This window comes from Lolium rigidum, chromosome 3 (genome assembly GCF_022539505.1).
Source record: "Lolium rigidum isolate FL_2022 chromosome 3, APGP_CSIRO_Lrig_0.1, whole genome shotgun sequence".
Taxonomy (NCBI): Eukaryota; Viridiplantae; Streptophyta; class Magnoliopsida; order Poales; family Poaceae; genus Lolium; species Lolium rigidum.
The window spans coordinates 136,641,101-136,713,189 of record NC_061510.1 but is presented as its reverse complement, the minus strand read 5'-3'; the positions used below and the strand labels follow the sequence as shown (position 1 = coordinate 136,713,189).

Here is a 72,089-nt window from a genome sequence, read left to right as displayed (position 1 = left end):
ATGGATATATATTATATAGTGCATACATTATTAATGCTCTTGAGAGCTAACAAGTGCTCATCAAACAACGGGTCCTCGATAGCTAAGTACGAAGTGGATCCTGCGGTAGAAAGCACGAGCACAGGAACCGTCGGCCCTGGAAGATGATAGCCGGTTTAGTTGGCACCGCCTGCCGGCAAGGACTCAACGAAAATCCGGCATGGCGATGGAAACATACCCGGGAGCTTCGTACCCACCGGGTTGGCGAGAAACGAGCGATTTCTCAACTTGGGTAGGAATGGCGCTGAAACCAGCCGCCATGGAAGAAAGACGGTTAAATTGTTTGATCCGCTAGCCAGCCGGAAGGCGAGAGAAACTTCGGCATGGCGATGGAAACATACCGGGGAGCTTCGTACCCACCATCTTGGCGAAACACGGGCGATTTCTCGGCATCGGTAGGAAGGGCGACACTTGAACGGGCGGCCCTGGAAGAAAGACGGTCAAATAGCTGGTTCTCCCGGGTAAAAAAAATAGTTGGATCTGTTTGCCTTGCTTGTAATCTGCGTTCATGGGAGCAAAGAAAGCACATGGCAATAAAAACCTACCGGGACTCTTCGCTGGATTACTACTGCCACGACCCAACAAGCCCGAAGCGGATCGAGCTTGCGATGGAAGCGCAGACATGCCTGTCCGCCGGCGCCGCTGGTACACTTTCAAAGTCGGAGTTTGCAAGACTTTCAGCGGGATGGATTTCACCGCGGATTTAGTCTCAGACACCAACGCCTCCTTCCTCTTCTTACTATTCTTCATGTTCTTCTTAGACAACTTGTTGAACGAGGGATGAATCGCTGGAGGAAGAAGGAAGGGACAAGCGGGTGGGGATAGAAGGGGTCGGTGTAGAGCTCTCCGGGGAGGGTTCCCGGGGAGGAGGATGAGCTCGGAACGAACGGGACGGGGATGGGACTGGGCAATCTTGTCCAGTCCATCCAAAATCGAAGGGCGGGAGCACATAAGACTTTGGGCCATTGACGGGCTGGTCCTGCCACGGGCGGACCCCAAGTTTCAGCGATTCAATGTCAGTGAAAAGATATATCGGCAATGTAAAAGAATCTTGTTCGGGGTCGGCCGCGGAAGCCAAATCTACGTAGTCGCAAAGTCTACTACGAGTAGTAGTCTACTTCTATATAGGTATAGCTGCATAGCCATCATACCATTGCATTGATCGAGCTGTACGCCTTCACCACTCGATTCGGGTCCAAAATATTAGTGTTCTCTTGTCAAATCAAAGGCCATGTCGGTTTGACGAAAGGGACGTTCTTTACGGACTACTCGGTTCGGCAAAAAGATTCTTGAAGCCATGTACATATTTTACTGGATCGATTTAAGTAATTTGCTACAACTGAAATATTATTTCCAATTTTCAGCAATTTATTTGAATTTTAGGATTTTACTTATAAATTTCGCTAATTGACATGTGTAGGGAAAGATAGAAAACAACTAGTGTATGCATGACCAATTAATCTGACTAAATAAATCTTATAGTGGCCACTTTGCATCACTCAAGCCGAGAGGGCATGTTAGATTCATATGATAGAAAAATGGAGAATCGCTATGACATATGCCTCCTTGAATCCTACGGGAAAATCTACGGGAATTGGTAAAGCTAGGTGTGTGATGGTATCATAGGAAAGCCAAAGGAAATTTCTACTAGAGATTGAGAGTGCATAACATAGTTGTCACAATTGCATATGAATTTTTCCAAGAGGTCTAACCTCTTATTAGAAATCCTATAGGGTTGTACTAGTATAAGAAAACAATACATAGAAATTTTGGAGGATTCAATTCTTCAAATCAAACAAGCTATATAGGGGGGAAATCATATCCTTTGATTCGTACAATTTGTATAGGAGTTATGTAGGATTTGACTATAGGAGTTATGTAGGATTTGACTATAGGATTTGAATATTTGTACGGTTGTGTAATATTTTTACCCAGATCAATTCACATACCACCGGTTATGTTTTTTTTGGGGCTATAAAAATAGGATGTGTGGTATATTTGATGTGTGCAGAGATAATCTCACCATCTTATAGCCACCCATAACATTTCGAGCAAACAAAAAAAATCTATACTACCACTAACCACATCTCGTCCTACACTCAATTCCTACACAACCAAACAACAAAAATTGGCTATCCCTAGCCAGGTGGTTGGGGATACTCTCATCCCATAAACCTATCCCCTAAACCAAACAACCCCTAATATGGAGGGAAGGAAAACCTAGTATCTGATACTGTACAAAAAACACATAAAGCAATCTGGAACCGTCCACATAGAATCAACGGTCCAGAGCAGATGCCTTCTTTACGAAGGGTCTTGCGCGGAAGCTAAGGAATCCTCTGCGTCGACAATCTGCTGTAGCAGTAAAATTGACCATCATAGCGGAACATTGATGGAGCCACTGCAATGCGTCCAAATCCGGGTATAGTTGATGACCCACAAGTATAGGGGGTGTATCGCAGTATCTTCGATAAGTAAGAATGTCGATCCCAACGAGGAGCAGAAGGTGTTGACAAGCAGTTTCGATGAAGGATTCACTGTAAATGCTCACAGACAAGTATTCATGGGTTTTTGATGTAACAGATGAATAAAGTACGAGTAAGTAAAGTGCGAGAGTAACAATTGCAGCGAGTGGCCCAATCCTTTTTAGCACAAAGGACAAGCCGGTTTGTTTACTTATAATGACCAAACGTTCTCGAGGACACACGGGATTTTAGTCTAGTGCTTTCGCTACATACGGCTAATTAATCTTCATTGTTTTGATAAGTGTTGTGTGGGTGAACCTATGCTAATGTACCGCCCTTCCTAGGACTAATACATACTTGTGATTATACCCCTTGCAAGCATCCGCAACTACAAGAAAGTAATTAAGATAAATCTAACCACAGCCTTAAACTGCGAGATCCTGCGATCCCTCCTGCATCGATATACCAACGGGGGCTCGGGTTTCGTCACTCCGGCAACCCCGCAATTGGCAAACGAGTACAAGATGCATTCCCTAGGCCCATAAAGGTGAAGTGTCGTGTAGTCGACGTTCACACGACACCACTAGAAGAATAACACCACAACTTAAATATCATAACATTGAACATTACTCAACCATACTTCACTACTAACATTTAGACTTCACCCATGTCCTCAAGAACTAAACGAACTACTCACGAGACATCATATGGAACATGATCAGAGGTGATATGATAATGAATAACAATCTGAACATAAACCTTGGTTCAACGGTTTCACTCAATAGCATCAATAACAAGTAGAAATCAACACCGGGAGAGTTTCCCCTATCAAACAATCAAGATCAAACCCAAATTGCTACAGCGGTGACGAGGTGCAGCGGTGGAGACGGCGGTGATGATGATGAAGATGATGGTGATGGTGATGGTGATGATGTCCAGCTCGATGGCGGTGACGATGGCGTCGATTTCCCCCTCCGGGAGGGAATTTCCCGGCAGATCTCAGCCTGCCGGAGAGCTCTTTTCTCTCCGGTGTTCTCCGCCCCGCAGAGGCGGGCTGTGACTCTTCGCGACGTACCCCCTCCGGCTTAGGTTTTCGGGACGAAGGCATACGCGAAGAAAAGGAGGCGAGAGGGGCTGTGGGCCCCCTCCTCACGGGCGGCGCGGCCGGGGCGGGGCCCGCGCCGGCCTGTGAGGGGGCCCATGGCGGCCCTCCTCGGCTCCCCCTTCGGCTCCCTTCGTCATCCGGAAAAATAGGAGTTTTCGTGTAATTCCCGTCAATTGTTGATCTTCCGAAATATTGCGTTACGACGATGCTTTTTCCAGCAGAATCCTGGCTCCGGTGCGCGATCCTCCAATAATCATGAATCATGCAAAATAGATGAAATAACATAAGTATTATCTCCAAATATGAAATATATCAATGAATAACAGAAAATTATGATATAAAATAGTGATGCAAATTGGACGTATCAACTCCCCCCCAAGCTTAGACCTCGCTTGTCCCCAAGCGAAACTGAACTCGGTAAACAGGAACACATGTTTATGGAGTGAAGAGTCGATAAATCAAATACGGACAAGAAGCATCATATTCATTCACACAAGACATTCTAGTAAACAACTTCCTCATATAATTCAACTTGAAACAAGTATAAGGTAGTCACAAATAAAGGTGCATAAGAAATCATAGTTGGTGATGGCAAACTTTGTTCTTGGTCAGAGAACAGTTAACAGATTATACTTATCTATTGAGGAGCGTTCTCATGTTAAAGTTTATATGGCTCATCTTGCATACTCAATCATAATGATCATTGATAACTTTCAAAGCTATATTCATTCAGGTAAAACTTGTACTAAACAAGGAAGAGTAAAGACATGATGAAGCAAATCACAATATAATAATTTGATCACAACAACTCAAATGCTTTCTTGAGATGGAGGGAAATAGGTGTACTGACTCAACATAAAGTAAAAGACAGGCCCTTCGCAGATGGAAGCAGGGATTAAATCATGTGCTAGAGCTTTTTCAGTTTTGAAATCATATAAAGAGAATAAAAGTAAAGTTTTGAGAGGTGTTTGTTGTTGTCAACGAATGGTAGCGGGTACTCTAACCCCCTTGCCAAACAGACCTCCAAAGAGCGGCTCCCATGAAGGACGTTATCTCTACCAGCAAGGTACATCATCCCCCTTCTCTTTTGTTTACACATCTACTTTAGTTTATTTAAGGATGACACTCCCCCCAACCTTTGCTTACACAAGCCATGGCTAACCGAATCCTCGGGTGCCTTCCAACAATCTCATACCATGGAGGAGTGTCTATTGCAAAATTAAGTTGCTTACTGATGAATCAGAGCAAAACATGTGAAGAGAATTATTAATGAAAGTTGATTAATTGGGGCTGGGAACCCCGTTGCCAGCTCTTATTGCAAAATTATAGGATAAGTGGATGAAGCCACTAGTCCATTAGTGGAAACTGCCTAACAAGACTGAAAGATAAAACACCACATACTTCCTCATGAGCTACAAAACATTGACACAAACAAGAAGTAATAAATTTTGAATTGTTTAAAGGTAGCACATGAAGTATTTACTTGGAATGGCAGGAAATACCATGCGGTAGGTAGATATGGTGGACACAAATGGCATAGGTTTGGGTTCAGGTTTGGATGCACGAGAAGCATTCCCTCTCAGTACAGGTCTTTGGCTAGCAAGGTTAATTAGCAAGCATAAGAGTTGAGGGAAACAAACGAATATACATGTGATAGACATAATCATGCATCTTTCTTGCAAGCAAAAACAATTTTAACTTCAGAATAATAAGCTATGAGCTAACAAGAAAAGGAAGACAATGAAACAACTATATGTATTCCTCTTTTCTACTTAAACCTCAGGGTGTTGTTGCTATTGACCAATGCTAAGTTTGCCAAAACCAAATAGATTTACTCAATGCTCCCAAAGTGGTACCAATACTAAAATCAAGATCAATCATATAATAGAGATTGCAAACTAAAATAAGGTGTGCAATGTAAATGATAAGACTTCTCATTAATATTTCATATCGATAACTCACACCAAGGGATACATAGACAACCAACTAAAGGAGAGATACTTCCTAACTGCAACCCATCTTATATGATAACTTCCCTACTCATGATATGACACTACTTGATAGTAAAAAGTAAAAGGTAGTGATGATGTGATACCGCGGCACTCCCCAAGCTTGGAACAAACCAAGGGGATGCCAATACCGATGATGAATTACTCCTTTGGCGATGGTGGTGATGAACTCCCGTCATCGGACTTCCAAGGAAGAGGCTCTCCATCGACAAACGACATCTTGGTCTCGGGAATCCTGAAACTAGCAGCATGGCTTATGTGTTTAAACCTGTTTTCATACTCACAGTTCTGATTCTGAACGTCATAGAGTTGAGCTTGGAGTTTGTTGGTGGTTTCGTGAAGTGAGAGGATGTCGCCCCATAGCTTTGCAGTCTCCTTCTCGTGTTCAGCAATGAGTTCAGACACAATCTTGTGGAAGATATCCACCTCACGCTCAGCCATCTTCTTGCAGTTGAAGACCTCTTGTTCTAGCTTCTCCATCCTGTCTTCCAAACTTCCTTCTCCTTTAGGACCCTGGACATCTTTGATCTGCAGCTCCCCATCAACGAGCAGCAACTCCTTGGGATGCATCCTCAGCTCGTTCATGTACAGGTTGTGAACGTCCTTGTAGGAGCTGTCCTTCGGAGTTTCTGACGAAGACATGATACCTCTAGATCCGAAGCAAATCCTGGCAGAAACAGCTCAAAACAAAACACGTCGAGAAAATGATATACGGACCTCCAGGGGTCCGGGGGATTATAAAGCAAAAAATTTCACAACAAACGGAAAGTACCAGGTCGAACCAGAGTCGGAAAGAGGCGACGAGGGGGCCAGCTCACACGGCGGCGCGGCCAGGCTGGGGCCGCGCCGGCCTGTGGGGGCATGCCCTCGTGCGTCTCTTTCACTCTGATTCGATCTCGTAATTTTTCATATTTTCCAAAAACAGCAAAAACATTGTTCGGAAAGTAAATCGCGAACTTTTTATTACCTGTACTGTTACCTATTCAAAGTCGAGTTCTGGCGGATTGTCAATTTGACCTTTGATGAAAGCCTCCGGTGTTTCCACTCGAATAACATCAACATCTACATTATAAGAGTCACCTGAGATATAATGCTTGAGTCTTTGTCCATTCACCACTTGCGTGGCGTTGCCTTGGAGAGAACTAATTTTAATTGCTCCTGATCGATACACCTCCTCAACAACATATGGTCCTTCCCATTTCGAGAGTAATTTCCCTGCAAAGAATCTGAGACGAGACCGATACAATAGGACTTTATCCCCAATATTAAACTCTCTTTTGATAATCCTTCTATCATGCCATTTCTTAACTTTCTCTTTAAAGAGTTTAGCATTTTCATAAGCTTCACTTCTCCATTCATCTAGAGAACTTAATTGCAGCAACCTCTTATTACCGGCTAGTTTAGGATCTTTATTTTAGTTCTCTAACAGCCCAATAAGCTTTGTGCTCTAGTTCTAAAGGTAAATGACAAGATTTTCCATAAACCATTTTATAAGGTGACATTCCCATGGGGTTTTTATAAGCAGTTCTATAAGCCCATAGTGCTTCCTTCAATTTACTAGCCCAATTCTTTCTAGTTTTATTAACAGTCTTTTGCAAGATAGATTTAATTTCTCTATTTGATAGTTCTACTTGCCCACTAGTTTGAGGATGATAAGCGGAAGCAATTCTATTATTAATACCATATTTAGCAAGAGTTTTTCTAAAACCACCATGAATAAAATGAGAACCTCCATCTGTCATAATATATCTAGGTACTCCAAATCTAGGAAAAATAATGTCTAAGAGCATTCTTAACGAGGTCTCACCATCAGCACTTTTTGTAGGTATGGATTCCACCCATTTAGTAACATAATCAACAACAACAAGTATATGAGTGTTACCTTCTGAAGAGGGAAAAGGTCCCATGAAGTCAAATCCCCAACAATCAAACGGTTCAATAACAAGAGTATAATTCATAGGCATTTCATTGCGTCCGGAGATATTACCAACCCTTTGACATTCATCACAAGATAAAATAAACTTCCTTGCATCTTTGAAGAGAGTTGGCCAATAAAAACCTGATTGTAGAACCTTTTGCGCGGTTCTATCTCCAGCGTGATGTCCTCCATAAGCGCTACCATGACATTTACTCAATATCTCTTGTTGTTCATATTCGGGAACACACCTTCGCAGAATACCATCCACTCCTTCTTTATATAAGTGTGGGTCATCCCAAAAATAATGCCTCAAGTCATAAAAGAATTTCCTCCTTTGCTAAGCTGAAAAGGTTGGAGGCAAGTACTTGGAAACAATAAAGTTAGCATAATCAGCATACCAAGGACTGTCTCGCGAGCTCACCTTTATTACAGCCAATTGTTCATTAGGAAAACTATCATTAACAGGAACAGGATCATAAGCAATATTTTCCAATCTAGACAAATTATCAGCAACAGGATTATCAGCACCTTTCCTATCTACAATATGTAAATCAAATTCTTGCAAAAGAATTACCCATCTAATAAGCCTTGGCTTAGCATCTTTCTTTGTCATAAGGTATCTAATTGCAGCATGATCAGTATGAATCGTAACTTTTGAATCAACAATGTAAGATCTAAACTTATCACAAGCAAAGATTACAGCTAACAATTCTTTTTCAGTAGTAGCATAATTTCTTTGAGCAGCATCAAGAGTTTTACTAGCATAATGAATAACATTCAGTTTTTTATCTACTCGCTGTCCAAGAACAGCGCCTACAGCAAAATCACTAGCATCACACATAATTTCAAATGGTAAGTTCCAATCAGGTGGTTCAACTATAGGAGCAGTTGTTAAGGCCTTCTTTAGAGTTTCAAAAGCTTCCTTACAATCATCATCAAAAACAAAAGGTACATCTTTTTGAAGAAGATTAGTAAGAGGCTTTGAAATCTTGGAGAAATCTTTAATAAACCTCCTATAAAACCCAGCATGACCAAGAACACTACGAATACCTTTAACATCCCTAGGATAGGGCATCTTCTCAATGGCTTCAACTTTAGCTCTATCAACTTCAATACCTCTCTCGAAATTTTGTGTCCCAATACAATTCCTTCATTAACCATAAAGTGGCATTTCTCCCAATTAAGAACAAGGTTAGTTTCTTCACATCTCTCGCAAAACTTTATCAAGGTTTCGCAAGCAACTATCAAAAGAATTCCCATAGACAGAAAAATCATCCATGAATACCTCTACAATACTCTCACAAAAACCATGAAAAATAGCAGACATGCATCTTTGAAAAGTAGCAGGAGCATTACATAAACCAAAAGGCATACGCCTATAAGCATAAGTTCCGTAGGGACAAGTGAAAGTGGTTTTCTCTTGATCTTTAGTTTTAACAGCAATTTGTGAAAATCCAGAATAACCATCAAGAAAGCAAAAATGAGTATTTTTAGATAACCTTTCTAACATTTGATCAATAAAAGGCAAAGGGTAATGATCTTTCTTAGTAACCTTATTAACTTTTCGATAATCAATGCACATTCTATAACCTACAACCACTCTTTGAGGTATGAGCTCATCATTATCATTAGGCACAACAATCATTCCTCCTTTCTTAGGAACACAATGCACAGGACTAACCCATCTACTATCAGCAATAGGATATATAATACCAGCTTCAAGGAGTCTTAATACCTCATTTCTTTATCATCTTAGGAATTAGACGACGCTGAGGTTTGATGTCTACGGGAGCTTCTATTCTTGTAGACAGTGTAGGGCCTCCAAGAGCAGAGGTTTGTAGAACAGCAGCAAGTTTCCCTTAAGTGGATCACTCAAGGTTTATCGAACTCAGGGAGGAAGAGGTCAAAGATATCCCTCTCATGCAACCCTGCAACCACAAAGCAAGAAGTCTCTTGTGTCCCCAACACACCTAATAGGTGCACTAGTTCGGCGAAGAGATAGTGAAATACAGGTGGTATGAATAAGTATGAGCAGTAGCAACGGTGCCAGAAAAGTGCTTGCTGGCGTGTAGTTGATGGTGGTAATATTGCAGGCAGTAGAAACATAGTAAAACAGTAAACAAGCAGCGATAGCAGTATTTAGGAACAAGGCCTAGGGATCATACTTTCACTAGTGGACACTCTCAACATTGATCACATAACAGAATAGATAAATGCATACTCTACACTCTTGTTGGATGATGAACATCATTGCGTAGGATTACACGAACCCTCAATGCCGGAGTTAACAAGCTCCACAATATTCAATGTTCATATTTAAATAACCTTAGAGTGCAAGATAGATCAACATAACCAAATAGATCACATCAATACCATCACAAGTAATAGTTAACTTCACAATCTACGAGAGATCACGATCATAAACTACGCCAAGTACTACATGATGCACACCACTGTCCACTTTACACCATGCAGGAGGAATAGAATACTTTAATAACATCACTAGAGTAGCACATAGATGAATTGTGATATAAAACTCATATGAATCTCAATCATGTAAAGCAGCTCATGAGATCATTGTATTGAAGTACATAGGAGAGAGATTAACCACATAGCTACCGGTACAGCCCCGAGCCTCGATGGAGAACTACTCCCTCCTCATGGGAGACAGCAGCGTTGATGAAGATGGCGGTGGTGTCGATGGAGGAGCCTTCCGGGGGCACTTCCCCGTCTCGGCGGCGTGCCGGAACAGAGACTCCTGTCCCCCAGATCTTGGCTTCGCGATGGCGGCGGCTCTGGAAGGTTTCTCGTACCGTGGCTTTTTCGTATCGAAGTTTTAGGTCGAGGGGCTTCTTATAGGCGAAGAGGCGGCGTCAGAAGGTCAACGAGGCGACGACACCACAGGGGGGCGCGGGCCACCCCGGGCCGCGCCGGCCTATCATCCGGGGGCCTGTGTCCCCTCTCTGGCGGCTCTCGGGTGTTCGGATGCTTCCGGGGATTCTAAGATGTTGGGCGTTGATTTCGTCCGATTCCGAGAATATTTCCTTACTAGGATTTCTGAAACCAAAAACAGCAGAAAACAACAAGCGGCCCTTCGGCATCTCATCAATAGGTTAGTTCCGGAAAACGCATAAATATGACATAAAGTATGCATAAAACATGTAGATATCATCAATAATGTGGCATGGAACATAAGAAATTATCGATACGTCGGAGACGTATCAAGGTTCAACAACAGGCTTCGCATCATCTTCCATATTAATGGCGTGTTGGCAAATAGAGGGAGAAATCCCCTTCAAGTCATCAAGAGTGTAGCCAATAGCACCTCGGTGTTTCTTCAGTATCTCCAATAACCTTTCTTCTTCAAACTCTGGAAGCTTAGAACTAATAATAACAGGATATATTTTCTTATCATCAATATGAGCATATTTAAGATTATCAGGCAATGGTTTTAAATCAAAGACAGGATCTTCCTTTGGTGGTGGTGTTGTACCCAAATCTTCCACCGGTAAATCATCCTTAAGAATAGGTTGACGAAGGAAAATTTCATTAAGCTCATTTCTTTCTTCCCTAAAAACTTCACTCTCACTATTCTCCAAATGTTGCTGCAAAGGATTATTAGGAGCAAGAGCAATAGATGCACACTGTTCAACTTTAAAATCACTACTAGGAGAATCAATTTTATAAGGAGTTTTGGTAAATTTAGAGAAGTTAAACTCATAAGATTCACCAGCAAATTTAGTCAAAATTTTCTCTTTCTTGCAATCTATAATAGCTCCACAAGTATTTAGAAAAGGTCTACCAAAAATGATAGGACAATATTTACTAGCAGCAGAACCAAGTACCAAAAAGTCAGTAGGATATTTAATCTTACCACATAGAACTTCCACATCTCAAACAATACCAATTGGAGAGATAGTTTCTCTATTAGCCAGCCGAATAACCACATCAATATCTTCAAGTTCACAAGAACCAATTTCGTGCATAATCTCCGTGTAAAGCTCATAAGGAATAGCACTAATACTTGCACCAATATCACATAAACCATAATAACAATGATCACCAATTCTAACAGATAGCATAGGAACACTAGCTTTCCTAGACTTATTAGGATGCGAAACAATATTAGAGGCATCTTCACAGAAAATAATATGACCATCCTCTACATTTCCAGTCACAAGATCTTTAACAATTGCAACAGCAATCTTTAACAATTGCAACAGCAGGTTCAACTTTTATTTGTTCTTCAGGTTCTATAGGTTTCTTTTCACTTTTATGAACTGCACTATTTATAACAGAGTACTCCTTCATTTTAGCAGGGAAAGGAGTTTTTTCAATATAAGCTTCAAGAATAACATGATCAACAGTTTCAACTACAACACATTTCTTTATAGATGAATCAATTTTATCTTTATAAGGTTCATGATACTTATCAAAGTTCTTCTTAGGCAATTCATAATGAGAAGCAAAAGCTTTATAAAGATTTGCAGCAACTTGAGAATCAAGACCATAAGTAGCACTCATATTACGAAATTTATCGAGTATCCATAAAAGCTTCAATGCATTTATAATCATAATTTATACCGATTCTCTATCCTTGTCGTTCTCCCATCCTTCAGTATTTTCTTGGATCCGATTAAGAAGGTCCCTTTTAAACTCTTCCTTGTTGCGTATAAATGATCCAGAACAAGAAGTATCCAGCAAGGTCTTGTCTTGAAAAGAAAGTCTTGCATAGAAATTATCAATAATAATATTACCGGAAGCTCATGAATGGGGCATTTGAGCATTAAAGACTTCAATCTCCCCCACGCTTGGGCAATACTTTCTCCTTCATGAGGCCAAAAATTATATATGCGATTCCGATCTTTGTGAATCTCACTTGGAGGATAGAACTTAGAATAAAACCGGGGCACAATATCATTCCATTCAAGAGAATCCCCATTATCCAGTAATTTATACCAATGCGCTGCTTTACCTGACAGCGATACAGAGAATAGTTTCTTCCTCACTTCATCCATAGCAATACCTGCGCACTTGAATAAACCGCATAATTCATGTAAGAACAGTAAATGATCTCCAGGGTGGACAGTTCCATCCCCTGTATAACGGTTACCCACTACACGTTCAATAATCTTCATAGGTATTTTGTATGGCATTTCTTCCTTACCGGCGCCTCATCCACTACCTTTGCGGTAGTAGTGGATTTCCCAAATAAACACTCAAGAGAAGATCTCTCCATAATGAGTTATAGCAACGAGGCGGAAATAAAATCAGCACAAACGAGTAGAAATTTCCCTTACCAATTCCACTTACCAATAGCGCTTCACTCCCCGGCAACGGCGCCAGAAAATAGTCTTGATGACCCACAAGTATAGGGGGTGTATCGCAGTATCTTCGATAAGTAAGAATGTCGATCCCAACGAGGAGCAGAAGGTGTTGACAAGCAGTTTCGATGAAGGATTCACTGTAAATGCTCACAGACAAGTATTCAGGGGGTTTTGATGTAACAGATGAATAAAGTACGAGTAAGTGATGGCGTGTAACTCACACGTTCGTTGGGAACCCCAAGAGGAAGGTATGATGCGCACAGCAGCAAGTTTTCCCTCAGAAAGAAACCAAGGTTTATCGAACCAGGAGGAGCCAAGAAGCACGTTGAAGGTTGATGGCGGCGGGATGTAGTGCGGCGCAACACCGGAGATTCCGGCGCCAACGTGGAACCTGCACAACACAACCAAAGTACTTTGCCCCAACGAAACAGTGAGGTTGTCAATCTCACCGGCTTGCTGTAACAAAGGATTAGATGTATAGTGTGGATGATGATTGTTTGCGAGAGAACGAGTAAAGAACAAGTATTGTAGCAGATTTGTATTTCGAGTATAAAAGAATGGACCGGGGTCCACAGTTCACTAGAGGTGTCTCTCCCATAAGATAGCATGTTGGGTGAACAAATTACAGTCGAGCAATTGACAAATAGAGAGGGCATAATAATGCACATACATGATATGATGAATATTGTGAGATTTAATTGGGCATTACGACAAAGTACATAGACCGCTATCCAAGCATGCATCTATGCCTAAAAAGTCCACCTTCGAGGTTATCATCCGAACCCCTTCCGGTATTAAGTTGCAAAACAACGGACAATTGCATTAAGTATGGTGCGTAATGTAATCAATAACTACATCCTCGGACATAGCATCAATGTTTTATCCCTAGTGGCAACAGCACATCCACAACCTTAGAACTTTCTCGTCACTTGTCCCAGATTTAATGGAGGCATGAACCCACTATCGAGCATAAATACTCCCTCTTGGAGTTAAGAGCAAAAACTTGGCCGAGCCTCTACTAATAACGGAGAGCATGCAAGATCATAAACAACACATAGGTAATAGATTGATAATCAACATAACATAGTATTCTCTATCCATCGGATCCCGACAAACACAACATATAGAATTACAGATAGATGATCTTGATCATGTTAGGCAGCTCACAAGATCCTACAATGAAGCACATGAGGAGAAGACAACCATCTAGCTACTGCTATGGACCCATAGTCCAGGGGTGAACTACTCACTCATCACTCCGGAGGCTACCATGGCGGTGAAGAGTCCTCCGGGAGATGAATCCCCTCTCCGGCAGGGTGCCGGAGGTGATCTCCAGAATCCCCCGAGATGGGATTGGCGGCGGTGGCGTCTCAGTAAGGTTTTCCGTATCGTGGCTCTCGGTACTGGGGGTTTCGCGACGAAGGCTTTAAGTAGGCGGAAGGGCAACGCGGGGGGCCACACGAGGGCCCCACACGCCAGGGCCGCATGGCCTAGGGCTGGGCCGCGCCGCCCTGCTGTGGCGGCGCCTCGTGGCCCCACTTCCTTTCCCCCTCGGTCTTCTGGAAGCTTCGTGCAAAAATAGGACCCTGGGCGTTGATTTCGTCCAATTCCGAGAATATTTCCTTTGTAGGATTTACTGAAACCAAAAACAGCAGAAAACAAGAATCGGCTCTTCGGCATCTCGTTAATAGGTTAGTGCCGGAAAATGCATAAATACGACATATAATGTGTATAAAACATGTAGATATCATCAATAATGTGGCATGGAACATAAGAAATTATCGATACGTCGGAGACGTATCAGCATCCCCAAGCTTAGTTCCTGCTCGTCCCGAGCAGGTAAACGATAACACAGATAATTTCTGGAGTGACATGCCATCATAACCTTGATCATACTATTGTAAGCATATGTAATGAATGCAGCGATCAAAACAATGGTAATGACATGAGTAAACAACTGAATCATAAAGCAAAGACTTTTCATGAATAGTACTTAAAGACAAGCATCAATAAGTCTTGCATAAGAGTTAACTCATAAAGCAATAAATCAAAGTAAAGGTATTGAAGCAACACAAAGGAAGATTAAGTTTCAGCGGTTGCTTTCAACTTGTAACATGTATATCTCATGGATAATTGTCAACATAGTGTAATATAACAAGTGCAATATGCAAGTATGTAGGAATCAATGCACAGTTCACACAAGTGTTTGCTTCTTGAGGTGGAGAGAAATAGGTGAACTGACTCAACATAAAAGTAAAAGAAAGGTCCTTCAAAGAGGAAAGCATCGATTGCTATATTTGTGCTAGAGCTTTTATTTTGAAAACAAGAAACAATTTTGTCAACGGTAGTAATAAAGCACATGTATTATGTAAATTATATCTTACAAGTTGCAAGCCTCATGCATAGTATACTAATAGTGCCCGCACCTTGTCCTAATTAGCTTGGACTACCGGATCATCGCAATACACATGTTTTAACCAAGTGTCACAAAGGGGTACCTCCATGCCGCCTCGTACAAAGGTCTAAGGAGAAAGCTCGCATTTTGGATTTCTCGCCGATACGTCTCCGACGTATCGATAATTTCTTATGTTCTATGCCATATTATTGATGATACCTACATGTTTTATGCACACTTTATGTCATATTCGTGCATTTTACGGAACTAACCTATTAACAAGATGCCGAAGTGCCGGTTCTCGTTTTCTCGCTGTTTTTGGTTTCGAAATCCTAGTAACGAAATATTCTCGGAATTGGACGAAACGAAGACCCGGGTTCCTATTTTCACCGGAAGCATCCGGAACACCCGAGAAGGACCGTAGGGGGGCACCGGGCCCCCAGACCATAGGCCGGCGCGGCCCAGGCCCTGGCCGCGCCGCCATATGGTGTGGCCACCCCTTCGACCCTCCTGCGCCGCCTCTTCGCCTATATAAAGCCCCCGTCGCGAAACCCCTGATGCGAAGAACCACGATACGGAAAACCTTCCAGAGCCGCCGCCATCGCGAAGCCAAGATCTGGGGGACAGGAGTCTCTGTTCCGGCACCCTGCCGTAGCGGGGAAGTGCCCCCGGAAGGCTTCTCCATCGACACCGCTGCCATCTCCACCGCCATCTTCATCACCGCTGCTGCTCCCATGAGGAGGGAGTAGTTCTCCATCGAGGCTCGGGGCTGTACCGGTAGCTATGTGGTTCATCTCTCTCCTATGTGCTTCAATACAATAATCTCATGAGCTGCCTTACATGATTGAGATTCATATGATGATGCTTGTAATCTAGATGTCATTATGCTAGCCAAGTGAGTTTTACTTATGTGATCTCCGGAGACTCCTTGTCCCACGTGTGTAAAGGTGACAGTGTGTGCACCGTGTGGGTCTCTTAGGCTATATTTCACAGAATACTTATTCACTATTGAATGGCATAGTGAGGTGCTTATTTATATCTCTTTATGATTGCAATGTGTTTGTATCACAATTTATCTATGTGCTACTCTAGCAATGTTATTAAAGTAGTTTTATTCCTCCTGCACGTGTGCAAAGGTGACAGATGTGTGCACCGTGTTAGTACTTGGTTTATGCTATGATCATGATCTCTTGTAGATTGCGAAGTTAACTATTGCTATGATAATATTGATGTGATCTATTCCTCCTACGGATGCATGAAGGTGACGAGTGTGCATGCTATGCTAGTACTTGGTTTAGTCTTTTGATCTATCTTACACTAAAGGTTACTAAAATATGAGCATTATTGTGGAGCTTGTTAACTCCGGCATTGAGGGTTCGTGTAATCCTACGCAATGTGTTCATCATCCAACAAGAGAGTGTAGAGTATGCATTTATCTATTCTGTTATGTGATCAATGTTGAGAGTGTCCACTAGTGAAAGTCTAATCCCTAGGCCTTGTTCCTAAATACTGCTATCACTCGCTTGTTTACTTGTTTCTCTGCGTTAGTACTCGCTGCGTTACTACTTGCTTGTTTACTCGTCCTGGGCAAAGCACTTTTACGGTGCCGTTGCTACTACTTATTCATACCACCTGTATTTCACTATCTCTTCGCCGAACTAGTGCACCTATTAGGTGTGTTGGGGACACAAGAGACTTCTTGCTTTGTGGTTGCGGGGTTGCATGAGAGGGATATCTTTGACCTCTTCCTCCCCGAGATCGATAAACCTTGGGTGATCCACTTAAGGGAAACTTGCTCGTTGTTCTACAAACCTCTCGCTCTTGGAGGCCCAACACCTGTCTACAAGAATAGAAGCTCCCGTAGACATCAAGTACTTTTCACGGCGCCGTTGCGGGGAGGAAAGGTAAAAAGGCACTCATACTCCGGTCCCGGGTAACGAGTACTTTTACGGCGCCATTGTGTTTGTGCTCGAAGCTATTTCCTTTAGATCCTGCAATTGCATCTTTTTGTTTCTTGTTTACACTAGTTTGGCATAATGTACAAGAGTGAGCTTCTTATTCTATTTCCTGATTTAAAACATGGATTGTTTGATGCGAAAATTAAAAAACCTATGAAATCTTATTTGCATGCTGGTAGTAATATTAGTATGAACGCTTTGAACACCATTGTTGATAATAATATAGAAAGTTCTAAGCTTGGGGAAGCTGGTTTTCATGATCTTTTTAGTCCCCCAAGTATTGAGGAGAAAATTTTCTTTGATGATACTTTGCCTCCTATTTATGATTATAATGATAGTGGTCTTTTGGTGCCACCTACTATGGAGAGTAAATTTTGTTGTGATTATACTATGCCTCCTACACTTGATGAGAATAATAATGATAGCTACTTTGTTGAATTTGCTCCCACTACAACTAATAAAATTGATTATGCTTATGTGGAGAGTAATAATTTTATGCATGAGACTCATGATAAGAATGCTTTATGTGATAGTTATAATGTTGAGTTTGCTCATGTTGCTACTGAAAGTTATTATGAGAGAGGAAAATATGGTTGTAGAAATTTTCATGTTACTAAAATGCCTCTCTATGTGCTGAAATTTTTGAAGCTATACTTGTTTTATATTCCTATGCTTGTTACTTTGCTCTTCATGAACTTGTTTATTTACAAGATTCCTATGCATAGGAAGCATGTTAAACTTAAATATGTTTTGAATTTGCCTCTTGATGCTCTCTTTTGCTTCAAATACTATTTCTTGCGAGTGCATCATTAAAACTGCTGAGCCCATCTTAATGGCTAAAAAGAAAGAACTTCTTGGGAGATAACCCATGTGTTATTTTGCTACAGTACTTTGTTTTATATTTGTGTCTTGGAAGTTGTTTACTACTGTAGCAACCTCTCCTTATCTTAGTTTTATGTTTTGTTGTGCCAAGTAAAGTCTTTGATAGAAAAGTAAGTACTAGATTTGGATTACTGCGCAGTTCCAGATTTCTTTGCTGTCACGAATCTGGGTCTATCTCCCTGTAGGTAGCTCAGAAAATTAAGCCAATTTACGAGCATGATCCTCAGATATGTACGCAACTTTCATTCAATTTGAGCATTTTCGTTTGAGCAAGTCTGGTGGCCTAATAAAATCCATCTTTACGGACTGTTCTGTTTTGACAGATTCTGTCTTTTATTTCGCATTGCCTCTTTTGCTATGTTGGATGAATTTCTTTGATCCATTAATGTCCGAGTAGCTTTATGCAATGTCCAGAAGTGTTAAGAATGATTGTGTCACCTCTGAACATGTGAATTTTTATTATGCACTAACCCTCTAATGAGTTGTTTCGAGTTTGGTGTGGAGGAAGTTTTCAAGGATCAAGAGAGGAGTATGATATACTATGATCAAGGAGAGTGAAAGCTCTAAGCTTGGGGATGCCCCGGTGGTTCACCCCTGCATATTCTAAGAAGACTCAAGCATTTAAGCTTGGGGATGCCCAAGGCATCCCCTTCTTCATCGACAACATTATCGGGTTCCTCCCCGAAACTATATTTTTATTCCGTCACATCTTATGTACTTTACTTGGAGCGTCTGTTTGTTTTTGTTTATGTTTGAATAAGTTCATCATGATTGTGTGGGAGAGAGACACGCTCCGCTGGTTCGTATGAACACATGTGTTCTTAGCTCATAGTATTCATGGCGAAGTTTCTTCTTCGTTAATTTGTTATATGGTTGGAATTGGAAAATGATACATGTAGTAAATTGCTATAATGTCTTGGATAATGTGATACTTGGCAATTGTTGTGCTCATGTTTAAGCTCTTGCATCATATGCTTTGCACCTATTAATGAAGAAATACATAGAGCTTGCTAAAATTTGGTTTGCATAATTGGTCTCTCTAAAGTCTAGATAATTTCTAGTATTGAGTTTTGAACAACAAGGAAGACGGTGTAGAGTCTTATAATGTTTACAATATGTCTTTTATGTGAGTTTTGCTGCACCGGTTCATCCTTGTGTTTGTTTCAAATAACCTTGCTAGCCTAAGCCTTGTATCGAGAGGGATTACTTCTCATGCATCCAAAATCCTTGAGCCAACTACTATGCCTTTTGTGTCCACCATACCTACCTACTACATGGTATTTCTCCGCCATTCCAAAGTAAATTGCTTGAGTGCTACCTTTAAATAATTCAAAATTTATCACCTCTGATTTGTGTCAATGTTTTATAGCTCATGAGGAAGTATGTGGTGTTTTATCTTTCGATCTTGTCATTTACTTCGACGAGACTTTCACAATGGACTAGTGGCACATCCGCTTATCCAATAATTTTGCAAAAAGAGCTGGCAATGGGGTTCCCAGCCCCGATTAATTAACTTGCATTAATAATTCTCTTCACATGTTTTGCTCTGATTCATCAGTAAGAAACTTAATTTTGCAAATAGACACTCCTTCATGGTATGTGATTGTTGGAAGGCACCCGAGGATTCGGTTAGCCATGGCTTGTGTAAGCAAAAGGTTGGGAGGAGTGTCATCCATAAATAAAGAAAAACTAAACTAAAGTACATGTGTAAACAAAAGAGAAGAGGGATGATCTACCTTGTTGGTAGAGATAACGTCCTTCATGGGAGCCGCTCTTGAAAGTCTGGTTGATGAGGTAGTTAGAGTGCCCACTACCATTCGTTGACAACAACAAACACCTCTCAAAACTTTACTTTTATGCTCTCTTTATGTTTTCAAAAACCAAAGCTCTAGCACAAATATAGCTATCGATGCTTTTCCTCTTTGAAGGACCTTTCTTTTACTTTTTATGTTGAGTCAGTTCACCTATCTCTCTCCACCTCAAGAAGCAAACACTTGTGTGAACTGTGCATTGATTCCTACATAGTTGCATATTGCACTTGTTATATTACTCTATGTTGACAAACTATCATTGAGATATACATGTTACAAGTTGAAAGCAATTGCTGAAACTTTATCTTCCATTGTGTTGCTTCAATATCTTTACTTTAAATTATTGCTTTATGAGTTAACTCTTATGCAAGACTTATTGATGCCTGTCTTGAAAGTGCTATTCATGAAAAGTCATTGCTTTATGATTCAGTTGTTTACTCATGTCATTACCATTGTTTTGATCGCTGCATTCACTACATATGTTTACAAATAGTATGATCAAGGTTATGATGGCATATCACTTCAGAAATTATCTTTGTTATCGTTTTACCTGCTCGGGACGAGCGAACTAAGCTTGGGGATGCTTGATACGTCTCCGACGTATCGATAATTTCTTATGTTCTATGCCATATTATTGATGATACCTACATGTTTTATGCACACTTTATGTCATATTCGTGCATTTTCCGGAACTAACCTATTAACAAGATGCCGAAGTGCCGGTTCTGTTTTCTCGCTGTTTTTGGTTTCGAAATCCTAGTAACGAAATATTCTCGGAATTGGACGAAACGAAGACCCGGGTTCCTATTTTCACCGGAAGCATCCAGAACACCCGGGAAGGACCGGAGGGGGGCACTGGGCCCCCGGACCATAGGCCGGCGCGGCCCGAGGCCCCGGCCGCGCCGCCATATGGTGTGGCCACCCCTTCGACCCTCCTGCGCCGCCTCTTCGCCTATATAAAGCCCCCGTCGCGAAACCCACGATGCGAAGAACCACGATACGGAAAACCTTCCGGAGCCGCCGCCATCGCGAAGCCAAGATCCGGGGGACAGGAGTCTCCGTTCCGGCACCCTGCCGGAGCGGGGAAGTGCCCCGGAAGGCTTCTCCATCGACACCGCTGCCATCTCCACCGCCATCTTCATCACCGCTGCTGCTCCCATGAGGAGGGAGTAGTTCTCCATCGAGGCTCGGGGCTGTACCGGTAGCTATGTGGTTCATCTCTCTCCTATGTGCTTCAATACAATAATCTCATGAGCTGCCTTACATGATTGAGATTCATATGATGATGCTTGTAATCTAGATGTCATTATGCTAGCCAAGTGAGTTTTACTTATGTGATCTCCGGAGACTCCTTGTCCCACGTGTGTAAAGGTGACGAGTGTGTGCACCGTGTGGGTCTCTTAGGCTATATTTCACAGAATACTTATTCACTCGTTGAATGGCATAGTGAGGTGCTTATTTATATCTCTTTATGATTGCAATGTGTTTGTATCACAATTTATCTATGTGCTACTCTAGCAATGTTATTAAAGTAGTTTTATTCCTCCCGCACGTGTGCAAAGGTGACGAGTGTGTGCACCGTGTTAGTACTTGGTTTATGCTATGATCATGATCTCTTGTAGATTGCGAAGTTAAATATTGCTATGATAATATTGATGTGATCTATTCCTCCTACATATGCATGAAGGTGACGAGTGTGCATGCTATGCTAGTACTTGGTTTAGTCTTTTGATCTATCTTACACTAAAGGTTACTAAAATATGAGCATTATTGTGGAGCTTGTTAACTCCGGCATTGAGGGTTCGTGTAATCCTACGCAATGTGTTCATCATCCAACAAGAGAGTGTAGAGTATGCATTTATCTATTATGTTATGTGATCAATGTTGAGAGTGTCCACTAGTGAAAGTCTAATCCCTAGGCCTTGTTCCTAAATACTGCTATCATCGCTTGTTTACTTGTTTCTATCGCGTTACTACTGCTGTGTTACTACCGCTTGTTTACTCGTCCTCGGCAAAGCACTTTTCTCGGTGCCGTTGCTACTACTTATTCATACCACCTGTATTTCACTATCTCTTCGCCGAACTAGTGCACCTATTAGGTGTGTTGGGGACACAAGAGACTTCTTGCTTTGTGGTTGCAGTGGTTGCATGAGAGGGATATCTTTGACCTCTTCCTCCCTGAGATCGATAAACCTTGGGTGATCCACTTAAGGGAAACTTGCTGCTGTTCTACAAACCTCTGCTCTTGGAGGCCCAACACTGTCTACAAGAATAGAAGCTCCCGTAGACATCACTCGCTTTTGATTATTCTCAACTTAGACATCCATACCGGGACAACATGGACAACAGTTAATGGACTCCTCTTTAATGCATAAGCATGTGGCAACAGTTAATGTTCTCATATGAGATTGAGGATATATGTCCAAATCTGAAACTTCCACCATGATTCATGGCTTTAGTTAGCGGCCCAATGTTCTTCTCCAACAATATGCATGCTCCAACCATTAAGGTGGTAGATCTCTCTTACTTCAGACAAGACGGACATGCATAGCAACTCACATGATATTCAACAAAGAATAGTTGATGGCGTCCCAGAAGCATGGTTATCGCACAACAAGCAACTTAATAAGAGATAAAGTGCATAAGTACATATTCAATACCACAATAGTTTTTAAGCTATTTGTCCCATGAGATATATGTTGCAAAGGAGAATGATGGAAATTTTAAAGGTAGCACTCAAGCAATTTACTTTGGAATGGCGGAGAAATACCATGTAGTAGGTAGGTATGGTGGACACAAATGGCATAGTGGTTGGCTCAAGGATTTTGGATGCATGAGAAGTATTCCCTCTCGATACAAGGTTTAGGCTAGCAAGGTTATTTGAAACAAACACAAGGATGAACCGGTACAGCAAAACTCACATAAAAGACATATTGTAAACATTATAAGACTCTACACCGTCTTCCTTGTTGTTCAAAACTCAATACTAGAAATTATCTAGACTTTAGAGAGACCAAATATGCAAACCAAATTAGCAAGCTCTAGGTGTTTCTTCATTAATGGGTGCAAAGTATATGATGCAAGAGCTTAAACATGAGCACAACAATTGCCAAGTATCAAATTATTCAAGACATTTTAGAATTACTACATGTAGCATTTCCCGATTCCAACCATATAACAATTTAACGAAGAAGATTCAACCTTCGCCATGAATACTATGAGTAAAGCCTAAGGACATATTTGTCCATATGCAACAGCGGAGCGTGTCTCTCTCCCACACAATGAATGCTAGGATCCATTTTATTCAAACAAAACAAAAACAAAAACAAACCGACGCTCCAAGCAAAGCACATAAGATGTGACGGAATAAAAATATAGTTTCAGGGGAGGAACCCGATAATGTTGTCGATGAAGAAGGGGATGCCTTGGGCATCCCCAAGCTTAGACGCTTGAGTCTTCTTAAAATATGCAGGGATGAACCACCGGGGCATCCCCAAGCTTAGAGCCTTCACTCTCCTTGATCATATTGCATCATTCTCCTCTCTTGATCCTTGAAAACTTCCTCCACACCAAACTCGAAACAACTCATTAGAGGGTTAGTGTACAATAAAAATTAACATGTTCAGAGGTGACACAATCATTCTTAACACTTCTGGACATTGCATAAAGCTACTGGACATTAATGGATCAAAGAAATTCATCCAACATAGCAAAAGAGGCAATGCGAAATAAAAGGCAGAATCTGTCAAAACAGAACAGTCCGTAAAGATGGATTTTATTGAGGCACCAGACTTGCTCAAATGAAAATGCCCAAATTGAATGAAAGTTGCGTACATATCTGAGGATCACGCACGTAAATTGGCATATTTTTCTGAGCTACCTACAGAGAGGCAGGTCGAAATTCGTGACAGCAAAGAAATCTATTACTGCGCAATAATCCAAATCTAGTATGAACCTTACTATCAAAGACTTTACTTGGCACAACAAGGCACAAAACTAAGATAAGGAGAGGTTGCTACAGTAGTAAACAACTTCCATGACTCAAATATAAAACAAAAATACTGTAGTAAAAACATGGGTTGTCTCCCATAAGCGCTTTTCTTTAACGCCTTTCAGCTAGGCGCAGAAAGTGTATATCAAGTGTTATCAAGAGATGAGGCATCGGCATTACCTTGGGCTTTACCCTTACCTTTCTTGTTCTTTTTCTTACTCTTTGGTTTAGGGAATATATGTCTACCCCGGGTGTGGAGGTGAATTTTAGGGTACCTTCTCCCATATCTATGACTGCTCCCAATAGTTTCAGCAGGGATCTTCCGAGTGTGATTTGTCATGTTCCTGCACATTCAATAACAAGATAATCAATGGATATTGTTCTCCCAAAAATGGTTGTATGCACACCCGCAGCTATTCCTTTAGGAATTATAACAGAGTTATCAATAAGAGTTATTCCTTCTCCCCCTTCAGCGAATTCCCAAAGTTTCAAAGATTTATGAATACTCTTAGGCATTAGGCAAAATTCAGTCATAATATCACAATTAGCATGAAGAGTTTGGTCACCTATAACAATTTTAATAGTAGGATCCCATAATGAAGGTTCAGAGTTCACTAAAACTTGATCAAGACGGTTACGAACATATCCATAATTTTCATTCAAGCGAGATGCACTTGTCTCAAGAGTGTTTAATCTATTATAAATGCTGATAAGGGCTGAATCAAAGTTATTAGCTGAATCATGTGATGCAACCAACTTCTTTATGGCATTAAAAGCTTGATCCCCATTGCAATGAAGGAAATCTCCTCCCACTATAGCATCCAAGGCATATCTATAGCGAATCATAAGACCAAAATAAAAATTACTAAGGAGCAAGCTTAGAGTTATTTGAGGTTCAGTTTTACGATAAGAAGTAAAAATTCTGGACCAAGCATCTTTAAAACTCTCCTCATCCCCTTGTTTAAAAGTGAAGACTAATTCCTCAGGTGAAGAAGTAACAAGTGCAGAACTAGACATGGTAACAAAAGAAAAATGCAAGTAACTAATTTTTTTGTGTTTTTGATATAGTGTGCAAGACAGTAAATAAAGTAAAGCTAGCAACTAATTTTTTTGTGTTTTGATAAAATGCAGCAAACAAAGTAGTAAATAAAATAAAGCAAGACAAAAACAAAGTAAAGAGATTGGATTGTGGAGACTCCCTTGCAGCGTGTCTTGATCTCCCCGGCAACGGCGCCAGAAAAAGAGCTTGATGGCGTGTAACTCACACGTTCGTTGGGAACCCCAAGAGGAAGGTATGATGCGCACAGCAGCAAGTTTTCCCTCGGAAAGAAACCAAGGTTTATCGAACCAGGAGGAGCCAAGAAGCACGTTGAAGGTTGATGGCGGCGGGATGTAGTGCGGCGCAACACCGGAGATTCCGGCGCCAACGTGGAACCCGCACAACACAACCAAAGTACTTTTCCCCAACGAAACAGTGAGGTTGTCAATCTCACCGGCTTGCTGTAACAAAGGATTAGATGTATAGTGTGGATGATGATTGTTTGCAGAGAACAGTAAAGAACAAGTATTGTAGCAGATTTGTATTTCAGCATAAAAGAATGGACCGGGGTCCACAGTTCACTAGAGGTGTCTCTCCCATAAGATAGCATGTTGGGTGAACAAATTACAGTCAGGCAATTGACAAATAGAGAGGGCATAACAATGCACATACATGATATGATGAATATTGTGAGATTTAATTGGGCATTACGACAAAGTACATAGACCGCTATCCAGCATGCATCTATGCCTAAAAAGTCCACCTTCAGAGTTATCATCCGAACCCCTTCCAGTATTAAGTTGCAAAACAACGGACAATTTCATTAAGTATGGTGCGTAATGTAATCAATAACTACATCCTCGGACATAGCATCAATGTTTTATCCCTAGTGGAAACAAGACATCCACAACCTTAGAACTTTCCGTCACTCGTCCCGCATTTAATGGAGGCATGAACCCACTATCGAGCATAAATACTCCCTCTTGGAGTTAAGAGCAAAAACTTGGCCAGAGCCTCTACTAATAACGGAGAGCATGCAAGATCATAAACAACACATAGGTAATAGATTGATAATCAACATAACATAGTATTCTCTATCCATCGGATCCCGACAAACACAACCTATAGAATTACAGATAGATGATCTTGATAATGTTAGGCAGCTCACAAGATTGAAGTAACGGCTATCTTCTTATTTCATGCAATGGTGGTCTGAATCAAATGCGAGCTGCGGTTAGTACTGAATGCTAACTCTTTTGTCCTTTTTACTGAAAGGGCAGCTATAATCTACATCAAATGCGTCAACCCATGCTATGCTAGTGCTTCATGAAAGCTTCTCTTGTGCAGATATGTGACATGGTAACCGTGGCACGCTATTTGAATCTGACCATGGTGGTACCTGAACTCGATAAGCAATCCTTCTGGGCTGATCCTAGGTGTGTGGTTCTCGCACTTACTTTCGGTAGTTGAGAATATCATTTAGAACTTGCAAGTGCTGACCTAATGTAGTTATACTTTTCAGTGATTTCGGGGATATATTTGATGTGGATCATTTCATCTATTCTTTAAGAGATGAGGTGAAGATTATCAGAGAACTCCCACGTAAATTCAGTGGGAAAATTCCATTATCAATGCAACCAGTCAGCTGGTCTAGTGAGAAATACTATTTGAGACAGGTTAGAAAGTAACCTTCCTCCGAGAATAGATTTATACTTCTGTTCTATCCTATGTTTGATTCTTACTTTCAGAGGTTCCTTACTTCCAGATCCTGCCTCTTGTACGAAAGCACAAGGTTATACGTTTTAGCCGGACAGATTCTCGCCTTGCGAACAATGGCCTTCCTTTAAGGCTCCAAAAGCTTCGCTGCCGTGTGAACTATAATGCGTTAAGATTTACACCATCCATTGAGGCCCTAGGCAACAAGATGATATTAAGTCTCAGGAAGACTGGATCGTTTGTTGTGCTTCATCTGAGATATGAGATGGATATGCTTGCCTTCTCTGGTTGTACACACGGATGTTCTGATCAAGAAACAGCAGAGCTCACGAGAATGAGGTTCCTTTGGCTTTGCAGATTTTCAATCATCTATAATTTGTCCTCCCATCCTTTGTCTTGATTCTTCGTTTTTGTCTGTTCTTTGGGCTTCAGGTATGCATATCCCTGGTGGAAAGAAAAGGAAATAGACTCTGAGAAGAAAAGGTTGGAGGGATTGTGCCCGCTTACACCTGGAGAAACAACATTAGTGCTCAAAGCTCTTGGTTTCCCCAGGGACACTCGGATTTATATTGCCTCAGGTGAAATCTATGGTGGTGAAAAAAGATTAGCTGCATTGAAGACAGAGTTCCCTAACATTGTGAGCAGATCATAATTCAACATCCAAAATTTTCCGCTAACACTGGAGTGATGCTTATCTGCTATGTAAACTGTAGGTGCGTAAGGAGATGCTTTTATCTGATGATGAGCTACGCCTCTTCAAAAAACACTCAACTCAAATGGCAGCCCTGGACTATCTTGTTTCTGTCGCAAGTGATGTTTTTATTCCAAGTAATGATGGAAACATGGCTAAAGTTGTAGAAGGACACCGCAGGTATATCTACTCTGACCCTCCTAAGATGAATTATTTTCTACTTGCTATCATGTGTATGGTATCATAATGATGTGGTTAGCTGAGTGGGAAGTGAGAAGAAAAGAAATATTTGTGTGCACACACAGGTTTGTAGTGTGTAGCTTCCATGTGTATGTAGATGCTTGTTTTGAGGAATCACCACTAATAGTGAGCAAGAATGAATATAGCAAAATAGACACCCATATGTTAACTGGGAATATATGTTGCAAATGCAGGTTTATGGGCTTCCACAGAACTATACAGCTTGATAGGAAGAAGCTTGTTGAGCTTATAGATCTTTTTGAAGACCAGGAACTGTCATGGGATGAATTCTGCATTGCTGTTAAGGAGATACACGAGGGCCGAATGAGCCAACCGACCAGAAGAAAAGTTATTGCCGGGCAGCCAAAGGAAGAAGACTACTTCTATGCAAATCCTTATGAATGTCTTGGGCCTGCTACAAAGAGAAGGGAAAAGCTAAAACATACCGAGACATGAACACTACACTTAGTGCCTGACTGGTACAGAAGGCTGGTGTGGAAGTGGTAAAAAGTAGTTTGACAGTTTCATTTAGACACTGTCCTAATAACCTGATTAGTTGACTTCAGTAGTGACATAACAAGCTTCAGCACGTGCTCATATTTTTGCCGAGCCTCATCCTGTGAAGCGCAACTATGTGAACAAGTTGTAACACTACCATGCCTGTGCAAGCTGATAGCTCAGCTATGAAGCATCATTCTTCTCGATTGGATGATCAATATGGGAGGTGGAGTAGCTTATTACCACCCAGAGACTTGGTGGGCACATTGGTTGCTATGCTCAGAGTTTTGTTGATTCCATATTCATTTCCCCTATTTTTGGCTGATGGCACAGCCTTGATGAGCTGGAAGCGCCGCATATGAACTGTACATGTCCTTTGCGCTTCATATCATTGGAAAGATAGTCGCTGCCAGGTACTATGTTGTAATGTTAGGTTGTTGCATCTGCTCCTGTATAAAAGTGTTATTGCATTTGATTTTGATGTACATAAACCTTGCTTCAAAGTAATGGAAATGCATTGTATGCAAAGTAATGGAGGGCATTATTGGACTGTTGATGCAGTAACTGAGCTACGACATACATGCCTTATTATCGTACGATGTGTCCGGTACACAGGAGCAACAGACGTCTATAGCTACTTCAGAGAGAATTTTGGCACATCACTTAGCACACGCATTCAAGCTGCTGTGTAGAACACGAACACCAAGCACAACCATCTGGAGTAGGGTAACTGAAAATGTAATTCACCAAAAGGGCAGTTTTAATAGCTCATATTTTCAGAATAATATAGTACTGTGACCAAATTAGCACCGGTGATTCAAATACATCACACTAAGAATTACATTTACTTCACACCCCAAAATCGAGGCATTGGCAGAATTGCAAAAGCTGGCTCGGTTGCAAACTATACAGCCAACCTACTCGAAATATGAACTTTTGGAGGAGAGCCCCAACTGAAAGAGCAACCATTCACCGGAAATCCACTTTGGCTCATGGGCTAGATGCTCTCATTGAGGAAAACACAATTCAAAATGTAAACATAATTTGTGGGTGTACATCTACACATTCTATGCGCACACACAAAATATCATTGAAAAAGTATATTTTTTGTTGTCTATATATAAAGAAAAATTTGCCTGCAACACTAAATATGTGTTCCCTTCACGAAATGTTTTAGGGCACGTAAAAACATGTACATTTTCAAGGAACTTTTTTAAACATTCTACAATGCATTTTCTGCCACGGGAGCATTTACTCCCGTGAGCCAATACACCTCATCCAACCATTCACATGGTTCCTAATTGTCGTCTTGCTATAATCATAGCTCCGAAAGTATAGCCCCTGAACTACAGCTCCGAAAGTATAGCAGGTACAGTGAGAAAGCTCAACAATAAGAGAATGAAACCCATCGAAACGTTGTGCGCGCTACTCCTGGTCTTCTTCCCATATCAATCTAAAACACACACGCATTGTGCCACTACTCCTTGTCTTCTTCCCATATCAATCTAAAACACACACACACATTGTGCGCTTCGGTTTCCTTCACTGCACAGTGTGGCCTAATAATGTTGAGCCAATATGCTAATGTATTCTGCGGGTGCATTTTATGTCCTTTGACATGCACTTCCTAAAACAGTAATGAAGACGATGTATTTATGATTTATTACTGGACAAGGAAGCTGTTTTTGAAGATTTTAATATGATAGTACCTAATATCATGGGGGCCATGTTGACATTCATTAGACCATTATCGTATACCAAAAAATATTTTTGGTGAACCCTGACATAATTTAGTGTCCAAATTTTACCTCCAGAATTTTGTATGATTAATATTGATGATATTATCACCGTGAATACCACTCTAATATTTACTCAGTTAAAAAGTCACTTTTATCATTAATATTGGTACGAATGTCCAAAACAAACTGCCAAAAATTCTAATTGGTATGAAAATATATTTCTAATAACATATTGGATTGCACTATAATGTTATTTTGTGATGGTTATTAATTAAAGAATCTAGTTAATGATCATTTTTGAAGTTTCTCTAGTCAAAATGGATCAAACAGGAAGTTTTGATTAGAGATTTATGAGCAAATATATTTGAGGCATATAATAATATTTTGACCAGCTTTGATGACTATTGTCATGCATCAGTTGTGAGCAGAAGGCTCTCTTCCATTTCCTTCCCAGCGGTGATACCGAATAGAGCAATAATAAAACCAACAATGAGTATCAATAATCATGTCAATTTTAGTTTTGGCATAGACCAATATATGTTAACGATCTTCCCGTGAGGAAGATAGGGACCCTTCTCTCATGTAAGGGAGGTCCCACCATTTTTACCATCAACGTTGAAAGAAAATTATAATGATGCCATGGGGGATTGACCTCATAAGAGCATCCACGATGTTCCCAAAGCCAAATTTTACGCATATCACAATTTGGCATCAGAGTAAAATTTGGCAATAGCTCTACAATGTTGCAATGGACAAATATCTCTACTGTGGGTCCCCACACCAAATAAAATCTGGTAAAAAAATGTCATATCTCTTCCTACCTCAAGTCACAATATATGAAACTACCCTCGCAGTGTAGGGAACTAGTTTAAAAAGCCAAAAATGAATATTTGGCATTGGAGCAACGAGTTGCTCCGGTTCCCAGTTTTTGTGGTTTTGGAACTACCTCCACATTGTAGGGAACTAGTTCCAAAAGCCAAAAGCAAATATGAAACTACATTTAGCTACACATTGTGGCTACTCTAAGTCAATTATGTGACATTAATGTTCTAGCTGGAATAAGGGGAGCAATCCCTAAATCCAAAGTGGTAATAAATCTTTCTCGATGATCATTTTAATCTCCTAAGGATCATTTATAATGAATCTTTCACGAGGATTGTTAGATTATGTATGCTATGATATAAATAAGATTTAAGGTAAGTGAAGAACGATACCTTGTCAAATAGTGGTCAAGTTGCCACATTTTGAGGGTAAGATTGGAATGTCTCATTATATGGGATACATACTACATTCACTTTTCTTACTAAGACCATGACACAAGGAATAAGAGAAGAATATGAATGTCTCACTAAATATGAGATATCACACTCACTTTTCTTACTAAGACCATGACACACGGAATAATTAAGAGAAGAAAATGAATGTCCTTATTCTCTAAGTAGGAACTAACAACGAGTCTTATTTGAAGAATGCATAAAAATCACACAAATTTCTTCACTCCTTTTATCATGCTAGGATGTACCACTTATGAACATTAAGAAACACATGAATGTTAAAGTGGCAAGTATGCTACTCTAGCGTCGATTATGATGTAGCACAAATATTGGGATTCATCTACTTTGATGGCCATAGCAGTCTGGTGCACAAAATAAAAAGATCGTCTCGTGGGATAAGTAGCATGTGAAAACAACTTAGCAAGATACTAATGACCGTGCTGGTTAATTTCACCCGCCATTTAAAAAGAGTAGATTACCCTTTTTTAATGAATAGGTAAGTTCTAATATTCACCATTTATTTGCATCAATATTTAAAAACTTATCTAGCGGGGGTGTATCGAAGCACACCTCTTTTATTATATAGTGCATTTTGGGCTTATCTAACTCAATCATTAATGTTTCACTAAATTTAACAAAAAACATTAACATATATTCCTTGATGAATCTAACGATACTAGTTTGGTGTTGTAAATGTTGATGATATTTCTAGAAATATACTCAAACTTTAAGTTTGACTTAAGACAAAATTAGAAAACAATAAATTATAAAATAGAGGGAGTACAGTGCAAAGATTCATACCATCCACATAATAATAAGATACTAAAGTATAGTTAATCCCTTCTGTTCTGCCACAAAGAGGCAAGGCTTTTTGCTTGTGAACATGAACCATGAGTAGACACCAGAGTTTTGGTAGACACCCATCATATGTTTAATCTTTTCTTTGGCTTGCAAGGAAGCTTCATTAAAGATGCCTCACAACCGTGTGATAAGATATCTACACCAAAAGGTACTGGCATATACTAACGACCCTCTAATGTGGTGATACTCATTGCACTCGCAGATTCTTCAATATTTTCCCTTGTTTCTCCAGCTTTGCAATTACCTAAATCAAAGTACAAGGGTTTCCTTGGTGCTGGAAGCAGTGCGCTTTCATTCTCCAGCATAAACATAACCGATGACATAAATGGCCTGTCACTCGGACGGTCCTGAATACACAACAGTCCTACATGGATACACCTTAGTACTTCATGAAATGGACAGTTCTCAATAATTGAAGAGTCCACCAATTGTACTGCTTTTCCATCTTCCCATAATCTCCATGCCTAAGCCAATAGAATCATTTTCTGATCAGGTAAGTACACATTCCCCATTTTGAAAAAACGTAAATATAAATTCCACATTTTGTTTTGTACTAGTGAAATTTTGTGCATCCAACAATGCTTACATAAGTAATAAGGCTAGAAAAGTTGACAGGCTGTCGTGAATTGATCTTTAGTCCACTTAGAATCTCCAAGAGAAGAACACCAAAGCTGTATGTGTCTGATTTGACAGAAAATGCACCTCCCATTGCATATTCAGGCGACATATAACCACTGCGTATTGAAACAACTTAACAAAAGTGTGAAAAATGAATAAATTAGACTAGACAATAAAATCTGGAGTGCCAAGAGTACATTAGTTTCTTACTATGTCCCAACAACCCGGCAAGTGTTTACTTGTTGCTGCTTTTCACTAAAAATCCTTGCCATGCCAAAGTCAGATATCTTGGGAGTCATTTCTGTGTCCAGCAAGATGTTGCTTGCTTTGAGATCTCTGTGAATTATAGTTAATCTTGAATCTTGGTGAAGATAAAGAAGACCTCTCGCTACTCCCTTAATTATTTTGAACCGTGTAAGCCAATCGAGCACATGCTTTCTTGCAGCATCTTTCAAGATCAATATGAATGAAGGTAGATCATAGTTATACCAGTTTGTTTAATGTACGAACATTTTGAAATATGCAACCAAAAGTCAGAAACATACCAAACAGGAAGACGTCCAAACTTTTGTTAGGCAAGTATTCGTAGATCAGTAGCTTCTCATCTTCATGGACGCAACAAGCAAGAAGTCTGACTAGGTTTCTGTGCTGCAATTTGGCAATTAGAACTACCTCATTTCTGAACTCCTCTATACCTTGACCTGAATCCTTACTGAGTCTTTTGACAGCGACTTCTTTTCCGCCTTGCAAATTTCCCTATATGCATGAGTACATGATTCAATAAATTTGCTTCTTTTTGACTCCTATAGTTATCCTTTTTTTTAACTATTGCCTTAGTCAAGTATAGATTCCAGAGCTCCAAAGTAGTCTTCTTTAGAGCCCGGCCTACCATAATTGGCGTAAACCACCCTACTGTCCTAAGCTACCTCTAGATTTTGTTCACTCGAAAATGATATGTATAGGTTTCGTTAATTTGGTGCCCATTTGAACATGTATCACTCAATTAACCACAGCCCTCGATTAGGCAAAAAGAAATAATAAATACCCAGCCAAAATGGAGATGAGTTGGCCCTGTAGAGCCATAGTGCCTAAATATATTCTTAACTCTGTGAATCAACTTCTATGGCTGATTACAATGACACCACTAAGGTAAACTTGCCAATGACAACGAATAATTGTATACCACCGAAAAAACCATCTTATTTCAGTGATGTAAGGCAAATGGTCTCAGAGTTAAGGAAAGCTTCCTTGACTCAACCAGAAATTGACTAGTGGTGGGAAGACCATTACTCCTCATCTTATTTTCTAAAACTGATTGTACTAAAATTAACGAGTACTAATAATGGTTATTACCTTGTAGACTTTCCCGAAACCTCCTCTTCCAAGCAAGTTGGAATCAGAGAAATTATCTGTTGCAGCAAGAACTTCTTCGAGGGTAACAAATGGAAATTCAATGTTTTCGCCTTCAAGCTCATTGGAAGCGCTCAAGTACCCAGCCATCAGTTTCTTCTGAGCCTTCTTCTTTCGGCTTTTGCCTGCTAGTTGGACATGAGTGTCTTTTGAACACTTGCACAATAAAGCTGTAAGCCGAAAACAAGGACATTTCTTACTTAATTTACCTCTGCATTTGCGTATCCAGATAAGAGCAATGCATGTCAGTAGTAACATGCATGCTATAATCGGCAGTACATACTTCACTAAGTTGCCCTTTTTGTCAGCTGCAGAGATGTATTGCATCACAATTCACTAATTCAGTGAAAAGACTTTGAATACTAATACTAGTCGTTTGTGTGCTTCAAACGACTAACTAATTAAATACAGAGTTTTCATTAAAATTGAGGTCTAATTTCACATTATGCTAGTGTACAATATACAATTCTAGATTTACTTATTTTGCACATACAAAATTATTAGATGAAAGCGTTTGACAATGTAATTGTAGCTATTCCCATAAGAACAAGATGAAAACAAGATTTAGGAAAAAAAAAAGGTGCATATATACCAGCAGAGGAGTCAACAAGCCGGAGGTGCAAGTTTTCGCCATAGTCGCTAGATTTCCCTGTGTCCACAAGCTCATCTGTCCAAACCAAGCATCTTGATGGGTCAACAACAGAGTTACCGCTGCCACTGCTCCAGTTGGCGTAAGCATAAGCCGTGCAGGAGCAGTTGCGGCTGCACTCATCCTCACATTGCTCCAAGCTTCTGTTGTGTATGTGCAAGAACTTGTCAGGAACCTTCATCTGAGGCAAAGTCAAGAAGTGGCTCTGCTTGCCGCATTCGAGCTCCTCCGTTCTCCGGCATCCAGCAGTAAAATTTGGACCGTTGGGCTCATATCCATCGAGGCACCGGCAGGTCGAGCTGGTCCCGGCGGTGAAGTCGCAGTAGCTGAACGGGCCACACGAGGCGTAGAGCTCGCAAGCAGCAGCGGGGCGCTCACTGACGATGGTCCATGCAGGGGACGACGAGGCATTATTCCAGCTTAGAGACCTCAGCCTGCCGGTGTGGTCGAGCGTGATCCGCGTGAACGGCGAGCCGACGGAGACTGTGAACTCGAAGAATAATTTGTCCCCTACGTTGATAGCTGTCTGGTACACCATGGAGCCATTGTTGTTGAGATCGAGGACCGACACGCTGTTCCATACAGTGATGCGGCAGTAGGGCCTAGTCCCCTGCCAGATGACGAGCTGGAGGTCGGGGAAGCTGGGGTCGCCGCTGCAGGAGAAGTCCCCTGACGACGGGTCATCCGGGCCCTTCCAGGCGACGAGGCGCGACACGACCTGGCCTTTGTAGCTCAATAGGACCTTCATGTTTGGAAGGATGGTATCCGTCGGGTAATGGAAGCTCTGCCATATGTCTGTGCCGTTCGGGAACCGGAGGACCAAGTTCCCCGAGTTCAGCAGCACCGCGTACGCTCCGGCTCCGGCTCCAGTGTCGGTGATGCTGTTCGCCGTCGTCCAAACCGCGTGGCCTTGGGAGTCTGATAACACCAGGTCGGAGTTGTTGGTGATGACGAGCTTCGGGGATGAAGGTGTGGCTTCTATTATCGGCTTGTCACGGTTGGCGATCCACACCACGGTCCGTCCCGGAATGCTGTGGTACCATATGCAAAGGTATAGTAGGCTCTTATTACTGGAGCTGGTCAGGGATAAGAAGCCAAGAGCGAAATCCCCGCCATCGGAGATGAGCATGTCATCAAGGGTGAGTGGCTTTGAATGTGTCAAGTGGTCGTCAGCTGACTTGCAGGATGAACTCAAGAACAGGAGCGTGAGAAAAAGAATGTAGGCCACGATCGCTAGACCATCTTCTTTGATTGCCATTGAAGGCAGCATGGAAAAATCGCTACTTATGAATTCATAGCACCAGTGATCCTACTCCTAGTGATGCCTCCACAAAGAAAAAACCGTGGCATGGGTGGTCGAGAGCTCACATGTCTCCACAGCCACAGCCGGAGAGAAAGGTAAGTCGGTGGCCTGGACGCTGCCGAATGGGTAGCATTTTCACTGGGCAGATAGGGACGCTGCAGAAGAGAATTGGACGAGCGGCCGTTAATAACCTGTTCACTGAAGCGTCTTCAGTCAGCCAGTGCCACCTGAATAATGATAAAAGTGTCCACTCCAGGCAGTTACTAGCTATTTTGCTAGCACTGTCAGCAAACTGCAAACAAGAAGCACGGTGTTTCAGATACATCACAGAAAAGAATTACATTTACTTTACACCCCAAAAACGTGACACGGCAGAACCACACGAACCGGTTAGTTTCCAAACTATACAACCAAGCTATTCAAAATACGAATTTGGAGGGGAGCCCCAACTGAAAGAACAACCACTCAAATGCTACCTAACTGCCCACCTTGCTACAGTCAGAGCTCTGAAAGGATAGCAGGAATATAGTGAGAAAGCTCAGCAGTAAGAGACTGAAACCCATCGACAAGTTGCGTGTGGAACTCCTCGTCTTCTTCCCCTATCAACCTAAAATGCACACGGATTGCGCGCTTGCAGACAGCCATGAACTCAAGCAATGCGGCTATGAGCTGTTGCAGCTCTTGAGATCTGAGCCTGGTTGCAGGCTCGCCAGATAAGAATGCGGTGCACACACTTAATAGACCACTATTAACCTGCATCCATACATTTTGGGGAAATTAGCAAAAGAAAGAAAATAGAGAAGCAAGCAATAGCTAAACTGGTTCATATTGCGCAGAATGACAGGCTTACCTGAACAGCCACACTTCCTTGGAGTATCCTTTGCAGGCTTTGAAGTCTTGGTAATTGATCACCTTCAGAACTCCGCGGTTCTTCTAGCTCATTTCTCAACGCAGATGTCCTTGTTTCAATCATTCCAATCGCATTTTCGACAGGCGAAAACTCTAGAGATTCGGACTTTATCACTACCAGACGATTTACCAAAGCAGGAAAGGAACCCTCTGTCTGGAGCACTGTGCGCCTCTTCCATTGATCTTCTAGGCCACCTTGTGTTTTTCCATTCTTTGTGAACGGTGTATCGAAAAGGAAACGGTCAAACACACGGGCACGAACAGTACCAGTAGATAAAGAGAGAATCCTTTCTCTCCTGCTCTCCAAGTCCTCGTCCTCCATTACAGGATCAACAGCAGTTATCTGTAGATAGCATACACCAGGTTGCAGCTCATCAGCATTAACTTGTCTCGAGTCAGGAATGATATGTAAGGTTTGATTGCCATCCATCTTAGCCTCATAGGTACGATTAAGCTTCACCATAATGTCACCAAGCCGAACATCCCGTGGCTCCCTAAACACATACTCCTTTTTGTTGAGTTTGCCAAATCTTTCGCCATAAAATCCAACTCTGTAGTAAGTAGCATCAACGAATGGGATAGGGCTAGCCTCCTGTTCAAGAATTGACTCGTAGATGTTCGCAAGTGACGTGTGGCATTTAGCCAACTGCCCATAAGATCTTCTGCTTTTATACACCGGAATGATGAGTTCCTGAATGCTAGCACAAAAGTGGTATAGTTCAGCTTGCGCGAAGAGTTTGTTCGCAAGTTGAAGATACTTGACAGCTGAATCCACTGTAAGCTTGGATGCACCATATCCCTCGACTTCTGCTGCAGCTACTTCTGTGCCCACATCAGTGCCCACAACAGGACAAATCCTACAGAGAGAAGCAACATGCTCCTTGTTCCACACAGCATCGTTCCTTCCAACAAGGGCCTATAAGAAGGGTTCAAAGGTCATAAAACTTCGTAGATAATTACAGTATTGACGAACAGAAGTTAAGATTTCAACCTGCATGATCACACCAGCTACAGCAACTGCACATTGCGCAGCTTCAGCGCATGATTGCATCTCCTGGTGCGCATCACATAGGTGCAGTAACCACATAATGTGAAGGTCCGGAACAGGCGCATAGGCCAATGCTAACTTGTAGAAGCCCTCAGCAGCTGCACACCTGTCCACAGTCATTACGGACCCCTAAAAAGAACATTGAGATTTACAGGTTCAGTGCTTCATGCTTGATCAAGACATTCGAATGCATAAAAATGACACTGCTCAAAGTATAATCACGTGTTGATGTTTCAGGTGTCCAGATGACATAAGCAAATGATAACTTTCTTATCATATTGCCAGTCCCATTTTAGTGCAGTATATGCTACATCACTTTCACATATGGATAGCAGAGTAGGATTCATTTGCCAACTTGCTTACCAAAAGGGCATGTTCAAGGCCAGCATCAAGGGCTTGGACTAGACATTTTGAAAGATGCTTGACCTCTACCCAAGACCACCTATTGTCTGTGGAACCTTCAGCAGCCACTTCCAGTGCGGTAATAGGAAGGCCACAATCGATCAACTGATCCTTACTCCTTACATCAGCCATTTCCTCTAATGATTTCCTAAGACGCCGAGCTTCACCACTTTCTTCAAGAGATCCATCAGATTTCATCTGAGTTACTTGCACATCAGACAGCAATTCTGACAAAGTAATAGTCAGCATGACCCTCAGCCTTGTGGTGCTCTTGAAATAGTTGAATGAGTTCTAGAAGCACAAGAACATCTGTATCAGGCCAGTTCCTTTCATGATTTTATATAACTAAAAGTCAGCAAACAGCTTACCCTAACAAGGATCTGCAACCCAAGAACAGCCCTTTTTCTGACAGAATCATTTCGGAATACAGCCAGTCGCAATAGATGAAACGCAATTTGCTTCAAGAAGCGGTCATTCTCCCTTGACATTAGTGTTGCACCATGTAGACTAAATATATTATAGAGCACAGGAAGGAAAGCTTTCCAAAAAGTTAAGGGCTGGCTCCTAGATAGAAGACCCATTAAGATAGATGTTACACAATCTAGCTTAGCATAGTCAGTCGAGATGCTGCGAGAAGCTGCCGCAACCGAAAACTTCTCAATTATTCCCAACACTTCAAGACTCACAGCGCTACTAAGATTTTCTTCCCAGAGTTCCTGTAGAATTTTCTGTCAGACTCAAGGTTTAAAACACCACAAGATTCATAATGTAATACCTACCAACTTTTGTCTCAGTATTGGATGCAGAGACTCTCTCAGTGCCCTGGTTGTTGCTCCAATTCTTGAAGATTGTGCTTGGGCAAGGGCTTCTCTCAATGAATATGGTTGATTTGGGGAACCTAGCTCAGGACTAATCCTGTTCCACATGAATCCATTTTCTGGTGTTCCCTGAGGCTGCATTAAAAAGTAGTCATGACACATAACTGACAAAAAAATTGTAATCACAGAGATTTTTTGTCCGCCCTACAAATTATAGCAAGTAAACAAAATCATTTTTTATCTAGTATGAAACAGGGTCAAGTTCACCATTGCAGGCTTAGTAGATATTAGTGAAAGTCAACACTCACTCGGACTCAAAGTAAACCCCCCTTAGGGCCAGAGCAAATAATCCATCAAGGTGTCGATTTAATGCATACCTAGGGGCATAGGTAAATAGTTCAAGCAAGTTTCAGAGAGCCAGTGTCTAACAAATTACCAGTGTCACGTGCTGAAATGTTCACCGCAAACTGGGATTTTTAGTGATTAGCCAAGGATGGTTGGCTTGGCATTAGATAGAATACTTAGGCGCACCGGAAGGGTCACTTGGTCAAAGCCCTTTAACTTTGTCAGTAGGCATCTTCTGAAGAATTACGTGATTCCAGTAGCATTAAATAAGTCAAGAAAACAACTATTACTCTTTTTTTTAGTTTACAGCGCACTTGATATACATGAACCATACTTAATGTTCTGTTTTCGAATAACACCAGCCAAGTATTATCAGTTTCTTAACTGTTCACATTCTATGCAATAGCATATTAACTGTTCCCGTAAAAGAACACTAAGCAATAATGCTGACAAGGTATTGTAACCTCGTCCAGTACATGCTATACAAACTCTACCCAAGGTGTATCCAACCTATGCAAAAACACTAGTGCTGGAAAAATAGGCTCATATAAATAATGTGCCAACATACCCTTATTTCATGGCGTGAAGCCTCCGACAAATATGTATTGACTGATGGGGATAGCCGGTCAGAATACTTGGGGGACGCAGGGCGCTCAGCATCAGAGCTCCGAGAACTAGAGCCTACTAGCAAGCTGTCTCCCGCTCTGTTATGCTGCAGAGAGCATTCAAGAGATTTAGTTCTGGACAAACTATTATGAATCAAAATAGTTTGATGGCAACAACAATTCAGAACAAATAACAAATCAATGTGAGCTTCCTATTTGCAAATTCTTATATGGACTGGATATTATACTACCAGTTAAAAGATGGGTGTGCTTGTCGAAGTTTGAATAAGTGAAAACATCCAACAGGAATGCCATGAAAACGAATTGGATTCAGGTATACTCCAACCAGTCACCTGAGGGTAATTTGCAAATCATTGAACTAATTGTACACCAGTCAGAAAGCTTTTATGCACTGAGGTTTTACTGGTCAGGATTATAATATCAGAAATCACATTCAGTCACAGAAGTTGATAATACTGACAAATACTACAACATTCTAAACTACCAAGGGTTATTGTACAAACCTCAAAATGGGTTATACATTCTTCCAATAGCTTGAAGAACAATCGGGTTCTAGCAATGCTCTGTTGCCATGCTTTTACAAGAGTCGTGTCGTCCAAGTTTCTTATGATTTGCAAAATGACTACTAGCACTTCACGCTTTTCAATGACATTTAGATTATAGAACACAGGCATCTCATCCAGAATCTGCAACGAGTATTTTTCACAGGAAAAGAACTTGTAAGAAAAACATGCCAAAGCTTGCAGATAAACAAAGTATTGATTACTGATGTTCATTTCAAGGAAGTTACTTGTGAATCACACACCTGTCCTATAAGAGGAAAATACAGCTGAGCAATGTACAACTTGTCTTCGCTTTTTTGATATCGTGCGTCAAATTCATGCTTGCATATTAGGACAACCAAAATACGAGCCGCCTATAATAAATGCAAAACAGCACATAAACAGCTAAGAATAAGTTGCAATCACATGTGAGATGGCTATGTAGCCCAGCTGTTGCAATTGAGATGCTTACTTTCGCTCGCTGTGATAAATCATCATGATCAAGGGTGAGAAAGATCTCTTGAATAAGGACAGATGAGAGATAATTCCTGTAAAAAGAGATTTTTTAGTAAAAAAACTCACCCAAAAGTATAAGGCTAAAATGATTTGCAGCATGTTAACGCGTATTCACTAGTGTTTTCATTGGACTTCAAGAGAATATTTGCACTTAATTTAATTGTAACACCGTAAGCAAAGAGTTATCCAGGGTTAATAATGTACAGTAACACGGGGCCTAATCATTGAAAGGATCAGAGGAAGAAAAGGTATAAAATCTCTATGCCATGATATTTATGGAAAATGGATAAAAATGTCTTTCTATTGGCAGTAAAGAAAACTTAGAGCTGCCAATTAGAACACTTTTAGTGAACTGGGATATCGATGCTTCACTAGCTCGGCAATCCACGAATTTAGAAACGAGTCAAACATACCTATCAGACGGATCCCGACCAGGCATCTCAACAAACAGATCATGATCACATATTATTTGCAGGAATGTCAACTTGCAATCATGGAGGACTGACTGGCAAACCCCTGCAAACTTGTCCATATACAACGAAACCTGAAGAACGCAGATGTTTAGTTACGCATTTCGATGCATGAAATTAAGCTCCTCGCTAGCTTTACTCCAGTAAACCAAATCAACAGTAAAAAGAACAAAGAACTAGGGGCGAGGAAAAATTAAAATGTGACTTCCAACATTACCAACTCAAAAACTTGGCGTGGCTCAATGATTGATAAAAGATCGTAACAGAAGAAAGCAAGAGTGCTGTTCAAGCGCTTTGCCAAGTTTAAGCCCTTTTTACAACGTTCATGAACCTCAGTTAGAAGGCAATCAAATAGCTGCATTATACATCTGAAGACTCCTTCTTTCAACTGTAGTGGTGGGACATCTTCACCTAGAGCATGACAGCAAACAATTAGAACCATACTTTGTAGTGTAATTTAATATTTACGTACTAAAAGTCTGAAACTGCTATACTAATAACTGCAGCTACAAACATTCAGTGGTTGGTGTTACCCAGTGGAAGATTGTGGTAGAAAAGACGACTTTGTTCCAGTCCCATTGATTTTACAATAAGCTCCAGAAAAAACCATGCCATTGCCAATACATCATCATAGACAGGTCCAACTCTATAACCTTTAGCCTACATTGACAAAAGAGTATAATGGTGAAGCAGAGCAGCAGAAACATGCATCTGTGTCAAAAATAGGCTGATTGAACAAACGGCCACCTCTGGAGTATTCAAAATAAGCAGAAAAGTGTACGCAAAGTAAACCATTAACAGAGGATATACTGGAATGTGGTAACAGTAAAAGCAAAAGGTTAAGTGGTTGTTTGGATTGGTAGTAATGTTTGTGGTGCCTGCCGCTATTTAGCTCTTACCTGAGCTAGACACCAGTGGACATAAAAATATATATAACCATTCCAAGCAGGCCCTAAGAATCAATTCGGCTGGAATTAGCTAGTCCTTGGTGCAACGGTGCTAGTGGCAAGTGACAACAGCCAACAAGGGCATAATTCAGGTACTAAGATATTTCAGCAGTAATGAGAGTTGGCAATGTCATTACTGCGGTGCATATAGTCACAACAATGGTTCAGCTCATGAGCCAACCAAAACCATAGGGATGTCTGCGCACAGTAGCCAACCAGGCGAGTCAGCAGCACGCATATCCTACGATTTGTCAGGTGCATATTGGTTGGTGGATATGATGTCTTCACTCTTCAGCTTATTGGTTTGCACTAGATATCCTTGCTAGGCAGACGGTTATATAAAGGCATATCACCCCTTTACATCAAAGACGAATAATGAAGAAGTCTATCCTAGTCCCAAAGTCCTGTTGTGCACTCCTCTACGCCAACTATTCTAGGTCCAGTCCTCCCCAAAATGGCACCCTCCTCAGGTAGATGTTTACCCCCAGTAACATAGCAGCATACCGCCATTCTATATCTCAAGTCATCAACACAGGACCTACCTCAGATGAATGTTTACCCCCGTGAATCCATCATTAACACGTCCATACATAAAAAAGAATTAAACAAGAGAAGAGATAGAGTAGAACAAATTCAATAATTGATTACTCCAAACAGTGAGAAGAAATCCATACTAACCTTACTCCGAGCTAGGCTACCCCAAACAGTAGATAGCCCAGGGTACACATGTGTCTGCCGATCGCCGAAGTCATCGAAAGCAAAATCAACATAATTAACAAGAAACCTATTTCTCTCAGCCCCATCAGATGATTCCTGTTGCACCCTGCAATAGAAGTGCATCGAGTTTAACTCAATTGGAGGTACATACATTACTGAATGAACAATTCTATTGAGAAAAATCATAAAACAATATTTATAGAATTGAAGCCAGAGATTCAATATCGCCAAAGATGAGAGGAGAGAGCACAGATCCTATGTGATAGGCCTCTAAAGACAAGTATGACAATAAGGCAACATGACAATAACAGCTTTCCAACAACTGTGTTTGTTGTGCAGCAACATGCAAGTGCTATCAGCAAACACTCACATAAGATGAAGCTTAACAGTTTGTAGCTACTCAAAATGCAGGGCCTCTTTTGTGAACACAAACTAAGAGAATATGATTTCATGATACATGTGAAGAAAATGGCATCCAAAGATTTGATTTATTTTTTCTCCAGTAAATGATTGGCCGTCTGAACGCTAGGAACTAGGATTTTTAGAAATCATGCCAGAGCTCTGGAAAGAAACTGGTGAACACAAATATCAGAGGCATGAGCATAAACCAACAAAAAAGGGGGGAATTACCGGGTTAGAATATTAACCATGGCACGAAATGCAGCAACCTGCAGGAAAAAAAATCCGCAGAGTCAAACCTGGTGTGTATTATTATGAAGACTAAACACTCAACTACAAATGCAGTTCAGTAAAAAGGCAAGTGTGCTCTTTAGAGAAGGAGGCAAAATGTTATGCCAAGTGGAAACATAAGCAAAGCAATAACCTGCAGGGTTTCACCACCATCGCCAATAAGATGCAGCAGCATATTGAGTATTGGTTGAAGAAAGTGCAGCAATGCCGTATATTCAACATTCTTTAAACTATTTATGGCCTGCACCAAAAATTTATCAGCGTTAGAGATAAATTTTCAGCATATAGTGCAAAGTACCAATTGTGAGAGTAATCCTTGCTTAGGAGTTAAGCTAGTACCTTCTAGCAGGACTAGCAGGTTCTAGCAGTACTGTAGGTGCTAGTATGTTCTAGTAGTACTATTCATATGTAAGCCTTAGGCAGTAGCAAACTCTGGTTAGCAGTAGAAAGTGGAGCATTAGAAAGCTCTAGAAGGCTTTAGAAATCTAGCTGTTGTACCTAGCTTGTATCCTATAAATAGCACTATGCAATACAAGCTACAGTAGCTTTTGGCAGCCACAAATAGACTACTTCCCATACACTACCAGTGAACTAACAAGACTAACACCAATACATTATAAATATGTGTCACAGACAAAGACTGAAATACACAGTGCAGATAATTTTCCCTATGCTCTAGAATCTGACCACATTCTATACCTAATTAGACATGTGGCGCAATATTTAATCAGGTTGTAGAGCATACAAATACTGAACATATTTTTTAAAAAAAAGTGAGCTAGACTCACTTGGTTAGGGCAGTGGATGTACAACCTGGCCACCCAGGTTCAAGTGCCCATGGACTCAGCGTTGGGTTCATATTAATTTTTAAAAACTTTCTGTGGGGAGGCCCCACACGCTTTCCTTCCAAAAAGAACTTCACATATTCTTTCCATTTTTTACATATTTCACTGGATATCATCCAGGAATGACAACGAACAGGAAGTTAAAAGGTATGCTGATTATCGAAGAACAAAAAAGGCTAAGATCAGTAGCATGCCACGTCAACAAAAAATTGCTAAGAAATTGCGCAACAGATAACAGTCGGAATAGGATGTGCAAGCAGTAAAAGAACATGGTTTGTACTACTGCTTATTGTAAAGCGTCAAAATAAACAACAGGCCAAATAAACCATCTGTTGGCTGCAAAAGCAGGATATTCTGCATGTGTGTTTAGCATAAAAGCGAAAGCATCAGCAGGGGAGGAATCATGAAGGAAACTAACAGCAGAAGTTACAACCTAAGCCATTCAACAGAAGTAGACATACCTCAAGAAGCTCAGAACCCCAAGGTGGACTTGTATGTAGTGTGTGACGGTCATACTCGACGAAAAAGTCTCTTATCCTTTCATTAACTGGAAACAACGAAGAGCAAAGTCTTAACCTCAGCCTGAAAACAGTTTTTCCGTCCTCTAGGTAGTTCATTCTTTCCTGCAAGATAATTGCAACTTTCAGGTAAAATCTTTTACAGCAAATCGTATATAATAAGATAATTTTGCAACCAATGTGAAAAAAACAGCAAAACGAAACAGGAAAAGTAGCAAACCTTTCCACTTTCCTGCAGGTAATGCGGAACAAGCTCTCGCAAAATTGGCAAAGATATGTCCGAAAGTAACCTATTATTCACGAAAACTTGTTATATATCCAATTCAATTCCATTCTCATCAGTCAATACTTATTTTTTAGAGACTGCGAACAATTCAGAGTTCCTCGTCAAACTTTTGGTAGCAACTGAGACAGGATGAGGTGTAAATGTCTAACTGGGCTTTGAACATTACATGGAAAAGAAAAGGTATTTTCCCAGAAGTACGTGTATGTAATGTCGAAACTGTGCTTGAAAATGGAAACCAGCTCCTACCATTTTTAATTATCTTTACTCATGGTTTGATTTGACAGAGGCGGTAGTATTATCTCTTTAAAATGTATGAGCTCTTTTAATCCATAAACAATGTACGGACATTGTGCTAGTAAGTGCAGTAAGAAGTAAGCAGTATGCATTATGCAGTCTTGCTAGTGAATGAGTACCAGAGTGTTTTTCCTTACTTCCACGATCTAAAATTTACTAAGATTAGATAATTTGCTAGTCAATCTATGTACCAATAAAGCATGACGAGTTAAACAAATAAAAGATTGTTCACAAGTTTTACCAATAAGCCTTAGTTTTCATATATTCCCTTTCCGTCACAAAAATTGAATAAGTTAATTTTCTCATAAAGCATTGACTTGGATGTGATCCCACATATGAAGTGACAAACTCAGGCTAGTTCAATTTAAGCATTTGGTGTATACAAAGATGACAAATTAATACATACTGAATGTGTGTTGACAATGGAAGTGCAGCGTATCCCACAATCACCTGAAGGAACACAAACATGTTGAGACACCAACAAAATAAACCTGAAGGGATGAACCAACCATAGTAGTGTGTTCTTATTAACAAGTAACAGAAGGCATACTGGTTTAGGGGCTTCAAGTTTCATTTGGAGATCTACATGGAAAAATGTGAACAGAAGATGATGTTGGGGCGTTAATAGAGCAGGCAGACTGATCTTGACTTCATCATGGTAGCAAGACATTCTTGTGCCAACAGAAATTTGGGTATGGGCACACTTCTGTAGTTCTGCATTATGATCCCTTGGATGAACAGCCTGAAACCACATCGCTAAGAATACTGAGCAGACATCAACATCAAAACAAAAAGAGTATAATAACTTCGTAAACAAACCTCTACTGGAAGTTTGCTCATGTCAGAATCATCATTTCTCAATTCTACTCTTACAAATAGATTTCTTTTGCGGCTCAAGCTAACAGTCAATGGGTACACATAGAGGCAGTGGAAGAGTTGTGAAAATGGTTCACTCCGGGCCAGCATCCGAAAGTCGAACGCTTGAAACTGTAATAAAAAAGAATGCATGTCATAAAAACAGCATAGAACGTGTAATCCTAAGCCATAAGTTTCAAAAATGAAAAGTCAACACACAAAAAGGCAGATGAGAAACTTGTCTAGTTACATTGTCGCCATTCTCTGCCTGCAAATTTTGACCATTTGGGCGTGTATCTTTCTTGACAATGGTACTAGAATTCAGAGAACTATGGATCCCATCAACGCTATTCCTGCTGTGTCTGCCATTATTGAGCTCGCCAGCATCATGCAATTCACTGTTCATGCTCCCACCTTCAGAAATGGTATCCACGTCATTGCGGTCATTATGGAGTTTTTCCACTTCTAGCCTCAGTACACCTTTCACTGGTTTGTGTACTTTCCGTTTCGGATCCTACAAGGGACAAACGAATTGGTATAATTAATTAGTTAATAATCACTTAAATATAACTCGCTTTGCTGATGCAGAGGCTGGGGCTTCCCCCTTTTCGAGAAAAACTGGCTTTGCTCAGCTACTGATGCTTACTTGGAGGGAGTCCTCTATGTAGCTTTCCTTCACTTTGTTTAAGTTCGGTATCTCTATGATAACTGAAGTTCCACTTGAATAATTGTTGATTTTTCCATCTAACGTGAATTTGGAAATAGGCTCCACAATGCTATCTTGGGAGCTTGAGCCTGGCATACTTGGTGCTAAAGGGCTGCTAGGAGAGGCAGTATCACCAGCACCAGCAGAATGGTTGTTTTCGAATAGAGGAATCATTGCCCATGCAAATGGCTCTCTATATGGCATGATTCGAGACCAAACTTGCAGCTTCTGCTTCTCTTTCTCAGTCAAGTGCACCTTTCACAAAACTGAGCATAAGAGCAATGAAACATGTGAATAAAAGAGGGACTTTGTTTCTTACAGGTTCTTTGCGGGAATAAACTGAAGGAGTTACTCCCCCTTCATCAGTAGCAGCCTTTTCTAGCTGGATCAGAAGGCAGATTGATGGAGAAGGGGCATCCAGTGAAAAAACACCCCGACGGTCCAAAGAAATATGAGCCTGATCAAATAAAAAAAAATTTGAAAATGGTCAATGATCTGAATTAGAGGATAGAAACAATGGCACAGTAGGGAGAAATATACATTGTTCCTTACATCTTGCATTTCTGTTGGAAGTATGTTAAAGTAGAAGTCTTCTGATAGCTTTTCTCTCCTATCTCTGTTGTACAAGCAGACTGTACCGCTAAAAGGTTCTGCACATGATACATGGTCAAAAGGCAGGTCAGTCATTCATGCTTGTGAAATATAAATGAAAATATAATGCAGTTTACCAGTGTTTAAACAAACACAAAAAAGAATATTTATGTTTGCTCACCAACTAATCCAGCTTGGAACGACAAAGATAATACCTTGACAGTTATCTTCAATCCACTGTAAGAAGTAGAGATCAAGTTATAACATGTGACTAGTAAGTAGTATTGTAACAAACACTGCTCCGAGCGTGGAGCACAAACAAAAGCAAAGAGATATTTAATGCTTAAATGTGCAAATTAAAGCGAACCTGCTGTGTGTTGCAGGGAGACTTTCTGGTACGCGTTGGCCGAATATCAAAGATCTCTCATTGTCCCAATCAAATGCCGGTTCATATGCCGGTAAAGGTGAGATAGTACAATGCTGAAAACCCAAGCGGAGCAACATGTTGTTAATGCTTAAATCAAGATGGAAATGCTACGGCATATGCTAATACCAAATTGTCAAGTATATCGTAAATTGGTACAGATATTACAGATGAGAAACTGAGAGACATAAAAACAAGAAACTCGAGAATGGGTGACTTATGAGCATGCAAACAAACTTCCCAGCTTGATGTCTGAAAAGCTTAAACTGCTTTGCCAGAAATATTCACATCAACAATAATACTGTGTTCCTTAAGTGCGTAGAGTAGGATCAGCTTCTTAGGTTTCTAAATACTCTTTTATCTAGTCTTAAGACTAAGGCACTCGTGTAAATCACAGAAAAGGGGGAGGTAAGAAAGAAAAGCACATGACAATCATCCACCTAAAACAGAAATCTAACGAAAATGCTCTTACTATTTTTGAAGATGAAGCAGATAGTTGAGTCTCATATGTTTGCCTCCCTGAGGTGCTCGGCATATCATCTTCAGTAGTTTCCTCTGGCTTGGAATGCCTAGCGTTGCAAAGCTGCAATTCTATGAGAAAGCAAATATATAAATTATAAAGTAAAAAATGTATAAGGAGCTAATTCAACCAAAGGGGTGGTGGATTACCTGTTTCCATGTCGGTATCAGGTCCCTCAAAAATTTGATTCTGAAAGGACGGCGGTGCAACACTCTCGTAGTGTCCATATTTGCAGTCATCTTTCACAAAATCAGCCTTATAACACTGCACCAGCTCGTTTAGATGTGGCCACTGCTCCAGATTATCATTGAGCTGCAAAGAAAGGCATGCAGATTCATCATATTCAATTCTCTAAATTGCAGACCTAAAATTGTATTTTTCTAGCGATTGTAATAATCCAAAGGAGAAAACTGAATCATCAGCCCCAAAGTATGTACAATACTAATACCCAGGGAATAGCTTTATCAACCATGAAAACATTAGCTATCTGTGGAAAACCCATACACACGGTTCCTGGAAACAAGGAGACTAAACTATATGCTGCGATGCAGGTTTGACCTCACCAGCACATAGCTAGCTCCAGTTCACCACTAATACCACCACCACCAGTTTAAACTCCTAAGCTCTCACTGAAGCATGGGAACATTAAGAACCCCAAACCCCTAAGGAACGAACGCAGAGATCTGGAGCGCACATTTCAACGCATTTCAAACATCTCGGGCTTCCCAGGCACCACATTGTATGCACTACCACAAACACCCAATAAACACCACAGCGGCGGCATCGGCACAACCAAATCAAGGAAACACGGGCACACGCACTGGAGCAGGGAGTGACACACACATACCAGTGGATCCAGCTCCAGGTTCCGCGCGCACGACTGCCTCGGAATCCGCTTGAACCGCTGCCCCTCCCCGGCCGCCGTAGAATCCATCGCCGCCGCCGCCGCGCTCTTGGCACTCCTCGTCGATTCCTCTTTCTGCTCGACGGCAAAAAAAAAAATCAATTTTTTTTGAAGAAGCGGAGGATTGGGGGTTGATTTAGGTGAGTCTCAGGGAAATGAAACAAACCTTGGAGATTTTTGGAGCAGGAACTAGCAGCAGCTTGCGGATGGGAAAGCGGGAGAGCTCAGATTCATGGCGACCGTGCCCAATCTGCTTGCGCTGTATGGTGCTGCCCCCATTGCTCCTGCCCAGAAGTGCAGAGGAAGCGAAGCAGGTGGAGTTGGGAGGAGTGTGTTTTAGTGGTGGAAAGTGGTGGGGAAAAGTGAAATATAAGAAAACAAAGATTTGGTTTGGCTTCTACCGGTGCATTTGTTCGGGCCTTGAAAATTCAATTCTTTTGAAATGCCAGCGGGCTGCTCTCGCTGTCTCGCAAATACGGATGCTTCGCTGTCAAGAGTGTGACTGACAACACCAGACTGTTTGTGTGCCTGCCATGGGGCACAGCGAGGGCTGCCTGTACCTGCACTGCACCCGTAGGAGTACAAGGGTCTACTGTATAAACTGGAGTTGTTGCTTTCTTCCTTTTTTTGTGTGTGAAATTGTTTGACAATTGGGAGCTTTCTGCAGTATATACTTGTTGTTTAGCTGCGTTGATAAGCTGGTAATTTCAATGAAATACACACCCTGATAAAGTGATAATGGACGGTTCCACTGTGATGCGGCATGTTAGTATGTACAATCACTCTTGATTGCAGAGTGGACCTGTGTCTAGGGCAGCTACCATGATAAGCTATTGATGTTCTTTTATAAGTGGTTACATGATTACCTCTTAACACTCACCATTGGTGGCTGCACCATGGTGTCACAGATGGTCAGATAAATTGTTCTTTTTTGAAACAAGGCACAAGGTTTGCCGTTTTCATTGAATAAGGAGAAGTTTTATAACCCGTCTCGGCTATAAGCCAAGATCAAAGGCTAGAAACAACTAATTTCGTGGCATTACATTACTTAGAGCCTTTGCGTATGCTGGTCGCCACATTTCCGCCTCCTCTTTGATTTTCGCCAAAAGCATAGTGATGGTGACGGACTTGTTACAAAATACGCTAGCATTTCTTTCTTTCCAAATTTTCCAAGAGAGGAGCATTGCAAGAGAGGCCAAAGCTTTCCTTGATTGCCCTCTCTTGTGAATCACCTCAATCCACCACCTTTTGACGGAGTGGAAGCCATGCCAAGTTGTTGTTTCGATATCATTGATACCTAGCTAATTTTTTAAGTTGGACCACACTCGGATTGAGAACCGACACTTGAAAAGAAGATGGGTCGCCGACTCTTGGTGTTGATTGAAAAGCTTACAAAGGCCACAATTTTTCCATCCTCTCCGTGCGAGCCTATCCGCTGTCCAAACACGGTTTTGTAGGATCAACCAGAGCAAAGATCTTGCACTTTGGAGGCACCCAAGCCTTCAAAACCAAGGAAGGCATCGGGGATGAAGTGAGGGCTAAGAATTGCATTTTGTATTTTGTCGAGTTGCATCCATCATTGGTGAGCTTCCAAGATATTGTGTCTTGAGCTTGAGGGTCCAAGGACATTGGCAAGCGTTTCCCAAAGGTTGTAGAATTGGGCAATGTGGTCAAAGGAGAGGCCATCATGGGTATTTATTTGGGAGACCCAAAAGTCGTTTCCCAACGCTTTATGCAGCGTGCATTTCTTCTTTTTTGAACGAGCAAAGAGGAGCGGAGCCAAATCATTAGGTCGTATTCCATCAAGCCAAGCCGCCTCCCAAAAGAGAGCCTTCTTTCCATATCGAATAGTTACTTTAGTGGCCGATGCGAAGAGATCATGGTCATGTGAAGTGCATGGCTTTCCAAGTCCACCCCAAGGCTTTGCCTCATTTTTCTATTCATGCCAAGGCCACCTCAACCTATGAGCCGCGGTAAACTTCTTCAGGTTAAGGATCCCAAGACCTCCCTTGTCTTTGGGTCTACACACCATCTCCCAATTTACTTTAAATTTTCCTCCGGAAACCTTGTCACATGTCGACCAAAGAAAGTCCCTTCTTAAGCTATCAATCTTCATAAGAACATCCATATGCACATCAAGCACGGTGATGAAGTAGATGACTACACTTGTCAAGACCGCCTTGACAAGGGTGGTTCGGCCGGCCATGGTGATGTGGTTTCCAAGCCAAGGCACAAGTTTGGAAGCAACATTATCTTCCAAGTGTTGGAAACTTCTTAGGCGAGTCACCGACAAAGGTAGGCCAAGGTACCTCACAGGGGAAGAAGCGCGAGTAGTTGGGAAGGCTTGGAGGATGTCGTCAAGGTTTATGCCATCGCAACGAATGGGAGCTACTTGGATTTTGGCACAATTGGTAACAAGCCCCGAATTGATGAAGCGTAGCATCCAAGAAATCAATGTCATTTTATTGGGAGTGACGATGATGGCCGCGTCATCAGCAAATAAGGGAGAAAATCCTCTCGCGGACGCACGCACGCGGAACGCCTCCTCTCGCGTCGCTCCTCCAGGCGACGGAGAGGGGCAAATCCTAGCCGCCGCCGCCTCGTCCGTCCACCCCCCCTCTCTCCCTCCTCGTCGCCCCCTGAGGTGCTGCCAGCCGAAGGCTGCGGCGCCGGTGAAGGGGGCGGCGGGGATTTGGCCCTCGGCTGCGGCCCCCGACGCCTAGCACAGCCGCATGGAAGGAAGGTGGCCGGGCTGGGCTTGCCGGGGCAGAGGCCGCTGCCCGGCAACCCTTTCCACCCCCGACGCGTCTCCCCCTTGGTCGGCGACTCCGGCAGCCGCTCCTCCGTCCGTGGCGGTGGGTGGCTCTCGGGATCTGGCGGCTCGGTGGCGGCGGCCTTCGGTGCTGGAGGGGTTGCTGGTGGTGGTCTCGGCGGGGCCCTGGACGCCGGAGCGGCGGCTCCGGATGGTGGCAGCGGTGCCGTCTTCTTCGCGGCGAGCGGTGGCCCGTGGCCCTGGCCGTGTGGGCGGCAGGGTGGCGGCGAGATCTAGTCCGGGGTGTCATGGCGGCCGGTGAAAACTGAGCCTCGACCTCGGTCTTGGCGGATGATGGCGGCGTCGCTCGACATCGTTACGTTGTCGAAGGCGTCATCTTTGCCCGTCTTGGCACTACACTCGGCGAGTTGGGGATGCGCGACTGCCGGTGAAAACCGTGCTCCGACCTCGATTGGCGGACGATGGCGACGTGTCGCGCCGCTACCTTCTTGAATGCATCGTCGTCGCAGTCTGCGGTCTCTCACTCGTGCTGCTCCGGGGGAAACCCTAGGTCCGGGTCTCCCGGATCGGATGATGGCGGCGCGCCCTGCGTCGTTCTACCTCTTGGGGCATCGTTTTTGGAGCAGCTGTTGGATGTTGGCGGATGTTGGTGGAGTGGTATTCATCTACCACATTGTTGGCGTTGAGTCTCGGTGGCATGGTGCTGCAGGGCATCGACGACGGATGCGGGATGATGTATGCGTGCAGGATGGTGGAACCGTCTGGCATCATGGTAGCATCGACGGCAGGTCTTGCAAGGTTAATGCGATGATCTCTCTTGAAGATGGAGTCGAGGAAGACGGCGGTAGCAACTTCTGTGGCGTGTGCGTTGGCGTGCGCGGAGAGTCTGCTTGACTGGATGTGCTTCTCACCTGCTATTGGGCGGTTTGGGAAGACATTTGGTTTTTGGATGATGTGAGTTGGTGTATTGTCACCCCCTTCATCCCACTGTAGGTTTAGTGAGGTGGCTTTGAGGTTGATCTTTTGTATTGTTCTTGTAAGGTTTTGTGAATAATCTAATAAAAAAAAACCGTGTGCATCCTTTGGATGCAGAAGCTGGGGCGATATTTCCCATTCCGAAAAAAATCAGCAAATAAGGAGGTTCTAATCGTGGGCACTCTTCCCCGGAGCCTATGGAGGTGGCCTTGTTCGGTTTGCTTTGCGAGGAATGTAGTGGAGAGGACCAATGGCTATCACAAAGAGGAGTGGAGAGAGCAGGTCGCCTTGTCGAAGGCCTCTACCATGCTTGATTGGATCACCGGGAACTAATGGCTCCCAAGTGCAGGAGATCAATTTTAGTACTTTTCAATAAGAAAGGTCGGACCCACGAGGAGCCGAAGGTATTGATTAGCAGAATCGACAAGAAAACAATAATAATAAAGTAGCAGTTTGGTAATTTAGGTGTACAGTTTGCAATAAAAAATAGAGTGCAGAAAGTAAATAGCAAATAAGTAAAAGCTCTAAATGAGAGAAAATCATAATCCTCTATGCAGCAAGAGTACAAGCTCAAGTGTGTGCTTATATGAGACAAAATTTCCCGAGGGTGGCATGGATTTACTAGCATCTGAGTTCTACACAACATGATAAATATTTTGTCAAGTTTTATCCAGTTAGGGGCGGAGCCTAAATTAGGTGCAGCCATAAATATGATCAAGTGCACCCCTTATGATGTGTCCTAGAGCCATTTTCATGAGCAAGTATAGAAATCATTAAGACATAAATGTCCCACCATAGCAATAAGATCATTGGTCCCCAACATAAGCCCCTCTAATGCAACTCATAGTATTGGAAAACGATTTTTATCAATCTGTCCCTTCCAACACACATTCATTACATTAAAGTGCAGCCCTATGAGCCCATATAGGTGAAGTAATATGCACTCGATGTTCGCATAAAACCATCATAGAACAACATAAAAGACGGAAAACTTGATCTAATACTCATTGCACATCATATAGAATCATAGCCAGATCATCCTATGCCCTCGGGAACGTGGGAAACTACTCACATGTGTCAAACATGATATGGACCAGAGGCATAATGATTACAACACAATTTTAATATATAATATCCCCACCAAATAATGAAGTACCAATCAAAAACACGCAATAGCACTAAAAATAATATCCGGGGTTCAATTCAACACAAACTATGAGGGGGATGTCAACACCCGGATTTTTAAGTCCAGATGCCTATTATACCATACATCGCAATCCCAGGAAGATTGTTGTTGCGAGACATAACAGTCGATATCATAAGTCATCATTCATTACAAACCATAGTCGTCTTACAAATTTAGATCACATGATCCAATATTACACAAATAGTTGATCTAATGATCAACGAACACAACCCATAGCGGAAGCGTAATAGAAGTGGACTATCTAATCCACAGGCCAACGCTTGACGTTGGAAGAGCTCCTAGTTAGTGTAGACGTCCTGCTGACCGTCATCTTTGTACTGCGGCTCCTCTTCATAGTCTGGCCATTGGAATAGCCAGGGACACAGCCGTGAGTACTTTAAAGTACTCGCAAACTAATACTAGTGTAAGTACTATCAATTTTAGTAAGGGGGTGCTAAGCTCTAGTTTATTTTGCATAAAGCCAATTTTAGTTCACAAATAATTTATAAAAGACTCTTCATATGCTAACTTAACTCAAGTGGGACATTAGTGTCATTCCCACAACTTAGTTTTGATTCAAGTCAAGTGACCATTCAATTCCTCAACTATTTTCAAGAAAATCTGACAACGGTAACAGTATGGCCTTTCCAACTGTCCGTAACCGTGGACACAGCTATTCGAATAGATTTACACTCTGCAGAGGTTGCACACTTGTGCCACAACATTTGATTTCATCCGTCAAGGAGAACCCTGAATTATCGTAACACAGTACGCGGATCATCAACCATAACCTTTCACTTACATACCCTAGTATAGGTACCTCTCCCCATGAGCTTGGCCTCCCAGTGAAGACAAACCGTCGACCGTGAACCGCACGGGGCTTGGGCCGTACAATTCACCTCATTTCACATCATATCCCTTTTAACGGAGGCAGCCTCGGCATAACCCCTATGATGCTTGTTCAGAGGGAACCCATACTAAGATGCATAAACTTCCAGTTAAGCCCTACCCATAATCAGGTATTGTGGGGGTACTCCAATATTGGAAAGGTATCGCATTCACACCAACCATCAGTTTTATCAAAGTTCACCATATCCTTCACAAGTCATATTCACCTTCAAAATCTTTCAATAGAATGACTCCTCATTCAAAGGTTTTCAAACTCATTTCAAACTCACAAGTTCCCATCTAGAGTAGTCAATTTTTTTTGTTAGCACTAGCAACTAGTCATGAGGGGTGCTACTTAACTCATAAGCTTCTTAGGCTAAGTTTGATACTCTTGGTCTACTCTATACTTAGACCAAAGTTAACTATAAAAGTAAGCTTTAAATAAACAAAGTAAAAAAAACTTGCAATGTAAAAACTTGGGATAGGATCATTAAACATAAGGCAAAGTGGAGTGGTGCCTTGCTCAAGAGAGCTTTTGCACTTGCAAGAATATTAGCTTGCCTTGGTTGGTGTACTGGTCAAAGTGGTCTTCCTCCTCTGGTAGTAGACCTCCTCCTCCTGGTACTCCTCGGTACTAGCGTCTAAAAAGGATACGAGGTAACAATCACCAAACAAGATTCAAGAGCTAGACTAAGCACACAATGTATCCACACAAACTATTCTAGCATCATGACACACCTAACATATTAGTTGAAGTGGTTTTCTTTCTTTAGGAAAAATAATTTCCTCTCATTACAAATATAGATTAAAGTTTCTATTTAGTTCTTGGAGGAAATAATTTCCTCTCATTGAATCTTGTTAAAATTTAATCTCCTCAAGTAAGTAAGGTATGAACCCATGTTGACTAAGTTCAACCATTCATAATCCTCATTTGGGAAATGATTTAAATGAGGTAGAATACCTCATACCATTTAGCAATACCACTTATGATTTAACATCACCAAGTAATTCAACGTGAGAGTAAATGTACCAGGGTCACAACCTCATATGAAGTTACTTGGAACAAGATTTAAATGAGGCAAAACACCTCATATGATTTATTCTGTAGTTTTGGACAATATCACTTGACTAGAAATAGCCATATAGTCCTTTCTTTCCACTAGGCCATGATCACACAAAGTAACCATGTAATATTTTTGCATAAACAATTAGAGTAAGTGAAATGTGATTTATGAGAGTTGAAATCAACTCAAAAGCATTTTTGGTTGATTTTTAATAATTGTTTGAATGTGCAAAAGTCTCTGCCTTGTTCTTTTTGTCACATTAATTCTACAATGAATCTCAAGATGACACCGGTGGGGTGGTGTAGATCTTTTCTCTAGCTTTCTATCAATATGAAATTCATCGAATTTGGTTTAGCCAAATTGATTATATTGAAATTTGAAAATGCATCTGAGAGTTAAATGATTTAAATGAAATTTCAAATTTTGAACAATGGGCCAGCGCGGGAAACGTTACTGGGCCCAAAACGATTCAAACAGAGAATTCCAGCCCACCACGCATCTCGCACGCGTGGGCTGTCTGACAGGTGGGGGCCACTCGTCAGCCTCCGTTTAATACGCGAAGCGGTACGGGGGCTGCGGCGCGTTGGATTAGAATTGGATCGGACGGCTCACACACGTCGTCATCTCCGGCGAGAACGAGCTACTGGCGCGGCGAGGCAGGGGGTCCGGCGAGCTCACCGTGGCTCCAGCGAGGGCTGGCAGTATGCTCGAGGACGATGTCGACGACGGCGAAGCTCCTGGTACCAGCGGCGCGTCCTGGGGCAGCTCCAATCGACGGCGAGCTTCTGCAGCGGCGCACGGCAGTGATGGAGAAATTGGGCGGCGGTGGTGGCTAATGTCGATGGGAGAGTGGCTGAGGAGGTCGAGGGAGATGAGAGGAAGCTTGCGGTGTGGAGAAATCGACGAGGAGAGGTCTCCTTTTATAGGCGCGGAAGGGTACCGTGGTGCTGCGGCAAGGTCGACCACGGCGCGGGCGTTCCGGCGAGCTATCGAGCTAGGCGATGGCGGCGTCCTGTTCAGCATGTCCAGGCGGTCCTCTGGGCGGCGCTGGCTAGGCTAGGCGGTGCCTAACGCGGTCGGATGGTCGCGGTGTACTGCGCGGCAATGGCGCGATGCGGTCGTCGTCTCCGGCGGCGGCGGGCGCGGGTCGGTGTCGTGAGCATGTCTGGCGCGTTCGCGGTGGCACGACGATGCTCAACGTGGAGAAAAGGGGGCCAGGGTGGCGTGCGGTGGCGAGGCGACATGTGGCCGTGGCGCGCGCCGGCTGCGGTGACCCAGCATACCACTGCATGTTGTAGTATACAAGTCGTTGATATGATCTTTGTGAAGGGGCTTCCTCACAAATTGCCATATCCCTCAGAGTGGTACAACAGAAACATTGCAGGTCATAACACTCCATACTTTATTACAAACATTGTCTTACAAGTTGGTATTCTCACAGGTCCTATGAGAACACCCTAAGAGACTACTAAAGTACCATTACAACTTATACTAAAGATGAAAAGAGCTCAACAACTTATTTAGGTAAGTTCTACGTTGCTCGGCTCTATGATACTAAGGTATGTCACTACTCCTCCACCTCCGTGTCATCCGGTCCGTAGACTATCCCATAGTCTACGCCTTCCACTCCGCCGGTAAGATCAGGTTCTTCGTAGACCAGCTCGTAGCTTCCTTCTGGTGCTCCATCGTTGATAGCCTCCACTTCGGGATCACAGCCTAGCAAGGGTGTCGAAAGAAAGTGAGTACAGAGGTACTCAAGCAAGTTCTAAAAGAATAAAAGGTGTTTGATGCACTAGCTACGACCATTGATCAGAAATCGCAGGTCAATGCATGTTTTGAAAACATTTCTTCAAAAGGTTGCTTTTATTATGAAAACTATGCCCGTCGCCTTCACAAGTTGACCAGAACTTCGTGGAGTTCCTTTCCCGCCGCGTTCGTAGCTCCCTTCCCGAACAAGGAGTGACAGCCCACAATTTGATACACTCGCAGAGGTGCGTTACTTTTCCCACAAGAGATCTCACCCTTTTTGCCATCCGCAGGACTTGCCCCCGTTCACACTTCCTTTGGTGTGAGGCCAGGTATAAAGATCCAAGCCCACACCGCCTTCTCCGCGACCGCAAACCCACCCTTTTGTCCGACCGTATACCTCCAGAGACTTCCCCGATAATACGGCTTTACTCATGGTATACTCCGGACAATCCTTCATAGATCGGAAGAGATTAACATCACCAATGGATGGGGATTTAAAAGGATTTCCCAACCTATTGCGGTAGTAGTCTCCAAGACCCCACCGTCTCTCCGATCCGTTGGCGTGCGTAAGGGAAAAGATACAGCTGGCTTTTCCAGAGCCATTATAGATCTCATGGTCAACGCGGTTTGTACGGCGCTAGAATCACCGGACGGCATTGGTAATTTAATCCTAGGGTGATATAACCCATTGCAATGGAACCTCCACCATATCAACACATACCATGGTTCCATTGCCAGCCACATAGTCATATTCATAGTTGGAAAATAACATTTCATTTGCGATGCAGGAATGATAAGTATATAGCTTTGCATTAAAAGTAGTAGAAAATAATCAAGTTGACATGAGCAAGGGTGAACTTGCCTGTGGACTGCGAGATAGTGCAGTTCAATGCGCTTGATGGAACCTCGGACCTCGGGTTCTCGTAAGAAGCATCATTGTCCGGTAAGGACAATGTTATAAAAATCCAAATAATGCAATCATGGATGTATTATTTTATGTTGAATCCCTTTACCCCATTGAATTATTACAATTTAGGGTTGTATTTAAGATTTATGTCTTTGACGGTAATTTACAATTGATTTAAAAGTATTAATCATTGTAATTCACACAAAGTACAACAATTCAAAGTAAAATGATTTTACTTGATAATTACCTTAGTTATTCCAAAATAATTTGAAATTATAGAGTTACCTCTATAGTTTTTGGAATAAAAGGGAATATAGTATTTTCTTGGAAAAATACCCTTTGCAATAGATATGACATGGAATATTAGAATTTCATTTTGAAATGTTTGAAAATAAGTATTTGAACTTATTTGATATTTTTCCTTGAATTTTAAATACAAGGAAATAATAATTTAAAATTCCAAGTTATTATTTGAATTCTGAAAATTCATAATTTTGAATTTGTTTCTTAAATTCCATTTCATATTTTATTCTTGTTAAGATTTATTTTTCATTCATAAATCCAATTTTTATTGGATTTTTAGAGTTGTTTATGATTTATTAAAATTTGGTAAAGTTTTGGTCTTTTATTAAATGAAAAATGACCAAAATACCCCCGGACCCCTATTGGGCCCAACCCAATAGCCTAACTCAGTGGACGGCCCAAATAGGCTGGCCCCCTTTGGGTTTGGTGGCGCCGAAGCGGCCCACCACTCTCACTCTCACTCGGCCCTCTTCTCACTCGTCTAACCCTAATCTCTGGCGACCCTGAGGCGATGGCGTCGCCGCCATGGCCGCCGCCCTGCTCCGGCCATCACCGGCCTCCTCCGCCGTGGCCACCTACCGATCTAGAACCGCTCGAGCAGATCTATCGATCCGTCCGAGCCGTTTCTCTCCTCTCGTCCTCTCCCGGCGAACCGCCTCGATCCGGATCTCTCGGAGAATCGCCATGGGCGATCCGGTGGTCTCCGACGAGCTCTCGCCTTCGTCGCCGACGTGTGCGCTCCGAGACCGACCCGGCGCGGTGCTGCTTGCAGCGCCCGTGCCGTCGTCTCCATGCCGTGCCGCTGTGGTGGTGTTCGTCGGCGTAACGCCGGCGACTTCCCCGGCTTTGCAGCCTGCTATGGCCGCGCGGGCACCGCTCGCCATGCCATAGTTTCGCCTCCAGTGCGCGGGTAAGTCCTATGCTCCTCCTCCTTCTCTTCTCGTGCGCTTCCCCTTGTTACCGTGCTTCTTCCTCCTCATGCTATGTCACTCTCGGTGATCTTGTGATCATCTAGAGTTATGCTATCGCTGCGCAATCTTATCAGTGCTTCGGTTTACTGCAAGCTCATGGCCCAATTACCATTTCCTGGTACTGGCACATGCTGCTTTGCTTGCCGTTCATGCTATGCTTGCCTTGTTGCTACCCCTAGCATGATCTACACTTACCATGCTCTACCGTGCTTGCTCAAGAGCTATCTATGCCATGCTATGATTGGTTATGACTTGCTTATGCTCACCGGTCTATCATGCTTGCTTGTCTAGGTGCACTTGTGATGCATCCGTGACACTTGTGTGTGTGCCGGAGGTGCCCGTGATATGATTCAAGATTAATTTCGCAATCCAATGATCCATTGGATCATTTCTTGCTTGTTGGCAAATCTCTCTCGTGTAGCTTGGCTTGCTATGATTGATCAATTTGATCAATTGTTTGTCGCTGATTGCTTACCGGCTAACACCGTGGTTATATGGTTCACTTATTTGGTGATGCCGATGCTCAAGCATCACCGTGCCGTTGCTTACTTGCTCTAGTGGCTATGAATTAAGTTGTATTGCTTAACAAGATGTCGTTGTCATGCTTAGCATGGATCTGTGATAAATTCATGCTTAGATTACTTAATTATGATGAACTCGCTTATGCAAGTGATGATTTAAATGTCTTGCTTGTATATGAGTTTGCTGTTCATGATTCTTTTACAAGCAATTAAACTCTGAATCCATTTCTGGATAGTGATGTGGTCTATTTGGCTTGCTCTTATTTGGTGCTAAGTGTGATGTGACCTAGTAGCCTTGCTACTGACTGGTTGCTCACCTAGTGGTTGGATCTTGTTGGCTACTCAACTTTGCTTGCATATTAGGGGATCATAGTAAGTATGAATGCCAATATGCTTGCCTGTGAAGAAATCTAGGGTTTCTGATGGTTATGTGCCTAGGATTTTCTGTGTAGTCTATACTAGCTGCTATTTATTGCAATACATCTACTGGTGCTATCTGTGCATCGATCTTGCTTCGTGCACAAGATCTCGTATCCGGATGGTTTCTATTTTGGTGGCTTTTTAGACTAGCAGTGATCCTTGGTGAAAACCAAGTGATGATTCACCCCGTTGAGCATCTCGCTCAACCCCATGACTATGTCATGCATATGATGGATTAGATCCATTGGATCTTCTCCAGATCTTGGTATACCTTGTTCCAGCCTCCTAGTATGAGATTTTGTGTTGATGCAGTACTTGTGGGTTGTCCACAGCCTCTTCACCTCCAGCATCTGGATGATCTTCTAGGTCACCATGATTTCGATGGTTTGAGTGGTTGTGTGTGTTGGCTTTGTTCTTGCTCAAGAACCGGATGAACCGAGCTTGTTCTTGCTTCACCCTTACCCGGTGAATCCTATCTCGGTCGATCGGTTCTGGTTTCTAGGGTTTGTGCTCCTTTTATATGATCCCTACTTCTCTCCTCGCATTGACACACAAGCCCGGCATGCTTGGTGACTATGCTTTTGCATGGCCTTGTCGTTGCTGCCCAAAGACACTTGAGCTGTGTGCTCTCATATGCCGAAACTTGAGCCCCCGCAGCCGCTCGCTTTGGTCTCGTCGCCGATCCTATCTTGTGTCGTCCCCGGTTTTGGACAAGCACAAGTGTGCCGTGACTTGGTTCTGTCCAAACCGAAGATTGTGTCACTTGCTAACCGTCTAAACCGAATCTTGAGCTAACACTTATATTCTGGCTAGTGTTTGTGATTTGTTTTGCAGGTTTTGAAGTTGAATATGACCAGAATATGTTCTTCAAGCATTTAGTTTAGGTTTTAGTTATAGGAGCAAATTGTAATCTTTATTTTCATTTCTGTTTATTATTTATCAATTCTTGTATCAAGAATATTGTAAAGACTTTGTAATCTGTGTTGATATCAATAAAGCCCAAGGTTTTTGTTTATGAGCTTTTGATTATGTGACATATATATTCTGAAATAAACATTGTATTGGTGATTTACTTTGAAATTCAAAGTTGTTTGAATTCATAAGTTGTTTGAATTATGAATTCCATTTATATTGTTCAATGTTTATTGTTTAATGTATTGATACTTGTCAAATGAAATCAATTCCCCAAATCAACAAGATACAAAAGAGATCATGTCGAAATTTCCCTAACTCACATTGCCTAACCCTAAATGCAAAATGAGAGAGAACCTCGATCCCTCTTAGGTTTAGTTGCAATAAGGCGCGAAAATTTCCCCGTTTTGCGATGAAATGCACATCCCATTTCTAAATCTACCCTTCGTTGTTCCTATGTTCTGGGTTATTACAGCCTCTCCCCTTAACGTAAACTTCGTCCCGAAGTTAAGATTGGTACCCGAACATCTCGGGTAAGACTTCCCGAGTTCTTCTTCTCGTCTCCCAAGTAGCTTCTCGCTCAGGATGATGTTGCCATTGCACTTTACGCATTTGATTGCCCCGTTTCTTAACTTCTTCCATTGAACTTCTAAGATCTTTTCAGTGCCTTTCCACATAAGTTAGGTCGATTGCAATTCTATTTCTTCATATGTGATAGGATCATCCGGTGCCTTCAAACATTTTCTCGAGTTGGGATACATGAAATACGTTATGAACTTGACTTAATTGTGCCGGCAACTCCAACTCAAATGCTGTTCCTCGATTCTCGACCGAGTATCTTAAATGGTCCTATATATCGAGGGCTTAATTTTCCTTTTACTCCGAATCTTTTAAGTCCTTTCATTGGGCTAACCTTCGGATAGACCATGTCTCCCACTTTCGGTTCCCAATCTCTTCTCTTTAAGTCGGCGTAACTCTTCCGACGACTCGAGCTATCTTGAGTCTATCCCGGATCACCTCGATGACGTCTTGTCTCTCTTTGATGTAGTCCGGTGTAAACTCCTTGTTTTCTCCGGTTTCAAACCAACAAATTGGTGATCGACACTTCCTTCCGTACAATGCTTCGTACGGTGCCATCTCGAATGCTACTCGATAACTATTGTTATATGAGAACTCCGCTAAAGGTAAATGATCCTCCCATGAGCCTCCAAAGTTCGTAGCACAAGCTCTAAGCATGTCCTCAAGTATCCGATTGGTTCTTTCGGTTTGTCCTCCGGTTTGTGGATGATATGCCGTACCGAAATCCAACTTGGATCCCAAAGATTCTTGTAGTTGTTTCCGTAATGCTGATGTGAAAATCGAACCTCTATCTCGAGACTATCTTCTTTGGTACTCCATGTTTACTCACAATTTCCTTCACATAAATATCCACAAGCTTTTCTCGCAAGTATCTTTTGTGTTTACGGCTATGAAATGAGCGCTCTTGGTAAGTCTATCCACTATTACCCATATCATATCCTTCCTCTTACTAGTCATTGGTAAACCAGTAACAAAATCCATTCCGATTTCATCCCATTTCCATTCCGGTATCTCTAGTGGTTTGAGTAATCCCGCAGGACTCTGATGCTCTGCCTTCACTCGTTGACATGTATGACATTCCGAGACATATTGTGCTATTTCTCTTTTCATGTTGTTCCACCGTAACATCTCCTTCAAATCCATATACATCTTGGTACTTCCCGGATGTATGGAATAAGGGGTTTCATGTGCTTCTTTTAATATGATTGACTTCACTCCCGGATCATCTCGGTACACGTATCCTTTTCTCGGAAATATAATGAATCAAAATCCCCTAGATGGAATTCCGATGGTCTTCCTTCGCCAATCCTCTTGATTTCCTCTTGAATGAACAAATCATCCGCTTGCTTTCGGATAATCTCATATTTCAAGTCTCGAGTACATCTCATCCATAATCCTCATGGTTGCTATACTTCCTTTGATATCACCTTGAATAAACAAGATCTCGAGCATCTTCTAACTCCTTCCGAAGTTCCTTTGGAATCTCCCATTCCGTAGGTTGATTCTCCGTACTTTTCCTACTTAGGGCATCTCGCTACTACATTAGCCTTGCCTCGGTGTATAGTTGATCTTAAGGTCGTAATCCTTAATCAACTCCAACCATCTCTTCTGTCTCATGTTTAATTCTTTCCGGGTGAAGAAATACTTCAAACTTTTGTGATCGTTGTATAACTCACACTTGGATCCATATAGAAATTGTCTCCAACTCTTCAAAGCATACACAACCGCCGCTAACTCGAGATCATGTACCGGGTAGTTGTGTTCATGTGGTTTCAACTGTCTTGATCCATAAGCTATTACCTTCCGATCTTGCATAAGAACACATCCAAGTCCATTCTTGGAAGCATCACAATACACCGTGTAATCCTTTCCAGTGTTCAGAACCGCTAACACCGGTGCCGTGGTTAACTTATCCTTGAGTGTTTGGAAGCCGGCTTCACACTCATCATCCACACAAATGGAGTATTTTTCTTGAGTAACTTGGTCATTGGTCCCGCAATCTTCGAAAATCCCTCTATGAATCTCCGATAATAGCCTCGCCATACCAAGAAATCCTCGTATCTCCTTAGCATTTTTAGGTGATTTCCATTCCAATACGGACCGAACCTTGCTTGGATTCACCGCTATGCCTTCTTTGGTTATGACATGTCCAAGAAATTCAACACTATCTAACCAAAATTTGCACTTGCTGAACTTCGCATATAGCTGATGTTCTCTCAAAGTTTGCGTAACTATCTTCAAATGTTTGGCATGTTCTTCTTTATCTTTGGAATAGATTAAAATATCATCTATGAACACTATCACAAACTTGTCCAAGTACTTCATGAATATCTTGTTCATCAAATTCATGAAAATTGCTGGTGCATTTGTTAGTCCAAATGGTACAACCAAGTATTCATGGTGTCCATACCTTGATACGAATGCGGTTTTTGGTACATCTTCCTTCTTGATCTTGATTTGATGGTATCCCGACCTTAAATCTATCTTCGAGAAGACTCCTGCTCCTTGAACTTGATCAAAAAGATCTTGAATTCTAGGTAAAGGATACTTGTTCTTGATAGTTACATTGTTCAAATTTCTATAATCTCCACACATTCTCTTTCCTCCATCTCTTTTATCCACAAAAATAACCGGTGTACCCCATGGTGACACACTTTCTTGAATAAATCCCTTCTGTTCCAGCTCATCTATCTCGAGCTTTCAGCTCCACTAACTCCTTTGGCCCCATCTTATATGGTGGTTGTGCTATTGGTGTCTGTGCTCTGGAATCAGGTCGATTGTGAATTCGATCTCTCTATCGGGTGGCATTCCCGTAGTTCCTTAGGAAATACATCCTTAAACTCATTTACTACAGAATATCTTCAATTCTCACTTCCTTCAGACTGTTGAGTTCCAATCCAATCTCTAATTCACCGTACTTATCTCCTTGGAACACTATTCGACCTCCGATGGAGTTGCGAAGTGATACCGTTTTGTCTCCACAGCTAATCACCGCTCCATTTTCTCGTCAACCAATCCATCCCTAGGATGACCGATATGTCCTTCATGGGTATGATGAATAGGTCCGCGAAATACACACAGCCACATATGGTTAGGACTTGTGCTTCTTTCACGTGGGTTACTAAGATCGTTCCCCCGCGGATAGGACAGCTTATAGGGGTTTCTAACTTAGAACATCTAAGCCCGAATTTTTCCACAAATTCCAATGCAAGAAATGATGTGGTTGCTCCAAGTATCAAATAATACTTTGCCAGGATGAGTAAGAATGCTTAGCGTACCTAAGACTCGTTTGATCCGACTCTTCCGCTTGTTCCAAAGATGTGCAATTCAGCTTTCCATAAGGCTTTCCCTTCTTGTTGTTGTAGTTATTGTAGTTGCGGTTGGTGTTGTTGTTATTGTTGTTGCGGTTGTTGTTGTTGTTGTTTCCACCTCGTCCTCCATAGCTCTGTCCGTTCCAGACGCCTTGTTTGGACAATCCGGCTTGATGTGTCCTTCCTTCCCACAACCATAACAGTATGATTCTGGGTTTCGGCAATCCTTCCGCAAATGACCTCTCGTGCCACAATTGTTGCGTATGATCCGGTTAATTGGGTTCCGACTCGACCTCCCGATTGTATTGATTACCGCAGTAGGTCGATATCGAGGTTTGAAACTCCGATCGTGTAGTGGTTTACTAATTGGGTACTTCCTTGGCTCTATACGAGCCCTCTTCCTCCTCGTCCTCCCGGACTTGCCTCGTAGTCATCCTCGAAAGTGATTGCCGAGTCAATCAGCTCCTCGGAATTCGGCAGTCCGTGCCAACCTCAGCTTGCATCTTCATGTATGGATTCATGCCTTTCATGAACCGCTTCTTCCGCTTCTCCTCTCGTATCTACATCCTCGTGTGCATATCCGGATAACCTATTGAAATCCCGAACATACCGCATGATTGGTGCAGTATTCTGTCTCGCTCTTCAAATTCCTCTTCTTCGCCTCCACCACGCCGTCCGAACATGAGCATCCCGAAACTTCTTCTTGAACTCCTCCCGGTGAATACCTTATCCGGAGGGTGTACTCGCTACAAGGTTCTCCCACCATGATGCCGCTGGTCCCGACAACGTATAAGTGGTATATCTGATCTTCTCCTCATCGTTGCAACCAACGGTCTTCAATTTCCGTTCGCATCCATAAGCCAATCTTCGCCGTCCATTGGTTCTGGAGCTGATGTGAATGGTAGTGGTCTTGCATTTTGGAAGTCCGATAGTGTTACTCCCTTGCCTTCATTACCCCTCTCATTGATGACATGGGTAAAGAAATCCTGCATATTCTTGCTCCGACTTTCCCGGTAACGCCTTCCGTCTTCCTCCATTGACCTCATATACCGTTGGAAGTCCGGGTGCAACATTGGGTGTGGTGGTGGTGGTGCGTTTTCCGCTCTAGCTGCCGCATCCGCCTCCTCTTTTTCTCTTTCTTCCCGCTTCTCGCGAGCCTCTTCGGTTTCTACTAACGCCATTTCCCCCTAGTCCCGTAACAAAGAGCGATTACTCATAATTACACCATGCGAATGTTTTCTCGAGCTCAACTCATTGCCCAAGTACTAGTCACACAATGAAATCAAGAAGCAAATCCAAAACAAACATTTATTATGTATATACACCGTATAATACATAACACACTCACAAACTTATATTACATGTGGTATATATAAACCACTTATTTGGCTCCAAGCCCAAGCCAACGGGAATTTAAAATACGTTCTATTACAATACCACCTAGATTACTTTATTCTTCCTTGGAGCTCTACTCCTCATCGTCTTCATTCGCCTCCGCGTACATCCCCGGGGTCCAACCAAGACAGACGACTAGTCTTCCGAACACCGTCCGAACAAAGGTCCTTCCAAAGAGGTATGTAATCCGAATCGGACGAAGTGCCGAGACAGTAGATCCGTCATTCCAAAGTAACTAGATAAAGACTCATACATATCCCCTGGAATACAAGTGCTTCTTCTCCAACTCATCCATGGAGGATTCCTATTCACTTGACCCCTCATCTTCTTCTTCTTCTTTTTCTTTGTTCCGTAATCCTCACCTACTTCGTACCGTGATGGTTTAGATATACCCATCTCCAAATCTAAAGAAATGGAATCAGCATCTTTCTCTTCCTCGCTCGTAGTGTTGGTTAACATTTGGGTTAACCGCATCACTCTCATCTCCGGTATCACATGGAATTGGCTCCTCCTCATCACCGAAAGGTTCCCCGAAACGCCAACCCGTCGAGTTTTCAATCGGTGACTCCGAGCAATTTATGTTCCATGAATGGTCTCCCCCATATCCAAGTATCATACGATGCCGACACATGTGGATAGTGCGGAACAAAGTTAGGTGTAAGTGGGTCTCTTGTAGGTAGATTTCTCTTGAACCACCGGTCACTCAAATCTACATCACCGTCTCGGGTTAAAGAAGGGTGTAGTATGTTGTGGTTGTGCCCTCAAGTCATGCATCCGAGTTTGGACTTTATCGTGGTCCGTGAACTCAGCCTAGCATGTGGTCAATCTCACCTCTCATCTTCATGTGTAAAAGATACATCGTGGTCAATAAAGACTTACAACCTATCCATGTGCCGTGCTGCAGCCTTCAGACTTCGTGGGCTAACACCAAATGATTAAGAGTGGGATCCTCATCTTCCTCGGCATGAGGTATATGAGAAAACTCGAACATAGGAGTTCTACCGACTTGTGCTGCCTTATCTCAAGGATTGCCTTGAATAGGCCCATATGGTAGGCCGTGGTGATAGTTTTGGCTTCTCCGTATGGCATTATACGACTCATCGCCAGCTTGTTCCGGTAGTTGGACCGATACTCGCACTTGGCTAGGATTTCCCCATCATAGTAAGTATACTTGATAACAGTGTATCCGTGGATCGCAATGAAGTTCCTTCAACGATCCCACACAGGAGAGCTGTTATTGGTCCATCATAATCACCGAGCCAACCCTCAACTTTCCTCAAAGTCCTCTTGGGAAAAGTGTTCGCCATTATGGCTGTATACAAAAGCAGAATATTAGTAGTGATAATGCATCATAATAGCTATAATAAAGAATTATCGCACTAAAATATATGGTTTTGCTATTCTCAAGTGAATAACCACCATATTTCTAGAGAATCCTTTACTATTTCTACTAGACTCCTACAGGTTTCTTCCCTATACTAGGTTTTTCCAACCTAAGGTCGCAACATTTGCTCTGATACCAACTGCGGTGACCCAAAGATACCACCGCATGTTGTAGTATACAAGTCGTTGATATGATCTTTGTGAAGGGGCTTCCTCACAAATTGCCATATCCCTCGCAGTGGTACAACGTAAACATTGCAGGTCATAACACTCCATACTTTATTACAAACATTGTCTTACAAGTTGGTATTCTCACAGTCCTATGAGAACACCCTAAGAGACTACTAAAGTACCATTACAACTTATACTAAAGATGAAAAGAGCTCAACAACTTATTTAGGTAAGTTCTACGTTGCTCGGCTCTATGATACTAAGGTATGTCACTACTCCTCCACCTCCGTGTCATCCGGTCCGTAGACTATCCCATAGTCTACGCCTTCCACTCCGCCGTAAGATCATGTTCTTCGTAGACCAGCTCGTAGCTTCCTTCCGGTGCTCCATCGTTGATAGCCTCCACTTCGGGATCACAGCCTAGCAAGGGTGTCGAAAGAAAGTGAGTACAGCAGGTACTCAGCAAGTTCTAAAAGAATAAAAGGTGTTTGATGCACTAGCTACGACCATTGATCGAGAAATCGCAGGTCAATGCATGTTTTGAAAACATTTCTTCAAAAGGTTGCTTTTATTATGAAAACTATGCCCGTCGCCTTCACAAGTTGACCGTAACTTCGTGGAGTTCCTTTCCCGCCGCGTTCGCAGCTCCCTTCCCGAACAAGGAGTGACAGCCACAATTTGATACACTCTGCAGAGGTGCGTTACTTTTCCCACAAGAGATCTCACCCTTTTTGCCATCCGCAGGGACTTGCCCCCGTTCACACTTCCTTTGGTGTGAGGCCAGGTATAAAGATCCAAGCCCACACCGCCTTCTCCGCGACCGCAAACCCCCCCTTTTGTCCGACCGTATACCTCCAGTAGACTTCCCCGATAATACGGCTTTACTCATGGTATACTCCGGACAATCCTTCATAGATCGGAAGAGATTAACATCACCAATGGATGGGGATTTAAAAGGATTTCCCAACCTATTGCGGCAGTAGCTTCCAAGACCCCACCGTCTCTCCGATCCGTTGGCGTGCGTAAGGAAAAGATACAGCTGGCTTTTCCAGCAGCCATTATAGATCTCATGGTCAACGCGGTTTGTACGGCGCTAGAATCACCGGACGGCATTGGTAATTTAATCCTAGGGTGATATAACCCATTGCAATGGAACCTCCACCATATCAACACATACCATGGTTCCATTGCCAGCCACATAGTCATATTCATAGTTGGAAAATAACATTTCATTTGCGATGCAGGAATGATAAGTATATAGCTTTGCATTAAAAGTAGTAGAAAATAATCAAGTTGACATGAGCAAGGGTGAACTTGCCTGTGGACCGCGAGATAGTGCAGCTCAATGCGCTTGATGGAACCCGGACCTCGGGTTCTGTAAGAAGCATCATTGTCCGGTAAGGACAATGTTATAAAAATCCAAATAATGCAATCATGGATGTATTATTTTATGTTGAATCCCTTTACCCCATTGAATTATTACAATTTAGGGTTGTATTTAAGATTTATGTCTTTGACGGTAATTTACAATTGATTTAAAAGTATTAATCATTGTAATTCACACAAAGTACAACAATTCAAAGTAAAATGATTTTACTTGATAATTACCTTAGTTATTCCAAAATAATTTGAAATTATAGAGTTACCTCTATAGTTTTTGGAATAAAAGGAATATAGTATTTTCTTGGAAAAATACCCTTTGCAATAGATATGACATGGAATATTAGAATTTCATTTTGAAATGTTTGAAAATAAGTATTTGAACTTATTTGATATTTTTCCTTGAATTTTAAATACAAGGAAATAATAATTTAAAATTCCAAGTTATTATTTGAATTCTGAAAATTCATAATTTTGAATTTGTTTCTTAAATTCCATTTCATATTTTATTCTTGTTAAGATTTATTTTTCATTCATAAATCCAATTTTTATTGGATTTTTAGAGTTGTTTATGATTTATTAAAATTTGGTAAAGTTTTGGTCTTTTATTAAATGAAAAATGACCAAAATACCCTCGGACCCCTATTGGGCCCAGCCCAATAGCCTAACTCAGGGACGGCCCAAATAGGCTGGCCCCCTTTGGGTTTGGTGGCGCCGAAGCGGCCCACCACTCTCACTCTCACTCGGCCCTCTTCTCACTCGTCTAACCCTAATCTCTGGCGACCCTGAGGCGATGGCGTCGCCGCCATGGCCGCCGCCCCGCTCCGGCCATCACCGGCCTCCTCCGCCGTGGCCACCTACCGATCTAGAACCGCCTCGAGCAGATCTATCGATCCGTCCGAGCCGTTTCTCTCCTCTCGTCCTCTCCCCGGCGAATCGCCTCGATCCGGATCTCCTCGGAGAATCGCCATGGGCGATCCGGTGGTCTCCGACGAGCTCTCGCCTTCGTCGTCGACGTGTGCGCTCCGAGACCGACCCGGCGCGGTGCCGCTTGCGCGCCCGTGCCGTCGTCTCCATGCCGTGCCGCTGTGGTGGTGTTCGTCGGCGTAACGCCGGCGACTTCCCCGGCTTTGCAGCCGCTATGGCCGCGCGGCACCGCCTCGCCATGCCATAGTTTCGCCTCCGTGCGCGGGTAAGTCCTATGCTCCTCCTCCTTCTCTTCTGTGCGCTTCCCCTTGTTACTGTGCTTCTTCCTCCTCATGCTATGTCACTCTCTGGTGATCTTGTGAT

At 42.2% G+C, this 72,089-nt stretch overlaps 3 protein-coding genes across 3 annotated transcripts; 1 reads left to right on the top strand and 2 right to left on the bottom strand.

The window, feature by feature from the left end:
- Positions 1-26,119: 26,119 nt before the first annotated feature.
- LOC124702374 (rhamnogalacturonan I rhamnosyltransferase 4-like) lies at positions 26,120-28,348 on the top strand. Its single transcript, XM_047234513.1, has 7 exons — positions 26,120-26,172; positions 26,287-26,375; positions 26,462-26,615; positions 26,705-26,994; positions 27,088-27,292; positions 27,369-27,526; positions 27,781-28,348. The coding sequence occupies exons 1-7, from the start codon at positions 26,161-26,163 to the stop codon at positions 28,040-28,042; spliced, it is 1,170 nt and encodes a 389-aa protein (XP_047090469.1). The 5' UTR covers positions 26,120-26,160; the 3' UTR covers positions 28,043-28,348.
- A 3,667-nt stretch (positions 28,349-32,015) lies between these two features.
- On the bottom strand, positions 32,016-36,117 carry LOC124702373 (putative G-type lectin S-receptor-like serine/threonine-protein kinase At1g61610). The gene is made up of 7 exons (XM_047234512.1): positions 34,579-36,117; positions 34,196-34,294; positions 33,930-34,111; positions 33,122-33,332; positions 32,787-33,024; positions 32,545-32,692; positions 32,016-32,422 (listed from the first exon to the last, which is right to left on the bottom strand). The coding sequence occupies exons 1-7, from the start codon at positions 35,903-35,905 to the stop codon at positions 32,120-32,122; spliced, it is 2,508 nt and encodes an 835-aa protein (XP_047090468.1). The 5' UTR covers positions 35,906-36,117; the 3' UTR covers positions 32,016-32,119.
- Positions 36,118-36,247: 130 nt separating this feature from the next.
- Positions 36,248-49,970, bottom strand: LOC124702372 (guanine nucleotide exchange factor SPIKE 1-like). The gene is made up of 30 exons (XM_047234511.1): positions 49,855-49,970; positions 49,157-49,319; positions 48,960-49,078; positions 48,431-48,543; positions 48,245-48,300; positions 48,025-48,122; positions 47,792-47,929; positions 47,413-47,727; positions 47,017-47,280; positions 46,731-46,898; positions 46,462-46,653; positions 46,318-46,361; positions 45,552-45,621; positions 45,275-45,436; positions 44,102-44,209; positions 43,909-43,946; positions 43,240-43,384; positions 42,148-42,274; positions 41,832-42,025; positions 41,558-41,688; positions 41,101-41,176; positions 40,892-41,002; positions 40,590-40,772; positions 40,029-40,172; positions 39,077-39,250; positions 38,666-39,013; positions 38,259-38,588; positions 37,839-38,024; positions 36,789-37,763; positions 36,248-36,691 (listed from the first exon to the last, which is right to left on the bottom strand). Exons 1-30 carry the CDS (start codon positions 49,939-49,941, stop codon positions 36,437-36,439), a joined length of 5,514 nt encoding a protein of 1,837 aa, XP_047090467.1. The 5' UTR covers positions 49,942-49,970; the 3' UTR covers positions 36,248-36,436.
- Between the last annotated feature and the right edge of the window lie 22,119 nt (positions 49,971-72,089).

Coding starts and splice junctions, on each gene's coding strand:
- LOC124702374 (XM_047234513.1), top strand. Junction 26,995..27,087: donor GCAGAGCTCACGAGAATGAG/GTTCCTTTGGCT, acceptor TTTGGGCTTCAG/GTATGCATATCCCTGGTGGA. Junction 27,527..27,780: donor GTTGTAGAAGGACACCGCAG/GTATATCTACTC, acceptor TTGCAAATGCAG/GTTTATGGGCTTCCACAGAA.
- LOC124702373 (XM_047234512.1), bottom strand. CDS start 35,905: ATGCTGCCTTCAATGGCAATCAAAGAAGATGGTCTAGCGATCGTGGCC. Junction 33,333..33,929: donor GTTTCGGGAAAGTCTACAAG/GTAATAACCATT, acceptor TCATGCATATAG/GGAAATTTGCAAGGCGGAAA. Junction 32,423..32,544: donor TTTCTAGCCTTATTACTTAT/GTAAGCATTGTT, acceptor CTATTGGCTTAG/GCATGGAGATTATGGGAAGA.
- LOC124702372 (XM_047234511.1), bottom strand. CDS start 49,941: ATGGATTCTACGGCGGCCGGGGAGGGGCAGCGGTTCAAGCGGATTCCG. Junction 49,320..49,854: donor ACCTGGAGCTGGATCCACTG/GTATGTGTGTGT, acceptor CTTTCTTTGCAG/CTCAATGATAATCTGGAGCA. Junction 41,177..41,557: donor GGTCGGGATCCGTCTGATAG/GTATGTTTGACT, acceptor CTCTTTTTACAG/GAATTATCTCTCATCTGTCC.